General features: G+C 33.2%; 2 protein-coding genes, 1 long non-coding RNA gene and 1 pseudogene across 3 annotated transcripts; 2 read left to right on the plus strand and 2 right to left on the minus strand.

Annotated features, from left to right (window-relative positions):
- Window positions 1–1,002: 1,002 nt before the first annotated feature.
- LOC120115760 lies at window positions 1,003–5,515 on the minus strand (annotated as a pseudogene).
- A 25,303-nt stretch (window positions 5,516–30,818) lies between these two features.
- Window positions 30,819–33,422, plus strand: LOC120115761 (beta-amylase 1, chloroplastic-like). Its single transcript, XM_039136369.1, has 4 exons — window positions 30,819–31,484; window positions 31,929–32,139; window positions 32,234–32,344; window positions 32,435–33,422. The coding sequence occupies exons 1-4, from the start codon at window positions 30,850–30,852 to the stop codon at window positions 33,239–33,241; spliced, it is 1,764 nt and encodes a 587-aa protein (XP_038992300.1). The 5' UTR covers window positions 30,819–30,849; the 3' UTR covers window positions 33,242–33,422.
- On the minus strand, window positions 32,592–37,544 carry LOC120115763. Its single transcript, XR_005515504.1, has 3 exons — window positions 37,442–37,544; window positions 37,015–37,096; window positions 32,592–32,617 (listed from the first exon to the last, which is right to left on the minus strand). It is a non-coding gene; the product is annotated as an uncharacterized LOC120115763 (long non-coding RNA).
- Window positions 37,545–56,785: 19,241 nt separating this feature from the next.
- LOC120115788 (haloacid dehalogenase-like hydrolase domain-containing protein At2g33255) lies at window positions 56,786–59,229 on the plus strand. Its single transcript, XM_039136395.1, has 5 exons — window positions 56,786–57,220; window positions 57,857–57,899; window positions 58,314–58,374; window positions 58,468–58,602; window positions 58,729–59,229. The coding sequence occupies exons 1-5, from the start codon at window positions 56,788–56,790 to the stop codon at window positions 58,945–58,947; spliced, it is 891 nt and encodes a 296-aa protein (XP_038992326.1). The 5' UTR covers window positions 56,786–56,787; the 3' UTR covers window positions 58,948–59,229.
- Window positions 59,230–60,948: the final 1,719 nt, after the last annotated feature.

Below are 60,948 nucleotides of genomic sequence, written 5' to 3' on the forward strand. Positions count from 1 at the left end.
TAGTTAACCATTTTTTTAGATCGATATTCATGTTCATTGTAAAGCATCTCTAAAATCCTCAGTTGGCAGCAATAAAGTTTATAAAATGCAGAGCTATAATAATATATCCCAAAATATATTGAGTTTAATCAAATAGAGTTACAACTCGAATAACACAAGGTTTATGATTAATAAATGTCCACTAAAATATTTGAGACGTACTCAGATAGCTCGATCAAGTCTGGAATCCTCAATTTGGTGATGTGCTCCTCGAATTAGCACTTAAGAACCTACGAACGAAACCACATTTCAAATGCCGGACTCACAAGCTTAGTGTAACACAAATAACTCTACTATACGACATGCATCACCATATAAGCATACTAACAAGTATAGTAATGAATAAGCATAGATGCACCAACATACAAACAAAAGTAAGCATCAAGGTGTAGTTTAGGGTCACATCAATATCAAAGAATTCACATCGTTTTTTTGCTTATGAAAGGTGTAACACCCAAGCCCGACCTCACCCAAAATCTAGAAGATTCAAAAGTCACACAGAACCACCAAAGTGACTAACCATTTTTTTCATTTAAAACACCATTGTTGCGTGTTTCTTTAAATATACTTCACTTATATATACAAAAATATATTTACATAGAATTTAAAAATTTTAAAACTAAATAACTTAATTAATAATTATATATGTATAATTAAAAAATTAAAAAAATGATAAAAAATTAAATTAAATTTTAAAATATAAGTTCTTTTGTCAACGAACTAAATATTATTTTCACCCATCATATTCAAAATTATCGAATTTTAGTAAGAAATGGACAGAAAATTAACCCATCCAGAGATGCTGCTATTTAGCAAAAAGCTTAAAGCTAAAGTTGTAGAAATTACAGAAGTCTACGAGACTAGTTTACGTTTCATTGCATGATCCATTAACAATGATTATTATATAACAAACGTTTCATTGCATGATCCATTAACAATGATTATTATATAACAAAGCATTAAGCAAAATAAATTTAAAAAATAAATCAGAGACGCAATTTGGGATAATTCCAATTATGCATCCGAATATCACAATGCATTTGTACACCACAGCTGATCAAGTTAGAGAAACTGCAAATTGGAGCAGCAAGCATAGTGTTGACATATAACCACAAGATATAGCATGCCTCTCCCTATTCTTTCAGACGATAACTCGATACCATACATCCGTTTTCACCAATCCGACCTCGGTTACAACTAGTTTTCGCCTGATCTCAGCACCAGCAATATGGAAATGAACAAGTTCAGGATGTCCAAATAGAGAGTGGCAGAGGCCAATATGTAATCATCGTATGTGAAGCGCTTGATCAGGTTGTCGGTGTTGAAGACTATGTACCCACAGAAAATGAAGGCACTAATTCCGCCATAGACGGCAGTTAATGTTGAGCCAAGTGGAAAGAACATCCGCATGACAATAATACAAACAGTGTGCGGATTCAGATAACTGTAAATATCATTTGCATTTTTTGAGAATTCAAGCAGTGTGTGTGTCTGCACATATTATAAACAATGCTTTGCAGGGAATTAAATCTCGAGTATCAATTATCTGAATTATAATCCTAATGAGGGTAAATGATTCGGATATGGGATCTGCTATCCAAATCTGTTTTTCTTTTGTGGGTTACGAATTCAGTTATCCAAATTGTTTATTTAAATCCGGAAGATAGTATTATTTAATTCAGACTAAAGTTCACATATTAATTCTCAAATCAGCTTCCATCCCTACAAGTAAGCCATATAAATATAGGTGACTGAGAAATCTCACCTGGATCAAACCAGTTAAGATGAGAATTATAAGGCTGGTGAACAAAATTGGCCCAAGAAAGCTAAAGCCTTGCCCTTCTTAGAAGCCCAGAAAGTGTACCCAGTAAGGGATGCAACCACACCTGCTGTCAAAATTAGTGCTTCAAGCGCAATTCTCCCTTAAATCATTTGATGAAAAAGCAGTTGGCATAATTCTAGATTTAGAAGTCAACATAAGATTGTTAACCGTAAGCACAGAGTACGATACTAACCGTCAGTGTTGGCGCAGCTCACACCAACTGTGAGACTCAGAGACACAGTGAAAAGGCCAAGTATGATCAAGTTTACCGAGTGCTTTCTGTGTTTTAAAAAGCGTGCCTGAGGCACTTTGAGACGCTAGACGAGGCGTTTAGAAGAAAGCCTCTAATTATCAAGGCGGCGGCGAGTACATGAGGCGGCGATTCAGCCGTCGGAGACGACGAAAGGCGACGAGGCGATGCTTTTAGCGATTCACATACAATGATCCATTTCAGATTGGGCTTTAGATTTCCTGAACATGTTTGGCTCGAACGTCTGTTCCTAGGAGGAAGCTTGTGAAGGACGTGGTAAGGAGGCTCTTCCATCTGTTTTTTCTCTCTCATTTCTTCTGAGGAAATAGAGAAATGGAAGATTTCGGTGATGTTTAAAGGAATTTTTAATTTTTTCTTTCTTCTTTCAATGGCAGAAGTGGAGGAGACAAATGAGATTTTAAATAAATGAGATGGTATGGGGAACAAGAGATGTACCTGGACACGTTATCCGCCAGATTCATTTTGTTTAGGACTTGATTTGGGTTAGCCCATGTTACGGGCTTTCTTTTAATATTTTATTAAAATATTTTATTAAATTTCAAAGATTTTGCTAAATGTCATAGTTATACAATAACTTTTAGGGTAAACTCATATTTAGTCACTCATATATTCCTGCAATTCCTTTTTAGTCACTCAACTATTTTTTTCCTTTCAAAATCATATCTAACATTAGGGGTGAGCAAAACCTTGACTCGAGTAAAAAAATTATTTTTTGAATCTACTTGAATTGACTTCGAGTTGTAATTTCACAAACACGACTTAAAAAAATTTCAAATTCAAATGGAGTTATAAAATACAACTTGAAAACCTCGAATGGTAGTTCAAATTTTTTAATAATTAGTGGATTGATTTTTAAGTATGAGTCGAATCTCTCAACTCTGTATGATAGATGTATATCACATATAAAAATATATGAAGAAATATATATGTATTGTAAATGAGTATAAAAAAGCCATTTAAATTGGAATCATACAATATCATATTATTATGAATATTTACAATTAAATTTAAATAGAAACTCAAAAACTCAATTCGACTCGATAAAAATTTAAGTCAAGTTCGAGTTATAAAATAGGTCTCATCAACTCGAATAACTTAAAAAAAATTTCTTAACTCGACTCGATCGAACGTGTAACCCTATCTAATACTACTTTTGACTTTTCGACAGAGGATTCTTCAACCAAAACACCCACCACTCCAAACATCACCAAAACACCCACCACTCCAAACATCACCAAAGCATAGCTAACCAGTAGCCATCAAAACCACCTCTACAATATTGTCTCTTAAAAGTAGCAGCCAATAGCAGAGTCATCACACCGACAATGTGATACAATGACATTTTAAGCATTTTGATTATTGATGATGTTTTTTATTTGTCTTTTTGAGATACAATATAAGATATGCTACTTGGTGTTTTTGCTTATTAAGTTAATTATTAAATTGTTTTGTGTTTGAGGTATGGTTATAAAATATTTACAAATGTTTTGTAAAATTAAACGCTTCGCGTATATGAATCCATCGCCTCAAAAATTGAGGCTCTCGGGTAGCTAATCGCCTTGGAGCGCCTCGCGCCTTTTAAAACACAGGGTGCTTCTGGTGATAAATGTGCAGGGGCCACAACACTATATGGAATAAGTTTATTGTTAAGATTGAAGATAAAGCACAGTAAAGTGATAAAACAGATGAAACAGAGTTCGTTGTAATCTGAAGTAAATACTTGAGAACAAGGACACTTATAACTCAACCCAAAAAAAGAGATTAGGTATAAAGTCTGGGAAGTTTCTAACTTGTCTGTCTTAAATTCTTAATCACATTAAAAAAGATAGTTCCTTTTTTATTTATTTGTTTATAGCATCTAATAGCAATCTGAAAATAAGGTTGAAACCAAAACAAAAACTAAGACTTCATGACTACCAAAGCATTGGATATCTATCTTCGATTTTATAAGAATTCGAAGAAAGAAAATCAACATAAAACTAATAACTTCCTAATATCTTGAATGCATTGCAAGTTTATAGTCAACCCAAAAGAAAGGTAAACAGGTAAACATTTCATGAAAGTTAAAAAGGCAAAAATGAGATCACAATGACTAGTCAGTGCCATTATCGCATTAATGACTGAAACCTACAGCAAGAAAGACAAAAGGCAGTTAACTATTTCACACGAAGTTAAGGTTATCATGGGAATCCAACAAAGTTCACAAACAAAACACCCAAAAGGATAGGCTATTGATTCTATATATCTCCGATTCTTTTTTTCTTTTGTTGAAGTACCTGCGTTTGTACGTGAACATGTGTATTAGGATATGAACTTTCAAGGACCCTCCAAATACATGAAAAACAGAGACAAGGATTTAAAATATTCACATCTGAGGCTCACACTATTGAAAATAAGTTTTCCAACCATCAAAGCAAACATGAAGATCTCCAGCATTTTATTAGGTTAGGGACAGTAAAGATCTCTTTATTAAAATACCCAATATAACATAAAAATGGCACCAAATGAGACAGCAATAAGATCTAAACCCTCAACTTTCCCATGGAAATCATCCTGAAAAAGAGAATAGATCAAAATACAATATAGAAGCAATGGCAAAAAATATGTCGTTTAGGGAACCTATCTTTTATCAATTTCTCTACCCAATCTATACTTGAGAATCTTTTCTAAACACAAACTCAATCACTGGATTCTCTATGTTACTTTCAGGGATAATATATACTATCAATTATATTTTAGTACTTTAGTAACCGAAATTTATGTTCATCCGACAAAAATGTCGACTATAGATACAAATTGGTTTGAAAACTAAGGTCAAACACTGGATTTATTAACTGATTGAACTCTACACTCAACCTAACGCTAGAAAGAGATTTAACTTCATAATTAACATTTATAAGTGAACTAATCAACATGAAGGAGGTCTAAGAAATAGTAGTATTTCTATCATAACAACCTCTAATTTACTAGGTTTAAAGGGCTTCGAAAAGAAAGAATCAAGATTGAAAATTTGAAGGAAAGACGTGAAGGAGACGATTTTACAGATCAAAGGGACTAAACAGAGGAAGAGCAAGAGGCCAGAGTTTCCACGGTGGAGCTCGTTCACCGGAGTCGACAACACCACGAAGGCAGAGACCACGGTGGTCGGCACCAGCTGTGCGGCAAGGATGCCGTACACCTTCCGGATAAAGCCCCATCGGAGCTGGTTCTCGCCGTAGCTCAGTCCCGGGTACAGAGTATCCCGACTCTAGATCTACTTCTACTTTGTCCGCCTTACTGGCGCTTGTGCTGCTCACGCGCTCGTATCGGTACATCTCTTTTTCTCTCCGGTTTCTTTTCTTTTGTGTTTCCGGGAAATGAGAGCGTAAGGAACATACAATGGGAGAAATTATTGTGATTTACTTTTATCACGCGCTATAGTGGATTTCACGCGTTTTAGCAGCTAATATCATATCCATAAATCATTGCTTTTTTTAAGTGGATAAATCATGGTGATTTTTCTCAAAAATCAACGGTGATCGGTATATATATCGATCTAATACCGATCAGATTATATTTTTTGATCTAACACCTATAGCAGTAAAGCGTGTCCCCTGAACCGCGTTATATGCTGATTTGGCGTCACGTAGAGTATAGCGCGCCCCCTGTACAACGCTATACACTGATTGGGTTACACGTGGGGTGTAGAGCGCCCCCTGCTTCGCGCTATACGCCACGTAGGGGTATAGCGTGGATCAGGGCCGCGCTATACGTCGTACCAAAATTATATTTAGCGCGGTCCTGATCCGCGCTATATAATAATTACATGTAACGCGGTGCAGGTAATAATATAAAATTATATTATTTAAATTATTTACGTTGATGTGTAAAAAACATTTTGTGTTATATTTTCGTTCATATATAATTTATTTAATCATGTTTGTTTAAGTTATTTTTTTTGCATATATAATATTGCCGTACTTTTAAACTCAAAGAATGGCACGACTTTCAGCTATTGTTTATTATGATGGTGAAATTCGAGAAGATGAAACCGACGTTGTTTTCGTATCAAATGAGCATGTTAAAATATCATTCAAGAGAAACATAACTCTTAAGGAGCTGATAACGAAGATTTCAAGGAAGATTCATGTTGGAAGTAACAGAAGAATGTCGTCGTTGCAGTACAGATTTCCAACATCATTGTTGCCATTAACTTATACAGCATTCGAACTTTCGAACAATGATGATGTTCAAATGATGGTTGAAGCTCAAAGTAATTATTCAGATGTCGCTATTGAGATGTATGCACATTTTGTTCAAGTGCGTGCTGTTCGGGGTCAATCTTTAAGCTCACACTATGGGCTGACTGAACAAGTTGATCAAGTTGACAGACCGACTACAGTAATGTGTAATGATTTTAATGCCATAATGATTTTAATGCCGTATGGCAACATCACGTACAGTTCAAGGGGAAGGCATTCATCTGCAAATTTCTTTGACCATATGGCGAGCCCCAACTGAATGATACGGCGAGACGAAAGTCGCTAAGATGTCGCAACCACATGCAGTGAACTAGGTTGCGCGATTTGTCCGGTGTCAGCAACACTCCTATCAATTGCAATATGCATGCTCGTGCATACATCTGAACCTCATCCTCAGAGGCGTCTGCGCTCAACTCCTGAAAATTGGCATCTAACCAATTTAACGGTATCCTACCTCCGATAAAATTTTCTGGGACACGTCCTAGACTATCCCGACACAAAGTAGTCCAAGAACCGGAAGCTATCCCCGATATCACATCTCCATCCACCGGAAGCCCTAGGTGCATAGAAACATCCTCAAGCGTGATCGTGAACTCTCCGCACGGAAGATGAAATGTGTGGGTCTCCGGCCTCCACCGCTCTACTAAGGCAGAAATCAGGTCTGGCTGTATCTTACAGTGACCCTGATATCTACCAATGTAACCGAATCCAGCCTCTACTAAATACGCTAAGACACGGCTGGGTATCACTAACTTAAGATTCCTAATAAAAAGATCTAATACACGGTCCTTCTCCTAAAAATAAATAATTACAAAAATTAATTCCTACTCTAAAAATCATGCATTAAATAAATCAACTAATTATTACTAATAATTTAATTTAAATTAAAACGTTAAAATGTTACCGTATCAGCAAAGTGTCGAGATATTTAATTCTTAATCTAATAATCATGCATTAAATAAATCAACTAATTATTACTAATAATTTAAAGTAAATTAAAACGTTAAAATGTTACCGTATCAGCAAAGTGTCGAGTTATTTAATTCTTAATCTAATAATCATGCATTAAATAAATCAACTAAATATTACTAATAATTTAAATTAAATTAAAACTCTAAAATGTTACCGTATCAGCAAAGTGTAGAGATATATGATTTCCATCCGAGCGAAGTAGACTGTCTTCCATTATATATCTGCAAAAGAATTATATTAGTAAAATATTAAATAAAGTAAATACATAATAGTAAAAATATTATAAAATATACTTTAAAAAGATAGAGTATTTGAGAGAAATTTAAAGAATTTGATGTGATAAAAGTGATTGAGGATGGGGTATATATAGAGAGGATGTGGACGTGAAGGGTTGGGTATTTAGGGGTATAGCGCGCCCCCTGCACCGCGCTATACCCCACGTGTCAGATACCCAGGTATAGCGCGGATCAGGGGGCGCGCTATACCCACGTGGCGCCAGATCACCGTATATCGCGGGACAGAGGGCGCGCTATACCCACGTGGCGCCAAATCAGCATATAGCGCAGTTCAGGGGGCGCGCTTTACTGCTACGGGTGTTAGATCGGGAAATATAATCTGACCGGTATTAGATCAATAAATATACCGATCACCGGTGATTTATTGAGAAAATCACCATAAATCATAGCTTTTGATTATTTTTTTTAGATTTTCAATTTCTTTTTAGGGTAAACTACGATTGAATTCAACTATTTCGTTTTACTCACTCAATTGTTATTTTTTAAAATATTTAATATCAAATTGTAGTTATTTTTTATTAAAAAATTAATAATAATGTTAACGAGTCATCGTATAATAATATTATATCATCATTAAAAAAATAAAAAATACTATATAGTAATTCTATTTATTTTTTAATTACATGTGATCAAAACATGATCAAAACAAAATTTTAGGTATGAATTTGAAAAAAAATAATTGAATAACTAAAATAGAACCGTAAATATAAGTAAGTGATTAAATACGTAATTTAAACTTTTTTTAAGATTAATTCTAATTTAAATTTTAAGATAATCTAGTCGGTGGCGTAATAGTTAAAGTTTTTTCCTTGGTAATACAGAAGCAAAAGCAAAGATTATGCTAGTTGAGCATGCTCATTGGCCACAATGGAATCTACCTCTGTTGGGATATCGCGAAACAAAACAGTTCCAATCGGACAACCTCTGGCCATTGCAGCTAGCTTTATCTGCTACCTTATTAGCTTTACAATAAATGTGAACTATTTTAACCTTCCATTCTTTGTTGATGACTGTACGGAGCATGGAAATAAACGCTCTGCTATCATTTGCTTAGACAAACCTATTGATGAAATCCGCAGCAACCGCATAGCCCGTTTCCACTAGTATTTTCTTGAAACCAAGATTCCATGCATGCAAAACAATATCGTATATTGCCCATAATTCAACATTCAAAGCCGAGCAACTACTGGTGCTTCGAAAAAAAATCAAAAAACCACTCACCTTGAGAATCCCGTATAATTCCTCCTGCCACAACTATATTCTTCCACCCTCCGACGGCGCCATCTAGCCTTGACCCAATCGGCTAGGGGACATCGCCAGCAAGAGTCTTCTCTAATAAGCTAACGATTCCTTTGGGACACTGCCTCTGCAGCCACAATTTCATCCCTAGGTTGTAAAATTTGAGTTATCAAGTTATCATGTTCAATAAAGTCAGGTTGAAACACCATACAACGTTGTTTTCATATTTTCCAGCATAGTAGCGCAAGGAGTTGCTCCCAGTGAGTATCGTTGATTGAAAATTTTCTGTCCCTTCAAATTTGTAAGGATCCATTCTTCAGTGGGAAACGTCATAAAACTTTGAAACTTTTCAGGCTTTATCAGTCTACTTCAAGCATTAAGAGCAATAGGACATCTGCGTAATACATGAGACATATCCTCCTGCTCAGTATGGCATAAACAGCAGTGATCATTCGTGGCGAGTTGTCTTCGCTGTCGTTCAAAGTTCGTCATTAGTATGCAACGCTAACCAGAGGAAAGTTTTAATCCTTTGCGGATTATTAGGGAAATGGCCTTTTGATGAAGGGCAGTGGCCTTTTGGTGAAGTAAAATATTATATCATTAGGGCTGCTCTATGAACGGATTAGAGATAGTGGACCACCAAGAGGGTGAATAATAGAAAATGTGGAAGATTAGGCGATGGAGGAGGAGGACAACGAGATGATAAGAAAGACGATCAGATTCTGGATAAGGCGACTGCTAGGGATAAAACCTAGAGGGAGGGCTGCACTGTTTTCATCAGATGACGATGAAATAACCTTAGGAAAGCATGATGTAGAGATCGCGAGGGGTTATCCATTTCTTGAGAAAGTTGCATGAGCTTATTGACAAAAGCATAGAAAAAAATTATTATTGTACGAATGTTGGGAAGAACAATCGGATATCGGGCGTTGGTGAATAGAGTTCAGGTCCTATGAAAGCCGTTAGGTACATGCAAGTTTGCTCAATGAGGTTCTTACAGCTGGGGACACTACTTGACAGTTCAGCATTAGAGTATAAACTTATTGACGGAGGACGTGATCCAATCTAAGATGGTGGCATGGATTCGATTACCTAGACTTTCTTCAAGATTTTATACTAAATGTATGAAGATGAATAATACTGACGTTGTCGATATCAATGTGGGTTCCCAGCATTAGCATGATGAATGATATGTGAAAAATAATAAATCTAAAGGTGTCTAATCAACAATCTCACCGAGAATGAAAAAATCTGACAAATGACATCGATGAAAATGGCATCATTGATTGGTTGGTTTTATTGGATTAGTTGTGGTTGTTTTGTTAGAGGAGTAACTCCCACCAAATATAATACGAGTGACACCCACCAAATATAATACGAGTGAAACAAATATCACGTTTGATAGTACAAGTGTATAATAATCTTGTGGTTGACTCAAAAAATAGGTGGAACATAATATGTTGAATATTGCATCAACGGCATAGATGGTGTATCATGTTTTGTTTTGAATAGTATTGCGGAGGACAAGTTGGAAGGATTCACTCTTTCCCAATTAATAGAGAGACGATGATATTGTATTTCCTATATTGATGAATAGATTTGATTCATTCCTCGTTAGATAGTAGACAAGACTTTATGTGTTACATGACTAATCTCATGTAATCACTTGATACTATCATATTATGACTCAGAAAATGACAATCAAGAATGCAATCGTTTTGTGTCCTCCAAATCGATAATCACTCTGTCATGATGAAGGTTGAATTAGGATTTGAGAAAGACGAATTGAGGAAGAGTCGACAATAATTAGGGATTGAAAAGGAATTAGGAAAACAATTAGGGTTTGGAAAGGAATTAGGGATGGAAATGTCAAAGAAACATGAAGTAAAGATGGAGAGGCCAGGAGAATTAACTTTGGTTGGGTTGAAGGGAGCATGTGAGGATTATGGGTATGATTGGGTCAACCAATTGAAGGCCTAGGTGCAAGGCATCTTAGCAAAGGTGGTTGCATCAGGTTTTATTGGATTTGTAACACCCCAACCCGTATCCAAGTCTGAGGTGTCACATTGACTTTTCAAGACTCTGTTCTTTACAAATCCACTAAAATCTTAATTTCTTCATTTAAAGAAATTGGTACTTTACATTAATAATTACAATCAAATTGTTTCTTTAAAACGATCAGAGCATATTTAATTTAAAATCTTGTAACTACATGCCAACTAGCTCCATAAACAAAATACATATGTTCAATATGTTTCTGATCTGATCCTCGTAAGGAAAATACTGACCTGTCTTGCTCCTCGCTACTTCCATTCTCGCTTCTCATACCTACGTGTGAAACATTCTCACGCTAAGTCTATGACTTAGTGAGACAAATAAACATATAATCTAAACTCTAACTTGTAATCATGCAAGAACAACTATTATTATCATATCATACACATCATGTCAAATCATATCACTCATATACTTTCATATAACAATTACATACATCTCATCATTTATGTTTTTATCCTGCTCCTATACTATTATCCTTCATACCTCTTATATCTTATTCATACAATCTTTTATGTTCATATTCTATATCTTATATAAGTCATTCACATATACATTAACATATATTCATGTATATCATATAACAGGTGCACTCGACATATAACACACATATCATGTAATATTATTCCTATCACACATCATATATATATATATATTGTATTTAAAGTTATCTTTTTGTTAGCCCATGTACATATATGAGAACTATAGATATGTGAGTCTATGGAGGTAGTGCACTAATGTTGTCACCACAGCTCGTATAAATGCACTGAAGTGCCACGTAGAATTGCACCGAAGTGCCGCGTAGAATTGCACCGAAGTGCCATATAAGATGTCCCTAAGGATCACGTAGAAAATTCCTTTAGATCCATATACATATTCCAAGGACCAAGTATGTGTCTCAAAAGACTTCATAGATGTTCCAAAGGATACATATATGTCCCGAATGACCGCGTAGACCCTCGACTCTTGGCATGCCAACTATACCCCTAGCTCTTATGACACAAATCATGGGCATTATCTTTTATATCCTTTTTTATATTCATGTAAACTCATAGCTTTATTTACATATACATGTAATCACGTAGTTCATGAAAATTCTCATATCATTTTGTATTTATATATCTCATGGCATATAACACTTCTCATGTATTCTTATAAACATGTCATATCCTATGACTTATATCTTTTCATATAATTTATGTTTTAATCTCTTATATTCTCATACATGTAATACATATCAGGCATGTTTACACAACTCATTTCTATATAACTTACATGAATCTATATTCTTTTTCATATACTCACATAATCATATAGTATAATATTTCATATAACCTCATGTATCACATCACATAGATACATACTCAAGTACTCATAGTTACATAATTCATGGTCATATAGCTTCTATCACCAAGTCACTTATCTTATCTCTTATTCTCATATGTTCATATTTATTATATAACACATAAGATTTATTGCATATTTATCTCGCATTCCTACATCACTAATTCATAATATAATTTATATCGTATCATAATTTTATTTAAGCATATGAATCATTCCCATCTATCTTATCATATATGTTCGTATTATCACTTAATTGATCATACTTCTATGTACTTTCCCAACTCACCTTCTTATTATTTATGTAACCTTTACCTTTGCTTACTTAGTTCATATCATTTCTCATAAACTCATTTTTACCATATTCTCATATTATTACTTAAATTATCTCATATCATGTATTCACGTAGTTATATTTCATTTATATATATCTCAAAGATCTTATCTTTTATATTCATATGATTTATTATCATATCATATGGTTTATATCATCATAACATAGCATATATTCACATCAACCATATAATACATATATACAATAACATGTCAACACATATAATTCATACACACATATACTTCTATTTATGAATTCATGCATTTTACTATTGGAAATAGACTTATCGCAAGTCTTATTTCCATTTAACATCATATACTACTAATATGCACTCACCTTGACCTCACTAAGTTCCAATCCACTTTTATGATTTCCTTTCTTTCGATCAAATCTTAACTTGGTAATCGTTCTGGAACTTACTCGTGCTCGATATGTACACAATCATGTATTGATACTTATCAGTATCCAATTGATATGCTATAATCTATAATTTCATAAACTGAAATAAAGATTTATCCCATTTCCCATTAAAGTGCATCGGTACATTCTACAGTGCATCGATGCATTCTTTAACATATGCATCGATGCACTACTCATGCATCGGTACACAAATCACCTTCGATATTTTAATCTTAAGGGGGGTGCATCGATGCACTAATTACATTCGATGTTTATTTATTTGAGAGTTCATCGATGCACATTGAATATGTATCGATGCACACTACCCAGAATTACATTTTAAGCACGAAAATGTCTTGTTTTGACCCCAAATTCTACTTATTAATCCCTCCTTATACCTTAAAACTTATCTATACATATTTAAACCTTCTTATAATATTATAACACTTCACCATATCTCATAATTCACCATAATTCTTGAATCAAAGAATCTCATCAAATTTTCCATGTGTTCTAAATTCAATTCTATCACCTCTAACTTCTTAATTAACCCTTTGACAAGTCAAATCCACCTTTAGAACTTCAAAAACCTTTCTATAACAAAAGTTCATTTCTACACCCTTCATATAATTTCCTTTTTAATTCTCTATTCTTGATGTTTAAAGCTTATATAAGCTTTCCTTAAGCTTATATAATACTCAAAGAACCAAAATCAACTTATAAATCCAAGAATTAAACAGCTGAAATTAAACTCACCTTTAACTAAGGCTTACGGGGAGAAGAAGAAGCTGAAGAAGAAGACTCTGGATAGGTTTCCTCATTTCCCACGTTTTTATATTCCTTAAAAAGAGAGAATAAAAATCTTCTCTTAGAAAAGACCATAATACCCTTGTTACTTTCCAACTTTACTATTAAATCCATGAACTTTTAACTTATTTCGAAATCAAGCACATAGTTTTCAAATTTTACAATTTAGTCACTGACCCTAAATTTCGGGATATTACAGGATTAGTTGTGGTTGTTTTGTTAGAGGAGTAACTCCTACCAAATATAATACGAGTGACACCCACCAAATATAATACGAGTGAAACAAATATCACGTTTGATAATACAAGTGTATAATAATCTTGTGGTTGACTCAAAAAATATGTGGAACATAATATGTTGAATATTGCATCAGTGGCATAGATGGTGTATCATGCTTTGTTTGGAATATTATTGACGAGAACAAGTTGGAAGGATTCACTTTTTTCCCAATTAATAGAGAGACGATGATATTGTATTTCCTAAATTGATGAATATATTTGATTCATTCCTCGTTAGATAGTAGACAAGACTTTATGTGTTACATGTCTAATCTCATGTAATCACTTGATACTATCATATTATGACTCAGAAAATGACAATCAAGAATGCAATCATTTTGTGTCCTCCAAATCGATAATCACTCTGTCATGATGAAGGTTGAAATAGGATTTGAGAAAGACGAATTAGGGAAGATTCGACAATAATTAGGGATTGAAAAGGAATTAGGAAAACAATTAGGGATTTGAAAGGAATTAGGGATGAACATGTCAAAGAAACATGAAGTAAAGATGGAGAGGTCAAGAGAATTAACTTTGGTTGGGTTGAATGGAGCATGTGAGGATTATGGGTATGATTGGGTCAACCAATTGAAGGCCTAGGTGCAAGGAATCTTAGAAAAGGTGGTTGCATCAGAATTTGCAAATATTGGGCTAAAAAGGGGACATGCATGAGTCAACAAATCAATCGTTAGAATTGTTAGATTGTAGTACGATTTTACAACTGTTAGGGTACATGTGAATGTATACTTTTGTATCACAATTCATTGGATTATACTTTATAAAATAAAATGAATTCCTTTTTCTCAATTTTCTTCTTCTTCTAAAATATTAATTCTTATCATTATCATTCATAATTTTACCTCGAACACATGACAATTGGTATTAAAGCCAAGTTACTAAGAGGGCTTTGAGGAATTAAGACCTTTCTTTGCTACCACAGAATATGTATTTAGGGGAGGATTACTTTAATCCAACTTCATACGTGAACTTAAAGAGGAACTGAAACACAGAGTGAGGGTGTTGGGACCGAAAACACTTTCTGAAGCATACAAACAAGCTAAATTATATGAGTTGGCAAATAAGCTTGAAAATAAAAAGTATAAACCTCTTAATAGGAAATTCCCATACTCACCTCAAAATAGTATGGTTAAAAATGTGAGTATTGCTCCAATCAACAAGCAGTTTTTCTCAACCATAATGCTAAACAAAGCTTAGTGGAGTACAAGAGAGTTCATAACTTGTGTTTCAAGTGTTGGGAAAAATTTACACTTTAGAATCAATGCAAATGAAGGCAATTATATTGCATGGAAGATGAGGATTAATCAGGTGAGAAGGAATCTGAGGAAGAAAAGGCAGTTGTGGAAGAGAAAAAAGATGCTCCCGAAATTTTCACTAGAAACATGGGACATAACACCTTAAGGATATAGGGATTCATTCGAGGAAAACCACTCAATATACTTACAAATAGTGAAAGCAACCATATCTTTATAACTCTTAAATGGGCCAAGGAATGAGTAAAATTAGTTAATACACAATCTATAGTGATCCCAATAGCTAATTGGGAGAAATTATATAACACTACTAGAAGTAACAAGATAAACTGGAACATATAGGGGTATGAATTTCAACATGACTTTAGGGTGTTGTCTTTGGGGCGTAATGGCATGGTGCTTGGGGTGGATTGGAAGGAAAAATTCATTCACATCTTGATAGACTTCAAAACTCGAACACTAAACCTTAATAAGGTAGGTGAAAGAGTTATCATCAAAGGAACCTAGAAGTTAATAGCATTTTAGCCTATGTCATGTGAAAAATTTTAGAAGTTAGTAAAAATGAACAATGGATTCCAAGGGGAAATCTACTAGTTGAGTGCAGAAGTAACAAACAAAATAGTTCCTAAACAACTTAAACCCTTGCTAGAAGAATTCAAAGAAGTGTTTTTAATAACCTAAAGGGATGCCCCATCCAAAGAAGCAGGATCATGCAATTGTGCTAAAACAGGATGCTCCACCTATCAACCTTAGACTATACAAGTTTGCACATCACCACAAAACTGATGTAAAGAAGTAAATTGATGAGATGTCACTACAATAAATTTATCAATTTATGATGAAATTTCTATATGTCATTGCATATAACGTCACAAAATATACTAGAAGCGTGATATTTTTTTTCATCACATTTAGTGATTAATGATATATATTTTATGACAATTTTAAAAAATGTCATTGATTTTCGTCACTACATGTTTGGAGCCAAAATTTTCCTCCAATAAATTTGATGGAAAATCTTTCAATGACGTTTAAAAGAAATGGTGACGATGTAAATTCGTCTCTAATAAAATGAAAGTATTAGTGACAATTTATTATTATGACGATTCAATTTGAGTTATCAACGTTACAAATTGGTCATCAATATATTTTATTCGTGACAATTTGATTTGTCATATTTTATTATATAAAAGGTGACATTTTATTTGTGTCACAAAAAATAGGTTTATTGTGACAAAAGCAAGTATTTTCCACTCATTATTATATTTTTTTCTATTTTATGTGACAGTTTACAAGTCATTATATGATTGTGTCATTAAATGTTTTACGCCAAAAATTAACAAAAAAAAAATTTATGTTGTAATGTTGGATATATCACCAATTTAAAATATTATAATGAAAATTTTTAAATATTTTTTATTTTATCCTATTAGTTTTCTCGAAATTTTCTTCCACAAAATATTAATTATTATTAAAATTATAAAAAAAATTTAAAATTATAAAAAATATATAATTATTTTAAAATAATAAAAATATTACATAATTATTCTATAGTATTAAAAATATTTAAAATTTAAAAATATAGAGAAACATTTAAAATGTCTAAAATTTCATATGAGACAATATAATTTTTGTGTGAGTTACATATGACTTGATATGATGCATATATTTTGTCAATGAATTTATGTAAGTACAATCAGGGAACGAGCTATCAAGGAGGTGTGAGGGGTTGTTGCCCCTCCCAAATTTTTTGTTGTAATAGTATTTTAAGTAATTTTTAGTTTAAATATTAATTAAATAAAACTTTTGTCCCTACCTATTTCTATATCTAAATACTTCATTGAACCTTGTTCTTTCATTGTAAAGAAAATTAGCCCCTCCCAGTGTTTGATCCTAGCTTCGTCCCTGGTTACAATTTGGATTATAATTTAAGATTTCAAGGATGACTAAAAAATATTTTTAAAATATATATTATAAAAAACATATAAGATATTAAAAAATATTAAACATTTGTTAAAAATATTGATGTGAGATGAATCATTGTCGTACGACATCGTTTGAAAATTATTAAAAATTTATTAAAAATATTAAAAAAGTATTTAAAAAAGATTTAAATGATTTTGAAAATTATCTATTTCTCCAACATATAGAGAAACAATAAAACTTTTCAAATTTAATATGCATAAGAAAATAAGTTCAAGGACTTAATTTCATTTGAATAATGTAAAGTGAGGATTAAATTGAATAATCTTAAAGCTAGGAAGGGAGTTTGAGAAGATTAGTGACAATAATGAACGTAGACTAAAAATGGGAGGCCAAAATGTGAATCCTAAAATAATATAGAGTCATGTCTAAAAATTACCCTTAAGTTAGAGTATAAATCATATATATGTTTTGTTTTGTTTTGTTTTGTTTAGTTTAGTTTTTTTTTTTTTTTTTTTTTGCATCTTCTGCCTCCGTTTGCTTTAACCCCTTTTATCTCCCCCATTTTCCATCGACGAAGCTCCGTTTGATTTGCTCTATCGTCGTTTAGTCGTGTTTCATGTGAAGAGAACTATTAAGTTACTGCTCAGCCAGTTTTACCATCTAATTGACGTTGTCCTTCATCAGAAACAGATATTATCCAAGGCTCTTCATATTACTTCCGCGGCGGCTGCCGAGTATGCTTGCACTGTGGTTTTTATTGTATAAAGATTATTTTACAAGTACTTATTCTAGTAGAGTAAATCAGAAAATTATTAGTGTTCAACACTTTTTGAACTTGCAGCGTTTCTATAAAGTTATGGTGTTGCAACCTCAACTCACAGCTAGGAAAAGCTCTGATTATTGAAGGTGACTACCAAAATTCAATCTCCAATTTCGAATCAGGTTACGTAAACGCTACTCAGATATGTTATCTGTAGCTTCAAATGTTCTTCTTGGCTTTTGTTATGAATGTCCATCTCCTTATGCAATAGGATGATCAAACTATGAACAATTTTGAACCATCTTTTACACAACAATCTCTTTTGCATTTGAACAGTACTTGAGCAACCTTTAACTTTCGATTCTCCCTTAACAATATGTTATTTTCTGTCATAACTTCGATAAGAATGTCTTTCTTGTCTTTTTATACAACATCTTCATTAATCCAATGAAAGAAGCTACATCCATCCTCCTACACCACATTCAATAAATTCATTAAAAAATATGCAACTAAAGAATTAACCATTATAAAAAATTTCAGGATAGTGTCACATTTTATCATTCCATGAAGAAGAATTAATTTGGAACCAATTTGGGCAACCAAAGAATCAGTGGCATTTGCTTGCTTCTTTTCTAGAAGTATGAATTACAGTTTTCTTCCCACAATCGCAGAAAAAATTTGGACAATTTCTTCCCTTTGAGTTTGAGGAATATGATGACATTCTTTAAACAACTGAATGAAATAAAAATTCAAAACGAATAAGCAAAAACCCCAAATGAAATGGAAAGAAACCCTAAAAACATATTTATAAGTAAGACAAAACAAGTTTATATGTTTTAAAATATTTTTATTATGCACAACTAAGGAAAAACATGTTTATAAGTATAACATTATAGATAATGCCTTTTTTAATTATCAACCATTTATATTATATGTTTGAAACCTTTTATATTATCCAAAAGTAAGACAAAATAAATTTATAAGTATGCTATTGTAGGTTGCACTTTTTTTAATTGTCAACCATTAAGATTATTTGTTTAAACTTGTTTTTATTATGCAACAGTAAGACAAAACAAGTTTATAAGACATTATAGGTTTTTACTTCTGTAATAATAGTTATTTTACTATTTTATGAATTACTGTTTATTTTTTAAAATTTATAATAATATTTATATGTTAAAGATATAAAATATATTGTAAAATAAAAAAACTTTACACATATAATAATAATAATAATAATGCGAAATAAAAATTTCTTCAAAACAAAAGTTGCATCATTGTAATAAATAGACAATATTTATTGAAATTAAAACTCATTTGGTTGTAACATATTACAAAATAAAGTTGCTTCATGGTCCCAAAAACAAGAACCATAACAAGTGCATAGGTTGATCATTGGTTGCCAAAATTGGTCGACTGAAATACGACAATTCTTATCACAATTGCAGTCGATTAGTTTTGGATTAGAAACCTTGATATTATTGTGAAACCAAGACATTAAGCATTCAAATCTTTCAATCTCTGCAATGCCTCAAACATCAGGTTAGTAACTAAAGTGTAAGAGATTAAATTTAGTGGTTTGATTTTGATAAATTGAAAAGTTAAAGGATTAATTTTTGGAAATTTTATTAGGAATTATTATCAAAGATTGAAGGATTGAAGGGCAAAGTGGTATTTTGACGAGAAATGAATTTAAAATTCATTTTAAATGGTTATATAACATGTGGGGAATTAGAGGAAAAGGAAAGAAAAGTCTGGAAGCTTGCTCTTCTCTTCTTCCTCTCTACTGTGAAGCTCCATAGATAAGGTGAGATATTTTAAAGTTGATTGTATCTTGAAATTTTGAATTAGTTTTGATTTTTTGGGTGATATAGAAGCTTAAGGAAGCTTAAAGATAACTAAAAACTATTGGATTGATTAGTTAATGGTATATTGGTAAAATGGGTTTTTAAGGGAATTGTTGAAAAATGATTAATATTTGGATTCTAAAGGTATATTTGACTTGTCAAGGGTTTAAATAAGATGTTAGAAGTGTTAGAAAGGATTGATATCATGTTTGAATGATTGGTATGATTTTACTTTCAAGAGTTCTATAGAGAATTTTAAATGTTAAAGGGGTCTTAATGGATATAAATTGGTTATGATAAGTGTTGGTGAGTTTAAGGGTTTGATTTGGGTAAAAAGTATGAGATTTATATGAGTTTTGGATAAAATTCGAAGTGAAATAGGTGAATTCTGGGTAAGGGTATCGATATTGGAAGAACAATAACGATATCATATGAATCGAATGAACATCATCGGTACTGAAGGTGTAGTATCGATACTGGGGGTATCGATACCGATAGTAGGGTATAAATACTTAAGTAAGTATCAATACCATAAAAGGGAAGTGTAACATCCCAAAAGTCAGGTAAGTGACTAAAATAGAAGTTTTGAAAACTTAGTGACCAATCTCAGAAAAGATTAAAAGTTCAAGGACTTAATTGGAAAATTTTGTGTGCGAGATTAATTAGTAAAGATGGAAAGAAATAAGGGTAAAAGGGTCATTTGACAAGAAATATTTTTATCTTTCTTTTTGTAGGCTATAAAACTTGGGGATTAAGAGGGAAATAAAAGATTTCTCCAGAAACTTTCTTCTTCTTCCTTCAACATGAGAGCCAAAGCAAAGGTGAGTTCCTAGTTAGTTGCTTAATTATTGAATTTAATAATGTTTTATGATCCTTGGATAATACTTAAGGTTAAGGAAATCTTAAGTCATCTTAAAAACAAAGAATGAAAGAGTTAGGAGAGATTAAAGTTAAAGAGTTTTTAAATGAAATCTTGAAGAAGAGTTGATAAGATAAATTGGAGGCTCAATTTGACTTTTCAATGGTTCAATTAAGAGATATGAAGTGATAGAATTGAATTTAGAACAAGTAGAAAATTTGGTATAATTCTTGAATTTCATATGGAGGATGAGATGAAGTAATTTTCGGGCTTAACAAGTGATTTCTGGGCAAGGGGTATCGGTACCCATTCATCAGGTACTGATACCTCAAGAGTAAATTTTAGAAAGATATTCAAAGGGTATCGATACCTTAAGGATGGTATCGATACCCCTTTAAATAAAAAGTATCGAATGTAATTTGGGTATCGATACCTAGGTAGTGTACTGATACCTCAGTTAAGGGATGTATCGATACCCTATAGGGGGTACCGATACCTACTTTAAATAGAAAATGAATTTTGCATTTCTTTTAGTTTAAGAAATGAATGATTAAAGTATGCTATTTAGAATACTGATATGTATAAATGTATGATTATGTAGACATCAAGCGTAAGCAAGTTCCAGAACGACTGAAAGGTTAGAATTGATCAAGAAGAGAAAGTAAGCCATAGGAGTAATTGATAGCAAGTGAGGTACAAGTGAGTGCATATTAAATAGTATATGGATATTTAATGGCAATAAGACTTGTGACAAATCTATTTCCTATAGTATTATGCATGAATTCATGAGCATGAACATGTGTTTGTTAGAAGTATATGAATTATATGTTATTGCATGTGCGACATGATTGGTATGAATACATGACTAGGGTGATAAGACATAGGAACGGTATAAGTGATATATATATGTTTATATAAGTTATATGATATTAACATAATGAATGATATGAATATGTGATAGGTATTATAGGATAATGATCTGTGAAACAATACAAGAATATTAATTGAGCTACTTGATAATAAGTCATAAGGTCACATGCATAGGTAATATAAGTTATAAGATAAGATATAGAATAACATAAATAAGCCAGATCATATGTGAATATGAAAACTTGACATGAGTTACCCGATAATAAGCCATGTGATTAAATGAGAGATGATATGAGTACCTGTATATATGATGATTTGATTGCATATGCGAAATAAGTGATGTGCTTACGTGATCATAGAATATAAGATAGAACATGAGATATATGAAGAGAAAGTATAGGTGATACGTGAAAGTGAATCATATGTCTATATAAATATGAGAAATGATATGAAAGAGAATGCCCATATTATATGAAATGAGAGCTAAATGTATAGTTGGCATGCCAAGAGTCGAGGGTTTACCTATGTCCTTGGGGACATATGGACAGATTACCTATGTCCTTTAGGACATATAGACAGGATTACCTATGTCCTTCGGGACATATGGACAGGTTACCTATGTTCTTCGGAACATATGAATAGGTCATTCGGGACACAAATTTCATATGCCACTTAGTGGATTTTATACGAGCTGTGGTGATAGCATATGTGTGCATAACCTCATAATACTCACATACCTTGTGCAACACCCCCAACCCGTATCCGACCCATATCCGAGTCCGAAGTTTCACAATGACTTTTCAAAAACCTTTACTTGTATAAAATAGTGAGTAATTAAAATTTATAATTACATATAACTTATTCAAAACCTTTATCAAACTATTCAGAGCTTATACAATATATTATTTTGAATACATGCCAACTAGAACTTTATGTATTAAAATACATATTATTCATCTTTCTTCTGATCTGACCTTTGGTAAGGAGAACTGACCTGTCTTGCTCCACATTGCTCTTTACTCTTCTCACTTCGGTAACCTACGTGTGAAATAATCACACGCTAAGTCGATGACTTAGTGAGGCAATAAACTTAAAATATAACTATAGCTTGTAATCATGCATGAACAATTACTACTATCACTCATACCCTTATTCACGTAACAAATCCCTATAACATATGCAATATATATCATTACATATAAAACATATATACACATATATTCATCACTCATCATTTCCATCATTAGCCTTATTTCATTATCAATATTATTATCGTTTATATCACTTAATACATATCCTCTTAAACCTAACATTTTAACCAACATTTGCCTCATTTAATCATACAATCCACGTATCATCATATAAATCATATAATACCATTCATATCACAAAAGCATACAAATCACATGTAATATATTTGTTGTTTTTCTTATTAGCCCATGTACACATGTGAGAACTATAGATATATGAGTCTAGAGGTTGTGCACTAATGTTGTCACCACAGCTCGTATAAATGCACCGAAGTGCCGCATAGAATTGCACCGTAGTGCCGCATAAAATGCACCGAAGTGCCATATAAGGTTGTCCCTAAGGACCACATATCATTTCTTAAGAATCATATACATATGCCAAGGATCAAGTATGTGTCTCAAAAGACCTCACACATGTTCCAAAGAATACATATATGTCCCGAAGGACCGCGTAGACCCTCGACTCTTGGCATGCCAACTATACCCTAGCTCTCATGACACATAACATGGGCATCATCATTTATGTCATTTCACATTTTCACATAAACACGTAGTTCACTTTCACATAGCATGTAGATTATGTCACATAAGTTGAATCACATATACGTATAAACATGTAAATCACTTTCACATATCACGTAACTCATATTCACTTTTCATACTATTTCACATTTCTTGTCACATTGCTTATATCTTATTTTTATGTCTTATCCTATCTATATATAGATATTCACATGTTCATATAATCCATCATTTCATCATCTAAATGTGTATTCATATAATTCATTTTCCTATATATATATATCATTTTTCCTATACTTGTATTCACATCATTTATATTATCCTTCTCCATAATCTCATATGTCCTGATTAATAGCTTATATCATATATGTATAAAATAACTTATCTCATATCATATAGCTTATACCTCATTCTATGATATTCACCTAGATCATATCACATTTGTCACACTCATAAACATATGTCACTTTTATTATTTCATTTATATACTAATTTATTTACCTAATTCAATTCATATAGTACATATAACTTTCTAATATGACTACGTAGATTTCAATCATACAACCCATATATCATAATTTTATTTAAGCATATGCATCTTTCCCATCTAACTCATCTTATATGTTCCTATTATCACTTATGTTCAAGTCTCACATCATCATATATGTCAATAATATCTATCTTGTTTCAATTCTCATTTAATGATATAATTTTATTTTACTATTTCACATAAATGTTCATACCACTATTCACTTACTCAACTCACATTCTTATTGTTTATATAACCTTTACACTTGAGTACTCCATTCCCATCATTTCTTCTAAACTCGATTTTTACCATATTCCCATATTATTACCTAATCTATCCATATCATGTATTCACGTAATCTTATATTCCATTTCTATATATCTCAAAGATCTTATCACATAACTTCTCTTTTATATTCATATAATTTCTTATCATATCATCATAACATAGCATATATTCACATCAACCATGAAATACATATACAATAACATATCAACACATACCTTAATATATAACTCAGACACTCATAACAAACACATGTTCATGTTCATGCTTCATGCACAATACTATAGAAATTAGACTTGTCACAATTCTTATTTCCCATTAAACATCATATATAAAATAATACGCACTCACCTTGGCCTCACTAAGTTTCAATCCATTTTTATGATTTTCTCTCTTGCGATCGAATCATAACTTGATAATCGCTCCGGGACTTGTTCGTGCTCGATATCTATATAATCATACATTTATACATATTAGTATCCAATCGATATACACTAATCTATCATTTCTTAGACCAAAAGAAAGGTATAATTCTATTTCCCTTGAAGTGCATCGATGCATTCTACAGTGTATCGATGCATCCCTTAACATGTGCATCGATGCACTCCTTATACATCGATGCATTAATTGCATTCGATGTTTCCATTTTTAATGGGTGCATCGATGCACTTCCTGTGCATCGATACACTCTGAACAATTTCTAGAAATTTACCCTTGATGCATCGGTGCACCTTGAATGTGCATCGATGCACATAGCCCAGAATTCATTTTTAAGCCCGAAAATCTACTCAAATCAACTCAAATGCTTCATCTTTCAACCCCTTTCATGTTCTCAACTCATATATATACATGCTTAAACCAATTTATATCCATATAAACCATCTTTAGCTTCAAAATTGTTTTTCTCATATGTAACTAAAGAATTAAACCAACTTTGCAATATGTTTTAATTCCAATTCTATGGCTTCTAACTTCTTAATTAGACCATTGACAAGTCAAATTTAACTTCCAACTCTAGTTATGAACTCTATTTCAAGATTTCACCTAAGAACCTCAAATCTTTAATCCCTCCTAACTCCATCATACTTTGATTTTAAGATAACTTAAGCTTTCCTTAAGCTTAGTTATCACCTAATAATCATAAACCAACTTTTATTTTAACAAATAATCAATTAACCACAAAACTCACCTTTGCCATGGTGACTCACGGCTGAAGAAGAAGAAGAGAACTCTGGAAGTTTGTTTTGTCTTCTTTTCTCTTCCACGTGGCTTCCTTATCTAATAAAGGAAAATAAAAATCTTCCATGTCAAATGACTATTTTACCGTTTACTTCATTCAATAATTACTAAATAACCTTCATCATATTTCCAATAAATCATTAAAACTATTCAATTATCTCACTTTAATCACCAATTTCTGAAATTTTACAATTTGGTCACTAACCCGATATTGAAGATGTTACAAATCTCCCCTCCTTTACAGAAAATTCGTCCTCAAATTTTCACTGAACAAATCAATAAGAACACATCTTCTATTGTTCTCATATTACCTCCTTTCTTAATATTTTCTTCTTTTATTTCTTCAACTACCTTTTTCCTTTATACATTTATCTATTGTCACTGATCATATAAACAGTAACAAGTAATTTTAATCTCTTTCTGTCTTTTCTCTCCTTCCATTATGCATTTTCCTTTGACCATTTCTGCGACTTCATATAATATCACTAATCATGTAGATAGTAACATCCATTTTCACCACCCAACATCATAAATTCATCTCTAACTGCCTTACAATAATAACCAAATTCGTTTTCCATCATCATTTAACCAAAAACACGACCTTAAATCTTCTTTAAATATGATTCAACATACACTTTAAAGAATCTTTTTACATTACATTGCACACTTTTCTTACTTTGATATCAAAATTATCATCTACACTTCCATATAACCCTTATCGTATCTGATCTTTTAATTAAATTCCTTTCATTTCTTTACTCCATTACTCCTTTATTTATTCCTTATACCCCAAATCATATATTTCCTTTCATGTTCACATTTCTATTTGAATATGTGCTAAGTGAATGTGTTTTATGTGAATGAACAATACTTTGAAATAATTATATTTTAAAGCCCAAAGTATATGTATGAGAATTAGAGGTATAGTTGGAATGCCAAAGTTGAGGGTTCTATGCGGTCCTTTGGGACAAATTCTATGTGGTCATTAGGAACAAATTCTACGAGGTCCTTCAGGAAAAATCTACGTGGCACTTCGGTGCAAATTCTATGTGGCAGTGGTGACTGCAATTATAGCGCAAAACCTCATTGTATTCACATACCTTGAGTTCTCAGTGATATACGTTAGGCTAATTAAATAAATTGATGTGGATTGAAAAGAGTAAAATTATATATGTAGTTTTTATAAATGTAAATTGATTACGAATTAAACAGTGCCTAAAAGTCTATTTATTTATATGAAACGTAAATTGATTTTCGTATTAATTATTTTCTCTGAAATGTTTAAATAAATATTTTATTGTTTTATTATACTCATTATGTCTTACTAAGTCAAAGAGTTAGCGTGTGGTTGTTTTCACACGTAGGTTCAGAGGAGTAAGCAGAGTAAGCAAGGCATAACAACATATCTTTGAAGAGTATCATATCAGAGAAATTTAAATCGTATGTGATGTTGTTATTGGAATTTTTTGTTGGCATGTACCATAAATGTTTAAAGTGTAGATGCTCTGATATGTATTTTAACTATGTTTTTTAAGTTTTGCTTTCCTTGTAAAATTTTAATCGTATTTTAAAAGAGTCAAAGCTTTTGAAAAGTCAATGTGACACCTCAGATTCGTATCCAAGTCGGGTACGGGTCGGGGGTGTTACAATCTCTGAATAAATAACTTCTAAATTTATTTTCTTAAGATTAAGAGCTATCACGATTCAAAGTCCTTCTTCTCTTAATTCAATCCTAGAACAAATTTTAAACATGTCATACACATATATGACTTTATTATTACCTTTAGTGGCTGCTTTCTTTTAACAATGTAGTCCAAACTTTGGGTTCTTTCCACTAAAATAATAAAAAATATATGTTCTGTATAACGCTTCAAGATTATTAGTAGCTTTGTATCTTTTTTGAAAACTTATTTGGGTTTGAGTCCATGGAATGATATCAATATTCTTCATTGAAGTGTTGAGATACATGTAGTTGTTCTTCGAAGCTTCATGAAAAGTCTTGCAATTCAATCGAGTATTAAGGAACTCGATGATAAAATTAGACGTCGCACGCATAAAATTTCAATAACAATTCATTTGGGATTGATTCCACAATACTACAACATATTTTTTATCAGTATTTTGAAAGAGATTATTACTACAAACCTTAAACCTAAACCCAAATTTATAATAGTCCTGACACCCTTTCCGAAACAACATTTCATTGGGACCTCACGTTTTTTAATTGAGGCTTTAGAAATGATTTAAATTTTTTGTATTCATTGTATCCATTCTTTCGTCCTGCCCAATATCCCAAGTGACGATTACCCACCAAAAACCAAACTTTTCCACAAATACCATAGCATAACATAACTACTATATTAATAAAAAAAGTATCAAATATAATAACATATGTATCGATATTTTAATTATCGATCATATTCATCAACTTGATCAATGTCTAAAAGTATCGATCATCATCGAAAAAGTATGGATATTTTGAGTTTTGATATTTTTATCAACGTTTTCAATTTTTAAAAGTATCCATCATTATCGCATAAGTATCGATATCTTAACTTTCGATCTTATCTTCAACTTTTTCGATATTTAAAAGTATCGATACTATTATATTATATCGATATTTAAAATTTTGATTTTACTTTTTGCGTGCAACCGTATTTCTTATATATATTTATAATATTTTAAGCTTTTAACTTATTTTCTTTTAATTTTTAAAAGTATCGATCATTATCACTTGTGTATCGATATTCTCACTTTCAATATTATCTTTAATTTTTCAAATTTATAGTATCAATATTAAAATTCTATATTGCTCAAACTCAAAAAAAACTTTATAAAATATACATTTTTACTACTAAAATTATGTGATGAATTCATTTCTTTTATAATTTTAAACAATGTACTCATATTTATAAAAAAATATTTTAAATACATATAAATTTAATTATTTAGTTTTTATCTTTTGTCCAATTTTCCCGAAAAATCACCCTTGTCCCCTTTATTTTCCTCTCAGGCACCGTTTAGACTATATTTCCCGATCTAACACCCTTTGTAGAAAGGCACACCACTTGCACCGCGCTTTACGCCACATGGGGTAAGCCGCATCCTCTGCAACGTGCCTTGTTAAACATGTAAAAAACACGGGTACTAATTTTGTAAATATTTTTAAAATAGTGCATAATATGTAATTAATTTATGTTAGGGTGATATTTGTGTAAAAACGCCAACTTTATCTATTTATTTTTTTGATATTATTTTTAACAAAAGTTAATAATATTTATCGACTTTTAAAATTAATTGTTTAAAAATATTAAAATAAACTTTTAATTACAATTAAGAGATCAAATGAATTATTATTCATTTTTTAAAAATAAATAAAAATGCAATAAAAAATTAAAAATGAAAAAAATTCAATAAAAATATAATGTAAAGCTAAAAAATATCACCTCTTTATTTAAAATATTCTTTCTAATATTAATTTTAAAAATATAAAATAAATATTACATTTTAATTTTATTAAAAATGAATAAACATTATTAACTGTTATTAAAAAATAATAATCAATGAATAATAATTCATTTGATCCCTTAATTATAATTAAAAGTTTATTTTAATCAAGTTTATGATTGTTAAACAGTCGTAGGTGTGGAAAGCTATAGGAATCGAATGAAAATTCGATCGTACAAAGTCAATAACTCAAAATTGTCTAACTGTTGTCTAAATATCAACTCAATTGTACCACGAATAAACATCCGATCGAAGAGTTGATCTTTTATGCTCAATCTTCACAAAATTGTTTTCTCTCATCATTTTCTCCTACGTATGAACTCCTTTCTTTTTCAATTCTTCTCTGTTGAATATAGTTGCCCACGGGCACATAGAAAAATCAAAAGTAGAGTGACTTTTATTGCAAAAGTCAATTTTAATTAAAAGCTTATTTTATATTTTTATATTTTAAAACAATTAAATGATGAGAGAAAATAGTTTTTGTGAAGATTGAGCAGAAAAGATCAACTCTTTGATCGGATGTTTATTCGTGGTACAATTGAGTTGATATTTAGACAGCAGTTAGACAATTTTGAGTTATTGACTTTGTACGATTGAATTTTCATTCTATCCCTGTAACTTTCCACACATACGACTGTTTAACAATCATAAACTTGACTTTAGGTCTTAAGAATAGAGTATTTTAAAATTAATTGTTTAAAAATATAAAAAAAATATTAAAATAAACTTTTAATTACAATTGAGGGATCAAATGAATTATTATTCATTAATTATTATTTTTTAATAACAGTTAATAATGTTTATTCATTTTTAATAAAATTAAAATTTAATATTTATTTTATATTTTTTAAAATTAGTATTAGAAAGAATATTTTAAATAAAGATGTGATATTTTTTAGCTTTATATTATATTTTTACTGAATTTTATTCGTTTTTATTGTATTTTTATTTATTTTTAAAAAAATAAATAATAATTATTTGATCTCTCAATTGTAATTAAAAATTTATTTTAATATTTTAATATTTTTAAACAATTAATTTTAAAAGTCAATAATAGTTAAAAATACAACAACAAATTAAGAAATATAGTCTAAACTGTGTTTGACAGAGAAATAAAGGGACTAGGGTGATTTTTCGGAAAATCACCATGATTTGCTAGAATGTTTAAAATTATGAGGTATGGGTCTTTTCCACTTTTCAAGTCTTTAAGGAAGAGGGTTAGCAGAAGGGGGATTCAGATTCAAGGTTGGCCCACCCGAAGAATCCAAAATGAATCAGAGCCACCAACTGCCCAATCAAACCAAAATCAGGTCTCGCCTTAAATTCATTCCGCACCGTTGATAGTTCGCCAAATATTATGTGTCTTAACCCAACAGAAGGTGGCATTATCTGCCGTCCTACCGCCCCTAAATACCCGACACCTGTCCCCCCGCTGTTTCCCTTTGCCTGCCGCTTGTGTGGACGTTGAAGTTGCCTTGCAAACAAAAACAAAATCCTCTATCTTTTGTTCTAAGCCGAAAGGACCGAACACGTGAATTTTCATTTTTTTCTGGACACGTGTCTACTTATCATTTGATATCCTCTTTTTTAGTGCTTTACTCCATAAACGCGTTCACGCTATTTAGTTAATCCAACCGTCCATTCTCACGTGCGTCCAGAGATCGTAGCCGTTGCCTCCTAGATCGCCTTAACTTAAGCCACGTATCAGAAAGAACACGTGTCCAGAAAATAACGGATTTTTGGATTAATCAAACATTTTAATTTCGTTTTTCTATAAATACTCCATCTCACCTCGTCTTTCAATCTCAGCTCTCATTCAAAAACATCGACAAATTTTAAGAAAAACGCACAAAAGAGTAAAATTTATATCGTTTTCAATTGGAAAAAATGGCGTTGAATTTGGCACACCAGATTGGGGCTCTTTCCGGGACACAGATAGCGGCGGAATTCACCACCGGAGAACAATCATCGTCGGCGCCGGCGAATGTGTCTGGAGTCCGGAAACTTCCATTGGCGAATCTCCGGTGCAAGTCCCCTGTGGAGACCGTATCCCCTCCTATGTTAACTCCACCGCTGACACCGCGTAGCGCGGCGAACAGGTCGGGTATGATGAGTCCGATGCTGCGTGCGGATCTTTCCTCCGCCTGCCAGGCGTACGGGACGTTAGCTCCTCTGGAGACGGCGGAGGAGGAGTCTCCGGCGGTGGCGTGGAAGCGGGGAGGTAAGAAAGAGGAGAAGGGAGGGGTTCCGGTTTACGTGATGATGCCGTTGGATAGCGTGACGTACGGGAACACGGTGAATAGGAAGAAGGCGATGAATGCGAGCCTACAGGCGCTGAAGAGCGCAGGGGTGGAGGGGATAATGATCGACGTTTGGTGGGGACTGGTGGAGAGGGAAGAGCGGGGTGCTTACAATTGGGGTGGCTACGCCGAGCTTCTCGAGATGGCCAAGAAACACGGCCTTAAGGTCCAGGCTGTCATGTCGTTCCATCAGTGCGGCGGCAACGTCGGTGACTCTTGCACGTAAGCTCTCTTTTCGTTGTTCAACATTTTTTTAGTAGGACCATCACATGGGCTTATGAAATCTAGATTCTAAAATGGTAGTATAATTTAATTGCTTATCTTGGGAATCGGATGAATTTTTGGAGATCAAGATTCAATAATAAAAAGATTACACGTTTGGTTGATTATTGATTACAAAGCAATCATTTGCTTATTTTGTGAGTTTGAAAGTGACAATCAGAATTGATGAGTGATAACGTAAGCTTCCATTGCATCTTTTGACGGAAAAATGGATCAAAAAGGAATTAAAATCGAATCTTATAATCTTTTAAATATACCAAGAAAGTTCATGAATCAGACACAAACTTTCTTAGGAATGATTAGATCAGTATGAATTAAATGTTATTATTTGTGGTCATGGAGCCTTATTTTGAAAATAAAGAAAAGATGGTTGTTTTTGTACAGAATTCCTTTGCCCAAGTGGGTTACAGAGGAGATGGACAAAGACCCAGACCTTGCATATACTGATCAATGGGGAAGAAGGAATTATGAATACGTTTCACTTGGTTGCGATATCCTTCCTGCCTTAGAAGGCCGTACGCCTGTTCAATGTTATGCTGATTTCATGCGTTCCTTTAGGGACAATTTCAAACATCTCCTTGGTGATACCATTGTGGTAAATTTTCGAATTTACAACTAATAATTCATTCTTTCTTCTTCCTTTTGTAAGGAATCAGCTGCTAAGGAATTACCAATGTTTTTCATTGCAGGAAATCCAAGTCGGAATGGGTCCGGCAGGTGAGCTTCGGTATCCTTCCTACCCCGAAGCAAATGGGACATGGAAGTTCCCTGGAATTGGAGCCTTCCAATGTTATGATAAGGTACTTGAAATTGCAGTGTTCTCTCTTGTTCCTAGTTTTAGTGTGCTTTTTCGTGTTCATGTAGACTGATTTCGATGTTATTTGATGCAGTACATGCTTAGCAGCCTAAAGGCTGCAGCCGAAGCGGCTGGTAAGCCGGAATGGGGAAGCACCGGGCCAACCGATGCTGGTCACTACAACAATTGGCCAGAAGATACACCATTTTTCAAGAAAGATGGTGGTGGTTGGAATAGTGAGTATGGTGAATTCTTCCTTTCCTGGTATTCTCAGATGCTGTTGGAACACGGTGAGAGGATACTTTCGTCAGCGACATCGGTTTTCGATGGTGAAACTGTGAAGATCTCTGTGAAAATAGCTGGAATCCACTGGCATTATGGAACCCGATCCCATGCTCCCGAACTCACTGCAGGGTACTATAACACAAGGTACCGAGACGGTTACCTCCCGATCGCTCAAATGCTAGCACGCCATGGTGCCGTTTTCAACTTCACTTGCATAGAGATGCGTGATCATGAGCAGCCTCAAGATGCGCTATGTGCACCCGAGAAGCTGGTCAAGCAAGTAGCTTTAGCTACTTCAGCAGCGCAAGTTCCACTGGCCGGGGAGAATGCACTTCCCCGCTATGACGAATACGCACACGAGCAGATCTTACAAGCATCGTCATTGGATGTCGATGGCTCTCCGGTCGATAAAGAGATGTGTGCATTTACATACTTGAGGATGAACCCATCGCTGTTTCATCCGGAAAACTGGAGACGGTTTGTAGGGTTCGTGAAGAAGATGAATGAGGGGAAAGGTGCTCGTCGGTGTTGGGAGGAGGTGGAGCGGGAAGCTGAACAATTCGTGCATGTGACACAGCCTTTCATCCAGGAGGCCGCTGTTGCCCTTATGCACTAGCACAGGGGTCTTGTACTGTAGGGCGGTGGTAGCTTAGTATAAAGTTTGGATCAATAACAGTGCCACATATGCCTTCCTTTTTCACTCATTTTTTTTCTTTTCCAACGGAAAAATGCATGTTGTGTAATTTAGTATTCCGATTTTACTTTGTACCACATAGTTGAAGCTCTTTCATCTTCCACGACAGCATAATTTATAAATATATTAGATAATTTATTTGCCTTCCCTTATCCAAATATCAAATTAGGCTTACTCTTCCGAATGTAAAATATCTTTTTCAAAGTATCAAATCAAATTCTTTTAAAATAGTTTGGGAATATTACCAAATAATATAAATTTAAAATTTTATAATTATTGTTACACATTATGATGTTATTATTCGAACTTCTTGATGGTTTCTACCCAATTAAAATTAATGACACGCAAATTATGGGTTTTTCATTAAATATAATCCTTGAAAAGGATGTTAGAGATCTAGAAGTAGATTGAATCATTTGGACGGTAGGCAAAAGAACACTTTCAAGCTAAATTTATTGACGACCTTAATAAAAAATAATATTATTAAAAAAATTCTAAATAAATTTTATCTTATAGTTATCTTAAATTAATAAAAAAAAACTTTCGAGCCCATGTTATTCCTTATGATTATAAGGAAATGAAGATATAGATATGGCTATACAGACGCATTTGTTTCTTTAAAATATTTGAATTATATTAATTATTGACTAGTTTAACAAAATAATTAATTTTTTATATAGTGTTTAAAATTTAAATTTTAACATTATAAATAATAAATAAAATGTTTAAGATTTAAAATTTGATATTATAAATTAAATCAATAAAATTAAAAATTATTTCTATATTGAATTCATAGAAATGTTTACAATATCTAAACTGATTAATAATTTCAGCCACATAGAGCCACATAGCTCTATGGTGCGACATGTAATGTTTATGACAAATTTTTGTCTAAACTGATGAGATATTCAGAGATCTTTATGAGAGTGCTACTTCAGCAGTTACACACAATAAATTTTGTTTTATGTTTAAGGGTCGACTTTTCGAATTTCAGAAGAGAATAAATTCAACAATGCCTCATCGTTTCTTTGAAATTATTTCAGAATAGATGGTCACGGATCACCCTTGGGAACTTAACTTGCGGCCAATATCTTTGGACTGGTTAATTTGGCCTAGGTTATCGTGTATGCTCGCTTCTCTTTTTGAAGACGTCCTTGGTAAAATGGATGATCGTTAGCGTTTCGGTCCATTTCCTCGCGTCCCAATAGATATTATTTGTAATCATCTACAATGCAAAGAGAATCGACACAAGGGATAATAAAGGCATTAAGGCGGTTAAAAAAACTTAACCGATGACAGTTATAATCATTCAAAGAGGTTACTTTAAAATTTTACTGGCCTCTCCATTCACCAATATGGAGTTGTGCTATCCGCTCCACTCACGATTGAGATTTCTTTGGCATTGACGGTCTTGATCCACCTGATTGACTGTTTAATTTTGAGACCAAATTTGTTAGCAGCTCTTACAAACATGACAAGATATGTTGTTCTCATGTCGATTAGGGCACTTCTGAGATGCCCCCCAATATGGATGTCCACGTACATCAATCCTTTTTGCTTTGGACACTTTCTTGACATGACAGAATTGAGAATCCTCGACCCAAGCTTTGTAGTCGTACTATTCTTGGGATTGCTCCTCCTTTGTGGCAGTTTAATTTGATTTGGGCACTCTTGCCTTTTACATTGCTCCTTGTGTTGATAGTACTTGGATTGATTCTAGGCTTGATGGTCTTAACCATCCTAATCGCATTGAGTTTTGTCTCTTCCCCTCCTTATTGTCATTTTCCATCTCTTATTAGTTAGGTTTGGTTTCATTATTCATATCCCAGGACTCCTTTGCCATCACTTGATTGTATTTTCTCATCTTCCTCACAAGTACCCTTGTTTTTTGGAACTAGAAATCTTGACCCTGCTCGATTTATCCCTAACAAACTTAAACAATGACTCGACAATTGACATGGCTTCAGAAAGCTCCAATGACTCAACAAGAGTTGGGGTGTTGAAAATTAATGTTTAGGACAAATTTGCGTCCAAACTGATGAGATACTCAGATCTTTCTGAAAGTTCCACTTCCTATACGATGACAAGATATATGTTTTCCATTCTCCTGATTTCTTGTCCCACGATTTTTGAATATATTCTAAGTATCTCATAATATTGGTTATTTTAAAACTCAAAATTCGATGCGTCTATTGTCGATAATAGATGTTTCCAGGGTATCTCAATTCAGAAAACAGGTGGGTGGAGTCCTCCCCCGAGGGACTGGTGTAAGATGAATTTGGACGGTACTAGGAACAAAGAAACCGGACTAGCTTCTTGTGGGGGAGTTATAAGGAACTCCAATGGTAGTTGGATGCATGGTTTCTCTAATTTTATGGGTATCTATTCAATTGCTGAAGCCGAGTTGTGGGGTATTCTGGTTGGTCTGAGTTGTGCCTGGGAGATGGGCTTGTCTCAGGTGATCATTGAATGTGATAGTTTGGATGCTATTCGACTAGGGCATCAGTATAAAGTGGGTCATCATCAGTATAAAGTGGATGCTATTCGACTAGGGCATCAGTTATTATGTTATGTTTCTTAACCACAAAGTTTAAACCTTTCGCTTGGCACTATTGTGTTCCGAACTAGGGTTAATTTACCCGTATATAATTGTTGATACAAATCAGACTACAATCATAACATAGTGTAGGTGAGTATTGTCTTTAATTATTTAAAAAATATGTATTAGTCAGTAATCTTTTAAGTAGATAGTTAAAAATCTCTGAGATGACATTTTTTTAAGGTTGTAGGTTCAATATTTAATAGGATTAAAAAAATTTCCTCTCCTCTAAATAAGAATTGTTAGAAAAATATGTATATCAAAGAGATTACATTTAGAAATTTTAAATTTTAATATTTAATCAATATGATATTTATATTAACAGATCTCATATTAATTTTTTCCAAGTTCTTAAATATAATATTTTAACATCGAGTCATTGAGTAATTGACGATACTATTCAATCACGAACGTCATCACCGTCACCCAACTCATACTTGTGTTCATACTCAATTAACCCATATCTTTGACGCATACCACACATATTTTTTTTAAAAAGATTCGTTTAATATTTTCTTTTATTATTTTAACTAGGGGTGTTCGCGGTCGGTTTGGATCGGTTTTTGGCTAAAAATTCATCGATCCGAAAGTATAAATTTTTGCGGTTTGGATCGGTTTGGATGTTTCTAAAAAAAATCCGATCTGATCCGATCCAATTAAGTGCGGTTTGATTCGGTTTGGATTTGTGCGGTTTTTGGATTCTAATTTTTCAAAAACAGTTTCACCATTTCACATCCTAAGCTAAAGTCGATCGAATAAATACCGTTGATGAACATAAAAGTAACAGTAACACTATCAGCTCCCAATAACCAACCAGTTTGGGATATTGCGTCTTTGCATTACAAACGATAACAACCTGATAAAAATATCTAAAGAAATCTTACAGCGCCAGACAACCCTGTAATGATGGCAGCAAGGATAATTCCACAAATTTCTGTTCTCTTTACCGATGCAATAACAAGGCAAATTAATCTCAGGCCTTTATTTACAGACATGTTTGAAACCACAGCCAGTCCATGATGGACTGTCCATAATGGTTAACTCTCCCTGGAGTTTTAATGTGTTGTAAGGTTTAGTTAAATTTAAGGCATCTTACCTGTGGAGCTAAAGACAGGAACTTGTATGTATCCAGAGCATACCGGACCAATGCTTCATTCTCACCAGGATTGATTGTACACCTAAACATAACATGATGTGAAAATTATTCAAGACTAAAACAACAAAAATCAGTTTAAATCTTCCATCACTTGATAAAAAAAACAAATGAACAAGTGAAGTATGATAACACTAGAAGCACAAACTACGAATCTCAAAAACATCATCTAACCTTAGAAGTTAGGTTCACAAAATAAGGATCCAGTAAATAACAATAATTACCTCAAAATTTTATTAGAAAGCACACTCAGCCAATCAGAAATGCATAATGCAAGCAACATAAAACATTTATAGTCCTATTATGAGAAGAGTAGATTGATAAATTATGAAAGCAAAAATATAAAATTGTCCTAAGGAAACAAACTAACGTTGAGTACACAAGGACTCCACCAGGGCAAACCAACTGAACAGCCTGATCAAACATTCTCCTTTGATATTTCGCATGGTTTCTTAATGTCTCAATCGTTTCCTGTATGCAAAGAAAATGAGCATGTTTCATGTAGTTTCATATGCATGATAGAACCTGCAGAGAAAAACAAAAGGCCCAACAATACAGAAATCAACCAGAAAAAACAAAAAAACCTTCGAAAATTCAAGAACCAATCATACTCGAAAAACAAAACAGAATCAAATCACGGTAACATACCAGCTGGTTTTGAGTAACAAGAGAGAGATTTTTTGGATTTTCTTTCCTCAAGTAGAATCTGATTAACTTGATTGAAAGCTTAATGGAAAAAATAAACGAGGAGGATGAGAACATTGAGAAGAGACAGAGTCTAAACTCTAAAGTGGGCTAGGGTTTGAACTTGAAAGTTGAAATGGTGTCGTTCATACTTAATTGTAAGATATATCGGTTCGGTTCGGTTTGGATCGGTTTCGGATTTCCAAATCGAAACCGAACCGAACCGATCGATTTTAAAAAAAATCCAAACACACTAATTCGATTTCGGTTTTTTTCGGTTTTCGGTTTTTTGGATCGTTTTCGGTTAATTTTTTGGATCGGATTAGATTTGAACACCCCTAATTTTAACCACTAATAATTCATGTGTTTCTCAAAATCTCATATTTAAATATTATATATACATATCTATGTAAAAATACATGTCATTTTGATAAATAAAAAAATACTCTCAATCCCATTATTTTTGTCTCATTTTGATTAAGCACATAGTTATAAGAGATGAGTTTAAATATATGTTAAGTTATTTAAAATGAAGAAAATGATAAAAATATTCTAAAAAAATGATTAATAGATTTAACATACTTACTATAAAAGAATAAAACAAATAAGAGTAAAAAAAATATAAATGTTGTTCTTTGTTGACTTTTTTAATAATAAATTTTGAATGAAACGATTTAAAATTAGAAATGGATAAATTTAATGGGACGAAGGAACTAACTATTGTAATATTTAAGTATAAGAAATCATATATTTCAATTAATTTGCTCCAAACCGAACTATTTTAATTATTATTATATGTAGGGACAAAGTTATGTATAGTCCAGGGGCCACAGTCTCCTAATTTTTATCATTAAAAATATATAGAGATAAATATTTGTTTAGACATTCAACTTTTGATTTATTTTAATTTTATTTTTTATTATTAGTTATATTTTATTCTTTTAATTTAGAATCCTGATTCTCTCCTTGATTATATAATTTATACGTAATTGTGAAGAAAATTTATCCCACATGTGATGTTTGGTAGATGAGGTTAGCATTGCATGGTTCCTAATCTTAAGGATTGAGAAAAAGAGAAAATCTCATTTTAGGTCGGCAAAAGTTTCACATGATTAGCCTTTCTCTGCTCTTTCTTTTCCCTGTTGTACAATAATGCGATAAAATCACATGAATAAATGGTCAGAGTTTTATTCTTTAATTTGGGTTTAATAAACATTGAAACAGTTTAACAAAATAAAAATAAAGAAACGTTGAAACATAAAAAATGCACCCTAAAACCTTAGCTTGCTATCGATGGGCCTTAATGAGGTAAGTTGCGGCTCCTAAAAAAGGCTTAAAAAATGGTGTTACTAGTTAAACAAGTGATCGGTTAAAATTTAGATCGGTTATGTTATATCATTTAACCGAAAATATTATCAAGCACAATAATATATTAGGTAGCGCTTATATAATGTAATAGGTAGCGCTTATATAATAAAATAGGCATTTAACCGAAAATATTATCAAGTAAATAAGCGCTTATATAATGTAATAGGTAGCGCTTATATTGACTTATTTTCTCATAAAACCGGTAAATTTAAACCGGTTACATTATAAATTGACATATTACATTATAAATATAGATTTCGATATTTTCGGGATCGATACAATTTTAAATGTATCGACACTTTATGCGTACAACTCGTTTATGCTTTATTTTGGAAAAAAAGTATGTGTCGATACATAATGTATCGACACAAATTAAAAAAGTGGCGATACTTTATGTTGACCTATTCTCTCATAAACCCAGTATATTTCTACCGGTTACATTGGAAATTTACCTATTACATTATAATTATCGGTCTCTTTGATTTTGGGATCGATAATTGTTATAAATGTATCGACACAAAATCTAACAGTGTCGATACTTTATGTTAACCTGTTTTATAATTAAATGGTATATGTATATTGGTTACATTGTCAATTTACCTATTACATTATAAATATTTGTCATTAAAATAGTCTAATTTTACCACCTACATTGTAATTTTACCTATTACTTTAAAGTTATTGAATTCTATAATTATTATACATACCTGAATATGTCCTGCAAATTTAATGTTGTACCCACCCTTCAACTACCACCACTACCAATACCATATCCTATTGAAGCACCACTGAAACATGTTGTTCAATGAACCTTTACGTACATACATCTCCATCAACTCCTGTTGGGACCACTGAAATTGCACAACAAAAATTTTGCCATGGATCATACTGATGCAGACAATGTTAAGCCAACCGAGGAATGCCATAAAGTACATAATGTTGATGAATCTAACATATTGGTTGGTAAGCTCTTCTCTTCACGTGATCAAGCTTGGTACTTTTACAAGGAATTCGCACGGGAACATGGGTTTAGTGCACGTTGGGGAACAACACGGCTTGACAAGTAACGGCAAACTAATTTTTAATTCTACTTACAAAATCACCAGTAGCCCCGCTAGAACCGATCAATTCTATCCACATCATCACATAGATGCCGCAATCATATCCATTCAATTTTTCGGTCATCTTATGCTCCATGAATTTGAATCTTTGCAATGGACTTTCCTAGAGAGCCACATGCTTCTACCCAAATGTGTTTCTCATTATAACTATCTAATATTTTCATCTGCATTAAAAAAATATGAAGTTATGATCCAAACAAATTATGCATTATAATTTACATAATTTCCTTTCATACATACCAATCTCTTAGCATCATTCACTCTCTGTTTAGCTGCTTCAGATTTAAACAGACTATCATATACAGTTCCAACACGTTTTACCATATCCAACACCAACAGATACCAATGTGAATTATTGTAGTTTATTGTGATCATGATCTGTGACAAATTTCACACACAATTTGACAAAATTCAACATTATATATCCAAAAATATCATTTATGCCTATTCGTATCGTGTCTTACCTTCTCACAGTTGGTGAATTTCATATAGTTAGGCAACATGGCACCCCAAAAGCTCGCAATACCCTCAACATCACTGTTGTCCAATGCCTGTTGCAACATTTATTAATTTAACTCACCACTAAGTGGTATGGAATGTAGCCAATCATCCGGCCTGACATTTTATAATCGTAGCATACTATCCAGGTGAGCAAATCAATAACCTAACAAAATTAATTACACAATCAAAACATATTCAATATGTTTTTCTTTTAATTGATTTCTACTTACCACACCGCCAACCCATTCCATAGGCTTCAACGTTGCAACGTCGTTGGAAATACCTTCAAAATTAAATTTGTATTAAGACATTGATTATATTCTTAATATTATTTAATTTCATTTATTACCATTTCTAGTTTCCTCGGTCTATCCACCTTCAACTTCGCCATCACTCTAACCACCTCTTCCTTCCTCCAAGCACGGATGTGTGCCACTCCGTGTCTTTCATAATCCGACAAACTATCATAGCCAGACCAATAATCGAACAGTGAAACCTGAATTTATAATAAAATTAATCATTTTATATAATAACTATACCATCATTTTATATAAAAAAATATTCTTCAACTCAGTTACCTCTAAAATTGCTATGCACCTTTGAGGTATCTCTGGCTGCCCTTTTGAAAGGTGATTATTGATTCAATCAATCTCGAATGAACATATTTAGCCCAATTGAATTCGCCCTTCAAGCCTTCATCGCAAATGAGCTTCATATTGTCCTTGTCGGGCCTTCAGCTCATCCCCTCGGTAAGATCCACTTTTGATATCCTCTTAACTTCAGCATATGTCACCTTATGATTCAAACCATATTTGGAGGCAAGTGCTTTCCAGTTCTTACTCTTACAGACTTCTACAACACTTTTGCCTTTGTTTTGTACCCCCAAGACGGCTGCAGCAGTCAATACCCCCAGAGGGAATGAATAATCGCCATATTTAGCAATACATTGTTTGACATCAAATTGCTCTATCAAGGATCGACACAATTCCCTCCGAATTGGTCGATCATTTACTCCTATCAATGATCCAAACCCCATTTCACTCAGTACATTCAACTGATAATTCTTTTTAAGGTGTTCAATTAATGAATACACCCTTTTTATGCTGCACCTTGTCGACACATCCTACATTTTTTAACAATATTTAATGTTATTGTTCTTATATATCTTGTATCAACGTATTTACAAGTTTAATGAATACCTTCTTTTCATGTGCTTTCCTCCGTTCTTTGTATTCTTTACTATCATTCCTTGATTGTGTGATGTAAGGTTCCTTTTGAGCATCACTCATCGAATTCCATTTCGACCTCACATCTTTTATCACCTAATATTAAGCATAAACGTTTCTTAATCAATACATTAACGCTAAATAATACTCAATGTCAATTTCATTTTACATACCGAACCGCTGTGTGTGCCATCTTCCTTCATCATTTTGCATTTGGCCATACTGTCAACATTTAAAATTTGTAATTAATTTAAAGTTCCTCAATACTTTAATCCAATTACCATTTCAACAATAATAACAAAAAGAAATTGATACTTACTAGAAGTATATATATCCACCCTTTGGTTGCTTTCCACCCATTGACTTCATTTTTCCTTCATATATCAGTTTAAGCAAATCAAATCAAATACTTGTATACAAAAATTGATAACCACTCTTGTGGTAAAACGGTTGGTCTTCAAAAGAATTTGAATGGCCACTACAACAAGTGTCGGCACATTTATACAACCTAAAATATCATTTTCCACTATAATATTATATACAAGTATCAATGTTTATTTTCTACCTATAATATTATATAATAATCGGTCCCAAAACCTCCCTATTTCCTTCAAACGAATGGGAACACTCAATACTCCAAGTATCGACACATTTATACAACCTATAATATCATTTTCTACCTATAATATTAAATAAAAGTATCGATATTTATCATATACCTAGAAGATCACTTTCTACATGTAATCGGTCCTACATGCTTCTTTACTTCGAAAACCCCAAACAACAACACATAAAAACCCTAATTACTATAATGATAAAAAACTAGGGTTTCAACAACGTACTTTCGATTTGAAATACAACAACAAACAAACAAACTTCAACGTAGAAACGCCTTCTGAAATGCAACAACAATTACGCTTCGATTTCAAAAACTCTATATTTTCAGAGGAAATTTAGCTATGCCTTTATATTTACACCGGATATGTTATTTATATTTAATCGATACAATTACATAAGTGTCGATACTTTTATGTGAAGTGTCAATACTTTCGATAGGATATTTACCTATTTCTTTGAAAGTGTCGATACTTTTTTACGCGTACTTATTAAAGTACCTACACTTTCAACATAACCGGTAGCGCTTTACCGGTTTTGTCATTTCGATACCGGTTTTGTCATATTTTTACCTATTATATTGTTATAGATCGATACATTTTCATAAAGTATCGACACTTTTTAGGTGTTATAACTTCTTCTCTTTTAAATTATGAAAGTGTCGATACTTATATTAATTTATCAAACACTTTCAATATATCCGGTAGCTTTTTACCGGTTTTATCATTTTGAGACATGTTTTGTCATATTCTTACCTGTTATATTGCTATGGATAGATACTTTTGTATAAAGTATCGACACTTTATAGGCGCTATAACTTCTTCTCTTTTAAATTCAAAAAGTGTCGATACTTATATTAACGTATCGACACTTTCAATATATCCGGTAGCTCTTTACCGGTTTTATCATTTCGTGACCGGTTTTGTCATACTTATACTTGTTATATTGTTATGGATCGATACATTTTTATAAAGTATCGACACTTTATAGGCGCTATTACTTCTTCTCTTTTAAATTCCAAAAGTGTCGATACTTATTTAAATCTAATCGATACTTTCGATATATCCAGTAGCGGTTTACCGGTTTTATCATAATGAAACCGATTTTATCATATTTTTACCTGTTATATTGCTATGGAGCGATACATTTTTCATTTGTATCGACACAAACCGACAAGCTAAGTTTGCCGGTTGCCAAATTTTTTAATATTTTCTTCATGATTTCCACCTACAACATTATTATTACTCGATATTTCCGGTAGCGCTAAACTGAATTTGTTAAATATATTATAATGTATCTGGTAACGCCGTATATTAGCCGTATATTAACCCGCCTTTCCTGAGACAAACCCCCTTAATGAATTTGCTTGCTAGATCAGACAAATTTTTTACCTATTCACTGGCTTCAAATTTCAATTCCAAATGAACTATTTTTTGAGCCTACTAATTATGTAGACCTACAAACCCCAATACCCATATAATTAAAAATAATAATAAGAATAATACATAATAATAATAAAAAATAAATATGTAATAATATGATGATTAATATATATAGTAACAACAAATATATACTAACAGATAATATATAAATTAATAAATATTAATAAATGATATACAATAATATATAATAAAAATAATACTATTAAATGATAATAATAATAATATATGATGATAATAGATTATAATAATAATAATAAGTAAGAATAAAATAAAAATAAATTTAAATCAATTCCCAAACGAAAATAAATGGGTGTTTTTCCCGAAAAATTACTGGTGACCGGTATATTTACCGATCTACCATCGGTATACTATATTTCCGATCTAACATCCTTTGCAGTAAAGCGCGCCCCCTGCACCGCGCTATATGTTGATTTGGCGCCACGTGGGGTAAGGCGCGCCCCCTGAACCGCGCTATATGCTGACATGGAACACACGTGGGTATAGCGCGGTCCCTGGAGCCACCTTACGCCACGTAGGGAATAGCGTGGGTCAGTGGTCGCACCTTACCTTTAATTCTCTGACATAATTATATATATAGCGCGGGACAGGGGTCGCGCCATACCTTTAACTGATATAATTATATAAGGCGCGGTGCAGGTACCGTGCCTTGTATAATTATAGCAACTTTTCTCGACTATAAATACTCTTCTCCCCCGGTTAAGTTCCTCACATCTCTCCTCTTAACTTATAAATTAATACAACAATTCTTCAACAAGTCAATAATTCTAACAATTGTCTCATATTTGATTCAGAAGTTCGTGCGATTTTTAGTTATAAGATATTTTTGTGATAATTTTTTTATTATACTTGTTGTTATTATGATTATTTGAAAAAAAATATTATACTAATTGTTGTCAATTAATTTATGTGTTTGTAAAATTAGAAAGCGAAATATACGTCGAAATAGTTTTGCGGTACAAGTAATAATATAAAATTATATTATTTAAATTATTTACGTTTATGTGTAAAAATTTTATTCTGTTATATTTTCGTTCATATATTATTTATTTAATAAGCATTGTTTCAGTTGTTTTTTTTGAAGATATAATATTACCGCACTTTTAAACTCAAAGAATAGCACGACTTTCAACTATTATTTATTATGATGGTGAAATTCGAGAAAATGAAACCGGCGTTGTTTTCGTATCAAATGAGTGTGTTAAAATATCATTGAAGAGAAATATAAATCTTGAGGAGCTGATAACGAAGATTTCAAGGAAGATTCTTGTTGGAATTAGTAGAAGAATTCGTCGTTGCAGTACATATTTCCAACATCATTGTTGCTATTAACTTATACAACGTTCGAACTTTTGAACAATGATGATGTTAAAATAATGGTTGAAGCTCAAAGTAATTATTCAGACACCAATATTGAGATGTATGCAAATTTTATTCAAGTGCATACCGTTCGGGGTCAATCATTAAGCTCCCACTATGGGCTGGTTGATCAAGTTGACAGCCCGACGACAATAATGTGTAATGATTTTAATGTCATAATGGGGAGACATTCATCTACAACTCCTTACGATATGTACCAAGGTGGGTCGACGAACAATCCGTATGGTAACATCGCGTCCAGTTCAAGGGGAACACATTCATCTACAAATCCGTTTGACCTTAATATGGAGATGCCATCGGTGCAACCATCTGTGCAGTTTCCATTTGACACGATGGCTTTAAGCTCCAAGGGGAGGCATTCGACTGCGAGCTTTTTCGATCTCAATGTCGATATGCCATCTAGTTCAAGGGGAAGGCGTGCAAGTAGTAGGTTCTTCGACCTAAATGTGGAGCGCATGGAGGAACCATCATCTCCACCAGAAGAACCGCTTTGTGAGCCTAGTATTGATGGTGCTGAGACTGGACTATTCATTCACCCAGAATCACCATAATTCAACTCCGATGATGATGAAGTTCTAGGAAATGTGGCACAAACTAACCCTTCTGCACACATGTATGAAAATGATTATGGTGCAATGTACGGTCCAGAATTTACAGATATACCTTATCTCGGTGACTATGGATATTACGCATCAATAAATAATGATGAGTTATATTTAGGCATGGAGTTTTCAAGCAAAGAAGAAGCGATGATGGCTATAAAAATTACAATATCCGTAATTCTGTTCAATCGAGAGTCGACCACTCCACGACAGAAAAATATGTATGCTATTGTGCCCGACGCGAAAACGGATGCAATTGGATGGTTCGCGTATCGAAGAGGAAGAGGAAAAACAACATATGGGAACTAACAGTATACAACGATCCTCACACATGTTATGCTGAAGGGGTCAACCATGATCATCCTAACTTGGACTCGGAAGTGATATGACAAGCCATCATACCCATGGTAAAAAAAAGCTCTCATATAACTGTTGTTGTGTTGATTTCAGCTATACAATCGCAGTATGGGTACACTGTCTCCTATAAAAAAGCTTGGTTGCAAAACAAAATGCCATTGTCAAACTTCATGGCGAATGAGATGCATCTTATAACGAACTTCCAGGCTGGTTTAGGCTGGTGCGGAGGTTGAATCCTGGGATAATTGTGGACTTCGAAACCTCCTATGCATACCATAATGATCGAGTTCTCCGCTATCGATGCCAATTCTATCGGGTTTTTTGGACTTACCCACAGTGCATTAATGCCAATTCTTGTATGGAAAATACAAGCTAGTTTTATTATTGGCAGTTACCCAAGATGGCAATCGCAACATTCTTCCAGTTGCTTTTGCTCTTGTCGAAGGAGAAGATACAGATTCTTGGGCTTTTTTCCTCCAAAATTTACATGCACATGTTATCACGAGGGAAAACATCTGTGTCATTTCAGATCGCGGAGCTGGGATCAAAGCAGCAATGGAGTCTTTGGGTCCAAAGTGGCAACCACTCTTTGTCCAACATAGGTATTATCTCCGACACATTACTACGAACTACCATGGAAGGTACAAGAAGAATGATGAGCGTCAATTAATTGTGCGCATGGGTAAATGAAACTGATGTAGTTTGTTTTCTTTCGATCGTTTTAATTTTGAAAAGAAAGCAAGTTAGTAAGTTATACATTTTTTGATCAGGTTATGAACTACTTCCTCGAACGTTTGAATCAATACTTCAAGATTTGCGGGCGAAGAACGAGGAAGGATACGATTACATCAGCCTCATCGATAAAGAAATGTGGACGAACACATATGATGGTGGATATTGATATGGACACATGACGACCAACTTGGTAGAGACAATCAATTCAACCTTAAAGGGTGCACGTCACTTACCAGTAGCGGCTTTGGTAAAGACTACATATTTTTGTTTGGGGGTGTTTTTTGCGAAGCTTGGGGGACAATCTCAAACCTGGATGCAAGGCGGTCATGTCTATCACCCTAGATTAGTTGCAGATCTACATAAAAAAATTTATGCATCAAATGGAATGTCTGTAACAAGCTTCTCTAGAAGGCATGAAATGTTTCGTGTCACAGAGTTGCTGCGACCTCTTCAAGGGATTGAAGCTGTGTCGTTAAGAGTAAATCTAAGGGACAGAACGTGCGACTGCGGGTTTTTTCAAGCTATGAAGTATCCATGCTCTCATGTGATAGCAGCTTGCTCGCATACACACCAAGACTATAACCATTTTGTGGATCCCGTATACCTACTATATGAAGTTTTTAAGGTATACGAATTTTAGTTTCCCAATAGGTAATGACAAAGACCCTGATGAGGTTCAAGATTGGCTTTCGATTGTACCAAATCCGAGTTTATTGAGGGAGCGTGGTCGTCCAAAATCCAATCGAATTCATTGCGATATGGATATTCGAGAAAGATCTAGACAAGACAGAAGATTTGGGCATTGTAGAAACCAAGAACACACTAGAAAAACATGTCCACTTCTGTTGCCATCAAGTAACAATTGATGAGGAAATGATGTATTTGTTTATCAAATAATAATTCTTGTACTTTAATTGCATTTAATTCAAATTAATGTCATTCAATAATCGCTGATGAAGATTAAAAAACGATACAATAATACGAGATTGGACGTTTGCGTTATATGTGATTATAATAAAAAAGATAATAAGTGACAAACTTAAGAAAGTTATCAGACACAATAATTAAATTTTATCAAACTAATAACAATTTGCTATTTCAAAATAATTTTAAATACAACAAACTTACAATAAGTATTAAATGGTAAATGATAACCAAATTACAATAACTGATATTAAATGGTAATAAACAAAATTAACTGAAATACATTAAAAAAGTCCAACAAATTTAACAAAATAAAGTAAGTATTAAATGAGAAATAATAAAAAATTACAATTAAAAAGTCCAATAAACTAAATACAAATATAATAAAAAACAAAATCTATCGATGCCTGCGACGTGAATGTGTTCCGCAGGGCGGTGGCTGTCGGTCTCGAGGAGGATTTCTTCGTATCACTGGATATGACTCCTCGCTGTCGTCATCATCGTCGTCGTCGTCGTCGTCGTAGTTGTCATCGTCATCCTCCTGAGTAGGTATATTAGGTTGATGAGGAGCTGATGACGATGAAGCACCTCCATAGAATAAAGACCCTGGAGGTGTATGACTGACTATCCTACCAGCCTGCGAAAACTGGAAAAACTCATAAAACCCAAACATCGCTGAGTGTGAAAACTGTACAGGAGATGTCTGTGCTGCGGCCATGGGTGATGAGGCTAAACCCGCTAAATATCAAATATATAAACCCCAAGTCGGATCTACAAATATAAACCCATAATAGCCTCCAGAAGGGGTCATCTGTGATAGTGGCGGCGACGGGGTCATAAAACCAGGTGAAGGCGACGGTGGCATCTGGTAATGGAAAGGCGGTGACGACATCATATATGGCTGTGGTATGTAAGTCGCTGGATACGGTGGATGCTGTGAAGGTCCTGTTGGTGCAGCTGAAGATGAACCGGAAGTACCTTCTCTCCGTCGACGTCGCGGAAAGGTCTGCCCTCGTGCATCCTCGGGAAGCAGAAACGGTTTACCGTTATTATTGAACCACTAATAATAACCTTCAGCAACCATCAAGAGGTCATAAAAAATGAGCTCTCTACGGGGAAGACGCCGATGTCGATCCTCCCACAACACGACCCACTCATGATGCCTCACCAGTCAATCTATATCTGTCTTGCCGCACCTATCTGTGCTATGCAACTCGTTCATATTGCGAGGTTCTTCCGGAATTGGTTGAAAACAACCAAATTGCCGGATCACGCGATCAGTGGAGTGCCACTCGACGGTCGCATAACAGATCAAGGGGACCATTTCCATCCAAACATCTGATGGGCCTCTCAACTCAAGTGGGATCACCGCCCTCACATCATCAGTAGAATATGGAACTCATTCAAACTAAAACAAATATATATATAATTTTTATCAAAAGAATAATCTAATTATATAACTATAATCTAAAATTAATTTTTAAACATTAAAATTCATATCTGTGTGCCAGCCTTCTGATCGATTAACACCCTAATTTTTTCTAAATAATTAGGTAACTCTTGAGGATTTTTCCTATCAGTAGACCACCTATTCAAGGAAAAAAATTATTATACGCTTTATAAAATTATTAATATACGAAATCAGTTTTATAATTACCTTAGGAGTAGTGGAAATACGAATGTGTTCTTCACAATGGGACATAAAAAGGGCAATCGATACCATGCCCAAGACTGCAGCAGCAGGAGACATCTGCCGATAGCATTACGCCTGTAGTCAATGGCTCGACACATCTCTGTATAGTAAAGCCAAAACTACCGAGCCCCAACTAAATGATCCGGCCAGATGAAAGTCGCTCAGATGTCGCAACCACATGCAGTGAACTTGGTTGCACGATTTGTCCGGCATCAGCAACCCTCCTATCAGCTGCAGTATGTATGCTCGTGCATACATTTTAACTTCATCCTCAGACGCGTCCTCGCTCAACTCCCGAAAATTGGCATCTAACCAATTTAACGGTATCCGACCACCGTTAAAACTTTCCGGGACACGTCCTAGATTTTCCCTGCACAAAGTAGTCCAGGAACCCTGCGCGATCTCTGATATAACATCCCCATCCACCGAAAGCCCCAGGTGCATAGCAACATCCTCAAGTATAATCCCGCACTCTCCGCACGGAAGATGGAATGTGTGGGTCTCCAGCCTCCACCGCTCTACTAAGCCAGATATAAGGTCTGGTTCTATCTTACAGTGACCCTGATATCTACCTATGTAACCAAATCCAGCCTCTACTAAATATGACAAGACACGAATAGGTATCACTAACTTAAGGTTCCTAATAAAAGGATCTAATACATAGTCTTTCTCCTAAAAATAAATAATTACAAAAATTAATTCTTAATCTAATAATCATGCATTAAATAAATCAACAAATTATTACTAATAATTTAAATTAAATTAAAACTTTAAAATGTTACCGTATCAACAAAGCGTCGAGATATATGATTTCCATCCAAGCGAAGTAGACCACCTTCCATTATATATACGTAAAAAAATTATATAAGTAAAATATTAAATAAATTAAAATACTTAAATAAAATTTAATACAAAATATTAAAAATATAATAAAATATACCTTAAACAGAGAATATAAGAGTATTTGAGAGAAATTGAGATAAATTGAGAGAATTTGATATGATGAAAGTGATTGAGGATTTAGATATTTATAGGGAGGATTGGGGTGTGAAGCGTCGGGATATGGGGGTAATTAAACATATAGTGTGGGGCAAGTGGTGCACCTTTTTGATGCGTGGCAGATACATAGGTAAGGCGCGGCCCCTGATCCACGCTATACCCACATGTATCTCATGTCAGCATATAGCGCGGTTCAAGGGGCGCGCTTTACTACTAAGGGTGTTAGATCGGGAAATATAATATGACCGGAGTTAGATCGATAAACATAACGATCACCGGTGATTTTTCCGTAAAAACACCAAATAAATGTATAGGTAAGATATGAGTATAAATAAGAAAAATACAACAATAAAAATAAAATCAACCACCACTTTCGTAAAAAAAAAGAAGATAAAAGACTGATGAAATAAAAAAAATTATTCAAATATAAAATATAAAAATACATAACAAAATTATGAAATTTGAAGAAAGAAAAGAAAAACAATGCGATCAACTAGAGATGGTTAAAATATCTGACACTGAGGATATTGATTTGATCCTATCTTATAGGAGAATTTTATTTTGAAAATTTCGGAGGTTTAGGGAAGGGAAGGTTTAAAGTAAAAAATCATTGGCGTAACCCGATTTGGTATAAATTATTAATTTATTTTTTATACATAATATGTTTAAGATTTTAGAGATGTTTATTTTATATTGTTAAAATATTTTTAATTATTAAAATTATAAAAAATTATTATGAAATATATTATTTTAACTAGGGATGGGCATAGGTCGGATTTGGATCAGGTTTCGGTAAACCCGACCCAAAAAATATATACCCTCCATCCGATCCGAATTCGACCCAAGTTTTTTAGATAAAATCCGAACCCAATCTGACCCGACCTAAAATAATAAAATATATTATTTTTATACAATAAAAATATTGATTTAATTAAAAAATAATATATAGAGGGGTATTATTGTAATTATTCCTAAATATATAAGATAAAATTATATTTTTCCAGGTCGGGTATTTTTCACCCTAAACTCGAATTCAACCCAACCCAAACATCACCTTTAAAAAACTCGACCTAACCCGACTCGAACCCAATTTTAAAAAAAACCCAACCTGATCGGGTCGAAACCCGTTGGATTTGGGTCCCATGTACATCCCTAATTTTAATTATTTAAAATATAATAAATGATTATAAATATATTAATATAAAATATATTACTTTAATTACTTCATATATTAATATATTCGGATCGAGTAGAAGTTGGGGTTTAATCTAAAAATTCAGGCGGCTCGAGGTGGGACAAGATATAAGCAATATATTTTTGAGTCGAGCTGCCAAAAGATCGGTCCACCCTGCCCCGTACCCATCACTACTTCAACAATAAATCGAGGATAGTGCATCGTGAAAAAATATTAAAAAATAGGATAAACGACACGAAATAGAAAAAAAACAACTGTTAACATTTGACATGCCTAATTTAAAATAATTAAATTGAGCACGAATCAAGTGACCTCAATGCTTAAAATATATTATTATTATTATTAGAGGTCTTCAGTTTGAGCATTATATATACATATGAATGAATTTTTTCTCAAAAAGTAGGCATCTAAATAAATCTAAACTGTTTTATATTTTATGCTTGAAAAATATGATAAACATATTTTATTTTATATATTTAAACATTTTAAAAATAATTTTTCTTTTATATATATACACTTAAATTTAAGAAAAAATTAAAAAAAAACTATAAAAAGTTGAAAAAGAGAAATCAATTTGAAATGATAATAGATGAATTTGTTGAGAAAAAGGGGTGAATTTCATGGGTGGATTTAATATTTATATTAAATATATATTATTTTTAAATATTAAAAATTAAAAATTAAAAAAATTATTTAATTTAAATATTAATTGGATAATTACTCTTTCGAATATGTCAAATTAAATAGGTATTTATTATCAATTTAACTTTGAATATTAAAAGATAATTATACAATTTTAAATATTTCAAATTAACATAATATTTATTTAATTTTGAACAGTAAAAGAAGTTTATATCTTTTGAATATTATAAATTAAAAGATTTCTATCATCTTCTTAAATTTAAATATTAAAGATATTAAAAAGATATCAATATCTTTTTAAATATTTCAAATTAAAAGGTAATTAAAAATATTATCTTTTAGAGTTTGAATATAAATGAATAACACTATTTTTAGTAAATTCTCTATCGCACGGTCCTTCGGGTGGTCCCAGGTTCACGTTCTGACTTGAATTAAATGATAGAGTCGCCACCGATCACCTTTGAAATAGGTTGATTGAACACCTCGAACTTATCGTTTACCAAATCTACGCCTTACCAGAGATTTGTCAGATCTGGGAGTCGTTTACGATCGAGGAATGAGGAGTGCCTTGAACTTATTGTTTACCAAATCTACGTCTTACCGGATTGTCTTAATTGCGAAAATTAAAATTTAAATGTTCAAATCTAAATTCTTACCTTCGAATTTATTTCAGGACTTCTAAAAGTTCCTTTAAATGAAAATTAGTGTGAAAGAAAATAATAAAATTTAAATGTTCAAAAATATGATAAGCATTAAATTAAGGATTTCTAGTTATACAATTGGAGTAATTTTAAAATTAGGGTTAGGGTTTAGGAAATTTGAGATCGAGGAAAAAATAATGAGAGGGGGATCTCTCACACCGATAACTACGTCCATTGCCGGTGAAAGCGCTGACAATCGGTCAACCACCACCCTCCAGTGACGGGTTGGACGAAACATCAAGTTTGAATCAAAATAAAATTATTCTACCTTACCTTAGCGGGTTGGTTGCGCAAACGGCGGCGAACAACATCCATGTCGAGAGGGATGAACAACAACGATTGAATTGAAGGAGGAAGACGAAACTGGCAGCGACGATGAGAAAATCACAACTTTTTTTTTAAAAAATAGGGTTTTGTAATTAGGGATTACCATTTGAACTAATTATATAAAAAAATATTTAAAAAACAATTTAATTAAAAATATGATTTATTTAAAATTACAATTACATTTTAACTAAAAAATTATTATATGTTAAGTATCTTATAATATTATCATTTTACAATTTAATTTATTGTTGCTTATTGTTATTGGTGCTCGCCGAGCGCTGTAAAAATTTCCTAAATATTATAAGTAAAAAATAATATACTTGATAAATGTCAACATAGACGAGTTCAAATTTAATGGAATTTGGAATTTAATCTAACTAGTTCATATAATTAACTTAAAAATACTTTATTAGTATTTTGCAACTTATATCAATTAGTTTATGTAATCAATTGCAGTCATACTTTTGGTAATGTCAAAAAATTATATAATATTTGATTAAATATTCATTTTGATTTTTAATTTTGATTAGAGTATTTTATCTCCTAGCGTTAGCATTTCATTTTACGACAAACAAATCACTCTATGGATGAAAATAATTAATTAACAAACAATTAACACTATAAACTATTAGATTTTTTACCCTAAAATGAAACGTTAAGGGCCAAAATGTTACATTAAAAAAAATAAGGGCCACACTGACTATTCAATTAAACATTAAGAGTCTTTTTGCCCTAAAATAAATTTAAAGGCCAAGGAACTCCAAAAGATGAATAGGGACAAAAATGATAATTTTGAAAAATATTGAAGACTGATTTTTGAGATGATACCTAATACTTTACAAAATTAGAATTTAAATTTGAATAATTTTCAACTAGTTATATTCTAGGACTAGACTTTCTTTGTATATAAAGAAATGGATCCCGTAGAGATTCCAAATCTGATTCCTCGGGATTCAATAGCTGGTGGCATATGGTTTTCACGTTTTATACCCATTTCCATGTGAAAAGCGCACAATGTTGGGAAATTATTTGGGTTTTTGTTGTTTTGGTCAAAAGCTGAACCCTTTACTTGTTTCGATCGGATATTTAGATGCTTTCGTCGTTTGGCTGATTTAATTTTGGATCAAAAAATGAAAATAGGATTATTTTTGTTTCAGATATACTTTGGAGGCTTTTCATATAATGTATCAAATACTAAAGCAATCTATGCAGCAATGAATTCCTAACTGCCTCATGATTCAGGATATGAATCCTGTATGGACTGTAATGGTTTCCATATCTTCATAATTCTTGAATTGGTTTCTCAATTCATTCTATTTTCTTTATAAAACTTAAATTTGTATTACTGATTTGATTTATATAACCTAATAAATGATTTAACTATTTAATGCATGCATATTAAATGTACGTAATAAAAAATATTGAAAGAAATGAATATTATTTTATAATAATGAATGGATTTACGTGAAAAATGTCATTTAACATTTTTTTCTTTTTTACATTTTCCTCTTTTCATTCGCATTGGGTAAAGCTCACCACGTCGGACGCGCCTTTGTGGCCTGTGCTGACTCAGCTGCCACACAAGCAAAGGCGCTGTAGGCCAAACACGTCTTGGGGGATTTTTGGGGAGGTTCGGTGGACCAAACGCGCCTTCAGAAAATGGGTGTTAGTTCAGGCATATTTGGTGAGTGTCTGATAGGGAAGTTTTTAATATTAGAGTGGGTTTTCGGTAAAAAGGGCAAAAATGCATCCCTACTTCATCCGAGCTTTGGAGCTTTGTGAGGGAGCATAAGATATCTCATTGTTAGACGACTAGGTAAAGAAGGCTTCTCAGTTTGCAGTAGCGCACTGCAGTGGGTGCAGAGACATCTCGACTTGTTTCACACAAAATAAATAAAACTAAGACTGCTTTGTCGTGATGAAACAGAGTAAAAGCATCATGACGCTGAAACGAAGGCTCTCAACTTTTTCGATCGATATTTAGGATGTAATCTCACCAGTCTAATAAAAGCATGAGGTATCTCAATGTTGTTCGGTAAGGTAAAGGAGGTTACTCAGTCTATGGTATCACACTACAGCAAGAGCGAGAGCATCTTAACGCATACAAAAGACTACATGTAGAACTGAGACATCTTTGCATTGGTGTTACCAGGTACAAGTATCTCAACGTCGAAGCAGAGGCGTCTAAACTCCTAAGACGATTCAGTGGTCGTAAGTTGGGCTAACGGTAATTCAGCACCCTACAGTGGCATCTCATGATTAGCAAGTGCTGAGACAATTCAACACCCTACGGAGGCAACTCAAAAAAAAAGTTACATGCTATTCCTAGAGAAGTTTTTCTGAGTACCTGAACCAAGAATAGTTTAGTAGTTTCATGCGAGGGATGTTCCTGCCAAAAATAGATTAACTCATAGTTTATACAAGTCGTGGGATGATGTGGAAGGTCATTGTGGAAGATTTTCATGTTTTTCCATGACGAGAGGGAAGAGAAAAGTGATCAGCAAGCGGTTCGAGTGAACTCACTAATGGACCAGCAGAAAATAAATGGAACCTTGAACCTCTATAAAGACATCTCAATGAAGAGAAGAGAACTATTATATGAGGGTTTGAAGGAGAAGATAAAATGGTGCGGAAATTTGACAAATACGATCAATATGGTTTCATGATAGTCATAAGTCGTAACCAATTTTTACAAAGTCACCAACATTGAGACAAAAGGAAAAACTTGGTTGTGCTAAGTTACAATCGTAAACAACCGCACTTTAGCAGCTATAGTCGGCTCAAGATCAACAAGTTCATCTGGAGCATAATTACGGGATGTCTTCCATGGAAAAGTGGGGACTAGCAGGAGAGTACAAAATTTCGACTCACCAAGAGTTTTAATGGAGTGAGTCGACTCGTTCGATTTCTGGGTCCTGTTTTATTCCCTTTTTCTTATAAAGGCGAAAGAAATTCACGTTGTCGTCGTTATTGCGGCAACAAGGCAGCCATGTCTGCAAAGCTAGGCTGTTTCATCTGCTGAAAAGAGGGTAACAGAACACCACGCTACGTAGTTTAAGGTTTTGGTGTTGTCCATAAGTTCGTTTTATCGTTTACGATGTGCCGTTTCACACTATTCTCGCCTTTTTTTTTAATAAAAAAATGGATTTTTAGTTAATTTTCACGGCCACATATTGATGATGACTGATGATGATTCACCTCGATCACCCACCAAAATCCACATACCCCCAAACCCTCAATCCCATAAATAGCATCCCAAAATTATCTTTCCTTAGATCTTTAATGCCTCCGTTTCCCTCCAATACCTTCCTCCGTTTACCCCCCAAATCCCTTCCCTTTTCTCATCTTCCCATGTCCGCCGTCGCCGCCAAACCCCGCCGTCTCCGTGGCGTCGTTTTCGACATGGACGGCACCCTCACGGTCCCCGTCATCGACTTCGCCGCCATGTACAAGGCCGTCCTAGGAGACGACGAGTACAAGAGAATCAGAGCTGAAAACCCTTCTGGGATTGATATCTTGCACCACATTGAGAAATGGAGTCCCGATAAGCAGCGAGAGGCTTATCATATTATTGCTGATTTTGAAAAACAGGGCATTGATCGCCTCCAAATCATGCCTGGTTAGTGTTCTATGGCTGGAAAAGTTTAAGGAAAATGTTAGAGGGAAATGATATATATATATATATATATATGATTTTCTTTCAATATATGAACCTTTTGCGTTCAAGTTTAAGTTTCATGTATGTGCTTGAATATGGTTAAAATGTAAGAATAACCTTTTGAATAGGGAATCTGCCGATCCTGTACTTATTTATATTCGGTCATTGATACACAAAAACATTTGAAAATTGAATCTGTTTGCCCATTTTTATGGGAAAATGTTGGTTTTTGTGGATTTAGAGTAAAATTAGCTGATGGATTGTTCATCTGCTGAGTCTATATTGTTCATGCAAAATTCTAACACTGAACTGAGTTTAAGAATATCTTTGGCTAGCAACTTCATATACTTTGTTCTTGGGTTCCCAATAGTTCCAATGTAGCAACTTTATATGCTGAGTGTATTGTTCATGGGATTGATGTATTGTCTTGGATTTACCTTTTGGTTATTGGGATCTTCCTTTTAAGCTGAAATAGTGTGCTTAGTTCAAAATATAAGCTACAGCGACTTCTCTCTTTCAGCTAAAGAACTTCATGTGTTTTTTCATTTTACATGCTAATCAATATAAGCTTGTAACATTTGGTTGATAATGGTGCAGGTGCGGCTGAACTTTGTGGTTTTCTTGATGCAAAGAAAATAAGGTCTAGTTCCACTATGCCTTAGCTTTTCCACCTATACATATTTGTCATCATTGGTGCTTGGTTTCTTCATTTTGCTTGAAGCACTTGTATTAAATACATATTCGGACATGGCTGGGGATATTGCCTTCCAACAATGCTTCAAATACACAGACAAACTTGGAAAAAAAAATTGAACGTATTCGTACGCGACTCTTACTCCCAAGTTCAAGTAACAGAGCTTTTTCATATGATGATAACTGCAAGTATAATAGTTGTTGTCTCACACTAGATCAATGAGCTTCCATATATGCCCTATTTGGCGTTACTGTTGTCTGGACACTAGTTAACATAGTTATATTACTTAATAATGATAGAAAATTGTTTTTGCTATAATTATGTCTTTAAAATTTTAACCTGAGCTTCCATTTGTTTCAGAAGGGGACTAATCACTCGCAATGTCAATGAAGCGGTTGATCTGTTTCATCAACGGTTCGGAGTAAGCTATTCGAAGCTTGAAATCAAACCATTCCGAAAATTTCTTGTTGGATTGGAAGATTGAAGTAAATCTTTCTTACATTCATTGTTTCAGATGATGTTTTCTCCGGCACTCAGCCGGGAGTTTCGCCCTTATAAACCAAATCCTGCTCCTTTGTTGCACATCTGTTCGACTTGGGATGTTCAACCAAATGAAGTCATGATGGTTGGTGATAGTATTAAAGATGATGTAAGTGTTTTCGCCCGAAGCAAATGATAACAAACAATAAAGTGAAAAAACCCGATTATGTATGCTTATTTATCATCTTCATGCATAGGATGATTACGTCCCTTATATTACATCATGTATTTGCAGGTGGCTTGTGGGAAACAAGCAGGAGCGGTAACATGTTTACTTGATGAAAAGGGGAGGTATGGCTCTCAAGACTTTGCCAACTTGGATCTAAAACCGGATTTCAAGGTGTCTTCCCTGAATGAAGTTCACTCTCTTCTGAAATCTAATTTTGACTTAACACCCCGAGTTCAAAATCCCGATTCAACCTCCGGTAGAGGTCCTCCTTTTGATAACTTATAGATTAGGAACACATGAAAAGAGAGAACAGGAGGTAATTAAGGAACGCTTTGGTGTAATATGCTGCGTAATTTATCCAAGGATGACGAAGAGATGTTTTGTGGTTTGAGTTGACATTTGGAAATTATAGCCAGGATCCATGGAGACAAAATTCAGTTGTTCATGGTGGTGTGTATTTTATTCTATTCATGTAGGTGTTCAAATGTAAAGAAATATTAGGCTGAATTATACTTTTTTCCGTTGGTGAATCCAATTATGTTGAAGAATTAATATCTTTATGAAGTACCCATTACTCTACAATTTTGGCACTTTAACATTCCTTCCCAAATTTGGTTTAGTAAATTGGATTTCCGCCAAATTGATCTCCATGGAATTGTTGGATAATTTCCCAGAAAATGATGTCGAGTGCCATCCATTAAAGATTGAGTTTTATCAATTCTTGAAGATCAAAACTATGGTCCATGCCTCCACGGGTACTTTAAAAAGACCAAAACTATGCATGCAAAACTACATTTAAAAGGGTAAGTTCCATATCAACACTATGGTCCATGCTTGCAGGGGAACTTGAAAAAGATCAAAACTCTAGTTGCAGAACTATATCTAAATGGGTAAGTTCCAAATCAACACCATAGATCCTTTAAACCCTAGACCCTGCCACGAGAGGGCTGGTCCCCGGGTCCATGAATGGCATAGTCGGGGTCTCCATACCTTGGTCCATCCTGGGATAGCCAAAAGTAAAACATATAAAAGGCGACTGTGTTAGAGCCGTTGCATGAGGTTTTTGATAAAAGGATCAAGTAACGACGGTTATATGAAAAAAGAAAAAAGAAATAATAAATCGGGAAAGATTAGTTCTCCGTTAATGTTACCTTGTATATTCTAAAAAAAAGTAACATATTTAGTAAGAAATCCAATTACTACTTATAATGTTATATGGATTTCTCAATGGAATAAAACTTACCACTGATCCCATGATCACATAAGCGCGCATTGGAAAAGCACATATCTGAAGCATTCCATGATCACAACTCCATCATCTTGTTACAACAAGTTGAAACAATGAAGCCGGCGATGATCTTGATAGTGGCTGGTGTCTTACAATGTCCTTACTGAAAAATTATGAAGCGAAGCTTTTTGGGTTCGCGGCTATTGCCATTAACCCTTCTGGATACCATGTCATCTCCTGACAAAGGCGGATCCACTAAGCTTCTAGGGGACCATTATTTTGGGGAAAAAAGTGTAAAAATTAATTTCATATGTTAAAGAGAAAAAAATAAAATTTGTATACCCAATTATTTTTAATAAAGATATATAAAATGTTGGACTTCATTTTTAAAATTTTAAATTCGTAACTGCTAAACGTTATTAGTCCTATGACAGTGCAAAACATCCTCCTCAGGCTCAGCCGATACAAGCACAAAATTCTCACCCTCGTTCATATATACATGGAAAGTTAGAACCAATCTCGTGGGAATATCAATCACTTTTGTCAAATGTTGGATAATTTCTGTGTGTGGTTCGTGGGATGAAGTTAGGAGCGGAACTAAGAATTTATTATAGAGATAGTTAAAATATTTTTTTAATTGAGGGAGTCTATTAAAATTTTATTTATTTATTTTTAAAATATATATATATATATTAATTAATATATACAAAAATAATTGGCGAGGGCCAAGGTTCTCTTTGACCCCATACTGTTTCGCCCATGATAACAATTGTTAATTGAATCATACAACGTGAGGCATGATGCCAATTTTTTTGCTATATGAACTTTCCATGATATGTTTATTTTGATTTATTATTAAATTTGATATTAGAGTTAAATTTATAAATATCTTATCCGTTTTTAAAATTTGTAAATTTTTTAAAACAAAGATGTCATATTTCTTGAATTGTTATAAAAAAAATAATCGAAATTGAGAGAAAGAATGTAACCTCTCTTCTTCAATTATCTTTATTTTACCTCCTTATAAAGACAAATCTTTGATAACGGTTAACAATTAT

Source organism: Hibiscus syriacus, unplaced genomic scaffold (genome assembly GCF_006381635.1).
Source record: "Hibiscus syriacus cultivar Baekdansim isolate YM2019G1 unplaced genomic scaffold, ASM638163v2 tig00110271_pilon, whole genome shotgun sequence".
NCBI lineage: Eukaryota > Viridiplantae > Streptophyta > Magnoliopsida > Malvales > Malvaceae > Hibiscus > Hibiscus syriacus.

Bases quoted from the DNA above. Each gene is read 5' to 3' on its own strand.
- LOC120115788 (XM_039136395.1), top strand. From the start codon at position 56,788: ATGATGATTCACCTCGATCACCCACCAAAATCCACATACCCCCAAACC. The intron at 58,375-58,467 runs GTAAGCTATTCG...TCATTGTTTCAG, and splicing joins TGTTTCATCAACGGTTCGGA to ATGATGTTTTCTCCGGCACT. The intron at 58,603-58,728 runs GTAAGTGTTTTC...ATGTATTTGCAG, and splicing joins GTGATAGTATTAAAGATGAT to GTGGCTTGTGGGAAACAAGC.
- LOC120115761 (XM_039136369.1), top strand. From the start codon at position 30,850: ATGGCGTTGAATTTGGCACACCAGATTGGGGCTCTTTCCGGGACACAG. The intron at 32,140-32,233 runs GTAAATTTTCGA...TTTTCATTGCAG, and splicing joins TCCTTGGTGATACCATTGTG to GAAATCCAAGTCGGAATGGG. The intron at 32,345-32,434 runs GTACTTGAAATT...TATTTGATGCAG, and splicing joins CCTTCCAATGTTATGATAAG to TACATGCTTAGCAGCCTAAA.